Source organism: Prenolepis imparis, unplaced genomic scaffold (assembly GCF_030444845.1).
Source record: "Prenolepis imparis isolate NDT839.2.m4 unplaced genomic scaffold, iyPreImpa1.0 SCAF_3, whole genome shotgun sequence".
Lineage (NCBI taxonomy): Eukaryota > Metazoa > Arthropoda > Insecta > Hymenoptera > Formicidae > Prenolepis > Prenolepis imparis.
The window spans coordinates 1,523,898-1,595,986 of record NW_028141161.1 but is presented as its reverse complement, the minus strand read 5'-3'; the positions used below and the strand labels follow the sequence as shown (position 1 = coordinate 1,595,986).

General features: G+C 35.5%; 3 protein-coding genes and 1 pseudogene across 3 annotated transcripts; 2 read left to right on the top strand and 2 right to left on the bottom strand.

Moving 5' to 3' along the window:
* The first annotated feature begins 16,585 nt into the window (after positions 1-16,585).
* On the top strand, positions 16,586-18,118 carry LOC145934199 (uncharacterized). Its single transcript, XM_083034569.1, has one exon. The coding sequence runs from the start codon at positions 16,586-16,588 to the stop codon at positions 18,116-18,118; it is 1,533 nt and encodes a 510-aa protein (XP_082890695.1).
* Positions 18,119-21,520: 3,402 nt separating this feature from the next.
* Positions 21,521-23,155, bottom strand: LOC145934197 (uncharacterized; annotated as a pseudogene).
* A 723-nt stretch (positions 23,156-23,878) lies between these two features.
* Positions 23,879-27,191, bottom strand: LOC145934196 (uncharacterized). Its single transcript, XM_083034568.1, has 2 exons — positions 27,045-27,191; positions 23,879-25,903 (listed from the first exon to the last, which is right to left on the bottom strand). The coding sequence occupies exons 1-2, from the start codon at positions 27,189-27,191 to the stop codon at positions 23,879-23,881; spliced, it is 2,172 nt and encodes a 723-aa protein (XP_082890694.1).
* Positions 27,192-43,148: 15,957 nt separating this feature from the next.
* Positions 43,149-43,877, top strand: LOC145934195 (ATP-dependent DNA helicase Pif1-like). The gene has a single exon (XM_083034567.1). The coding sequence runs from the start codon at positions 43,149-43,151 to the stop codon at positions 43,875-43,877; it is 729 nt and encodes a 242-aa protein (XP_082890693.1).
* The last annotated feature ends 28,212 nt before the right edge of the window (positions 43,878-72,089 follow it).

Here is a 72,089-nt window from a genome sequence, read left to right as displayed (position 1 = left end):
TCCTTACGGAGAAGTTGAAGGTGAAGGTAAAAGAGAAAGTCATGATACCGCCGGGTCAAATGGGCTTTAGAAAATGGATGGGGGCAATGTATAACATTTATGTCCTAAATTTTTCGGTGAATAGGCAAATAGGAAGGAAGGGAGGGTTACTAGTAGCAACGTTTGTAGACTTGAAAGCGGCATTTGATTCGATGGATAGGGAGATTTTAATGGAGGCATTGAGGGAGAGGGGAGTAAGGGAAGGACTGAGGAATAGGATGGAGGAAGTTTATAGGGAAACGAGGAGCAAAGTAAGGGTAGGTGAAAAAGTAGGGAAGGGTTTCTGGACGGCGAGAGGAGTGAGGCAGGGGTGCCCAATGAGTCCGATCTTGTTCAACCTGGTGTTGGCAGACGTGGAGGAGATGTTAAGAAAAGGAGGATGAGGGGAGTAAAACTGGGGGGGGGAAAGTTTACTGCCTGGCCTATGCGGATGACATGGTGCTACTAGCAAAAAATGAGGAGGGGATGATTTACACGATGGGGAAGTTGGAGGGATACCTAGGTATCCTAGATAGAAAAAGGTTGGAAATCAATGTAGAAAAAACTAAAGTGATGAGTAGGGCAACCAAAATGTGTTAAAGCATATTTTTTTAAATTTGATTAATAAAGAAATAGATTACATATAAATTTATTTCGGAAGAAACTATGCATTTTAAACCTTATATATAACAGCATATTTTTGCATATTTTAGTCGTAAGTACTTATTTTTGCATATTTTAGCTATAAGTGCATATATTTTTGCTTATTTTATTTTTTATATTATAATAAATAATAAAAAATAATAATATATATATTTATTATAATTATAATAATTATATAATGTAAATGATAAAATATTTACTTATTTTACATTTTACATTATTTTCTGATCTAGATTCACGTTTAGTTTTTCCTGATAAGGCAATAAATAGTATAACTAAAATGAAAATATGCTGCGACATATTTTTTGTTTTGACTGATAAAGGTCAAAACTCGGTAATATAGTAATTCTTAAACAGTGCGTCTCACATATTGGTACTCTTTCAATTGTTTTGGCGTTCAATTGTTTCTGCCGATTCCTGTCGTAGAGGAGATAAAAGTGCTCGACATGATAGAAACATTACGCGCTACGCAGTTGCTTGTTTAAGATTCACATGTAAAAGTGATTTACTGCTACTAATTTACTGCTATTGTATTTGTGTATAAATGGAAAAGTAAGTCTATAAAAAATTCAATTAAAATTATAAATCGTACTAAATTTTTAATTATTAAATTGGTTTTCGGGTTTGAACCGCGTAAACTTTTTGTTTGATTTAAACAAAAAGTCTACGCAGTTCAAATCTGAAAACCAATTCTAATATTTGTGTGTACCCCGCGAAAGTCTAAAATATCAAATTTTCAAATTATTTATAGATGCCAAAAACAAAGACATCAAGTTCAAACAGGTTGTGGCAATATGTACGTGAATTTCCATCGTTTAGGACTAATGGCACGGTTCTTTTCTGCAAAACATGCAATAAATCTGTATCAGCTGAAAAAATATTTTCAGTAAAACAACACCTGGCAAGTAAAAAACATATTGAGCTTGCTAACAAGAATGAAGCGACAAAAAGTACGCAGCAACTATTTGGCGAATCTTCTTGTAAGACAAACAATACTGAATTCGCAAAAGATTTGTGTACTGCTCTTACTTCCGCGGATATACCGTTATATAAAATGCGAAATCAAAACTTTGTGTCTTCCTTGGAAAAGTACACGCAATATAAAGTGCCATCGGAAACTACTCTTCGCACAAATAGCGTAAAAGATCTTTACAAAGAGACCATTAACAACATCAAAAACTCCATCAAAAATCATTTTTTGTGGATATCAATCAATGAGATTACGGACGCAACTGGCAGATATGTAGCAAATGTAATTATTGGTATTTTAGATTCTGAAGAATTAAGCCCCAAACGAAAATATTTGTTAAATACTGCAGTTCTGCATAAGGCAAATCACAGCACCATTGCACGACTTTTCGATGATTCCATTAAAATCCTAGGCGAAAGCTTTGATAAAGACTTGATTTTGCTTTTTATATCAGATGCTGCGCCGTATATGATGAAAGCAGCCCAGGCAATACAGATATTTTACCCAAAATTAACACATGTAACTTGCGTTGCACATGGTCTTCACCGAGTATGCGAACAAATACGAGGCCTGTATACTAACGTTGATCGTCTTATCTCTAACGTAAAAAAGGTATTTTTAAAAGCTCCTTTGAGAGTAGAGATCTTCAAAAATTTAGAACCTGATCTCGCACTTCCTCCGCAACCGATAACTACACGATGGAGAACATGGCTTAATGCTGTAAATTGTTACGCGACCAATTTTGAGAAAATTGTGCGAATATTTGATGCATTGAACGATGAAGAGGCTGCTTCGATTAAAATTTCAAAGAGTCTACTACGTGACAATACAATAAAATCTGATTTGATTTTTATTGTATCAAATTATGGATTTCTTGAGGCATCCATAAAAAAGCTCGAGACATCTGGTCTACCACTTACTGTGCAGATTGAAGTTGTAACATATGCTATGGAAGCAATTAATAATGTAAACAGCGAGACAGCGAATTTTATTAAGAAAAAATGTGCAAACGTTATTGCGAAGAATAGTGGATTTACTGTTTTAAAGGAACTTTCAGCACGATTGATTGGAAAATCTGATAATACGAATACTACAAAAACGGACAAGTACAGCGTTCAAGAAACCTTGGCATTTAAATATGCACTTATAACTTCTGTTGATGTCGAACGTAGTTTTTCAATGTATAAAAATGTTCTGCGAGCAAATAGGCAAAGCTTTTTGTTTGAAAACTTAAGTGAAATGTTTATTACTTACTGTAATCAAAATATAAATTAAAAGAGTTAAACTTTTGACTTTAATATGACTATGCGTTTTTATATGCGTTAATTTAAATGTATGTGCTTTGTGTTTTTTTATAAATACAATGGAATTAATTAATAAATCTAAAAATAAGAATATATACAATGTAAACAATTTTTCATTAAGTTTATTTTAATTTTAATTTAAATTGTAATTTTTTAAGAGTATATTTCTCTGTTTTTAGAGTATTTTTTTTTATTTCATGGAGCATATTTTAAGCGCTTAAAACAAGATTTTCACAGCTTATTTTTGGTTGCCCTAGTGATGAGGTTTAAAAAAGGGGGAGGTAGGATGAAAAAAGTGAAATGGAGATGGAAAGGAAAGCAAGTGGAAGAGGTGAAAAAGTTCACCTATTTGGGATATAGGATACAAAGAAACAGAGGGCAAGGGACACATGTGAAAGATAGAGTTAGGAAAGCGGGGGCGGTGATAAGGTAAGTATGAGGGCAGTTCGATAAGTCAGTGACTTTTACAAGATATGGCACTCAAATCGCAATCTAATTTTATTTCTGATATTTACCATCTTATTTAAGTATACACACCAAGTTTCAAGTAGATCTGTCAAATAGAAATTTTTTGACAGCGTTCTAAAGCGGATAAGTTTGTGTTTTTTGCTAAAATGGAAAAAAGTGAATTTCGTGTGCTAATAAAACATTACTTTTTGCGTGGAAAAACCATTAAGGAAACTGAAGAAAAGCTAAAAAGGTATTATGGGGACTCTGCTCCGTCGCATGGAATGGTTCACAAGTGGTTCACTGAATTTCGTTGTGGTCGTACAAGCACGAATGATGCTGAGCGCCCGGGACGTCCGAATGAGGTCACAACTGAAGAAACAGTCAATAAAATCCATGATATTGTATTGGACCTCCGTCGAGTAGAAGATACGCGAGATAGCCAAGATGGTAAACATCTCAAACGAACGTGTTTTTAATATCTTGCATAAACATTTTGGGCATGAAGAAGCTGTCGGCCAGATGGGTGCCGCGCTTGCTCACAATCGACCAAAAACGAAATCGCGCGACCATTTCGAAGCAGTGTTTGGACATGTTCAAGCGCAATCCAAGCGAGTTTTTGCGGCGATATGTAACCGTAGATGAAACATGGATACATTATTACACTCCAGAAACAAAAGAGCAGTCGAAACAATGGATTTCTCCTGGCCAACGTGCTCCGAAAAAGGCAAAAACGGTTCCATCGGCTAGAAAGGTCATGGCCACAGTTTTCTGGGATTCGCGTGGTATAATCTTTATCGACTACCTGAAAAAAGGAAAAACGATCACAGGACAGTATTATGCCTCTTTATTGGATCGATTTCACGCTGAGTTGATGGAAAAGCGACCCCATTTGGCAAAGAAAAAAATCCTCTTCCATCACGACAATGCACCAGCTCACACGGCTGCAATTGCCATGGCAAAAATTGTCGAATTGCAGTACGAACTGCTCCCTCATCCACCATATTCTCCAGATTTAGCCCCTTGCGACTTCTTTCTCTTTCCAAATATGAAGAAATGGCTCGGTGGAAAAAGATTCGCATCGAACGAGATCATCGCTGAAACAAACGCCTATTTTACAGAATTTGAGAATTCGTATTTTTTGGAAGGCTTAAAGAAGTTGGAAAACCGTTGGGCAAAATGTATCGAGATAAAAGGAGATTATATTGAAAAATAAATCAAATTTTGGTAAAAAAAAAATTTTTTTCATTTCAAAGTCACCGACTTATCAAACAGCCCTCGTACAACATTATATAGAACTAATAATAAAAAGAGAGTTTTAAGACTCTGCGTTGCATCGTAAATACCAAGCATAGGATGGAGGATAAACCTCACTTTGCATAGAAAATTGAGGAAAAATAAAGATTGATATATTTTCAGATTTTGTTTTATACATCCAAAATATGAGCGATATGAAGTACATTTTTTTATGCTAATATCTTCTAGAAATGTCAGAACGACATTTAATTTTTTAAAAATGTTTAGTAAGTCTCTCTCTCTATATTATAGTTTAAGATTATTAAAATTAATGAGAACACTTTTAATATACAGTCTTATCAAGCAAAATAATATTGTCATTTTTTTGTATTTATTTATGTATTGTGATGATTTTCGCTCTCCGTCCTCGGAGCACTAGGACGGGAGGAATAGGCCGTCGACAAAAAAAACAAAGAAAGGAAATATTGTCCTTTAATAAATTATTTCCGCGGGAACAAGGGGACTTGGTCGTTCCGCGCGTGTCGCAGCAGAACGCCAGCTGACGAATACGCGAAATTATACTCGGATTGGGCGCCAGACACGATCTTTCACGTGTCAATTCGCGATAATTATACGAACGCGAAAATTCGGCCGGAGGTTCCGCGACGGGCCGGCTGCTCGCCTAACGGTAGAGGGGCAGGGTGTGGTTGCCGCGAGAAAAGACTAATTGCTCGAACGATTTAACTCTTGGTAGAATAAATTTTCGCGAGACTGATGACTCGATCGAACGTGAAGCGAGATACGACATCACAAAAAAAGAACACAGAAATAACAGAAGGCGCGTAATTAATAACAAAAAAAACAAAGGTGATCAGATTTATTATAATAGAACAACTGTGAGAGAAGTTAGCAAATATAAATAAAATCGAATAATATTCCGAGTAAACAGTGCCCTTAAAGGAAATTAAATAATGTCATAAAGAAAGATCCGATAAATCTGACCTTAACAACAGGATATAAAAAGTAAATAATATCTTTACAGCAATCGACGTACGCTATACAAAGAAGAACAGAAAGCGACGAACAAGATAGCGCGAAATATAACTACTACAAGAGTTACGGTTTAGACGCGACAATCAAGGTGATAAAGATACCGGTATATTTCGCGGCTCGGAATATTTTATGCGAATTTCCACGTGATCGGCAGTTCGCAATATACGCGAAAGGTTTCCGCTACGGCGAGAAGAGAGCAGAGAGAGAAACCACGCACCTCGCCTATCGCCGTCTCGCTCGCTCTCGCGCGCTCTGTCTCTCTCGTATTCACGCTCTCGCACGTGTTCACGTAAATTCTTACTTCCTGCGTATCTCCGCGCCAACGTAATCGCATGACCAACAATATTCCCTATTACGCCACTAATATTTCACACTCGAATCATCCATACGGCACACTCCATTACACTTTACAATTACACGAATAATGCGCGACAAGTATGAGAAGAACGCGACGACTAGTGAGCCCCGGAGAGACGAAGTTTCGCGAAAGAACTAATTACGACGCGTAATATCGCGACAATCCTCGTCGCATGACCCCGATCGTTCTCACGAAATCGCAAAAGAATTAATATTCTCGAAGAAGCGGGCAACGCCCGTACGCAAATTAATTAATTACTCTAAATACCTTCGCGGTCGGGCCAGAACGACGGAGGCTAGGAATTAAACGATGGACGTTTTAGTTACTTTACCGCCAGAAGAGCAAGGGTAGCCTCACCGGACAATCCTTCCTGGGTATGTGGCAGTCTCGATATCCTTTTCCCTGGTTCTCTAAGTCCTCAGACTCTCTTAACCTCTCAGACACGTGTAGCCGGGCGGGTGTAGGTCGAGCGGTCGCGCCAATCTCTCTCAACTGCGTGCTCGCTATCGGCGGCTGGGCGAATTCGGCTGGTCGGGGGTAGGGGCGCGTTAGCCAATTAGGGTTCTCCGCGATTTTCCCCGATCGCGCGACAGTGACGAAATTGATAGGGCCTCGTCGGTGCCCTTCGCGACAATCTACGTAACAATTATTCGGACGCTGATTATTCATTAAAATCCGAGTCTTTGATAGACTCTCGCTGCGGATCTCCGCGTTGTAGTTGGCGGCCGGCGGAATCCGTCGGAGAGGATGCGGGTGGGCGGAAATCCTCCGCGGGACCCCGGGCTCCTTTGACGCCGGTTATCGGGCGCGTCCCTGATGGGCCCACGTGAACTCCGGTCCTCTCGCCTCGTGATCGCTCTCCACGTCCTTGTCTAAATTCCTCAGGTCTTTTGTTGTCGCCTCAATGTTTTTATATCATTGTTTGCAGGTTCGGTTAAGCGCTCAATAATAATATTCGTCACTCGGCAAGGCTCCCAAAAATATAAAAATAAAAGAAACAAAAACTCGTTAATACGATATTACTTTTCGCGGCGCTAAGTCTCTCGGGGTTCTCATTCTCGCTCGTTTTTCGCTCGCTCTCTTGGCGCGGCCGCTCGGCTTTCGCCCCGCGATAGGGAGTGCACGTGAGTCGGGACGACCACGTCACAGTATATTATACATATACAGAGTGTCTAAAAAGTATGGAGACCCCTGAATATCTCCGAAAATATGCAAAATAGAAAAAACTGTTTTCAACAAAAGTTGCAGGATTTCAAGTGATGCATTACATAGCAATATTATTATAACCTTGAACAGCGTCGTCAAGGTCACGTAAAGATTACCTTGAAATTTTTAAATGGAAAAATCCTGCAACTTTTGTTTAAAACATTTTTTCTATCTTGCATATTTTCGGAGTTATTCAGAAATCTCCATATTTTATGAACCTGTATATATATTAATTATGTAAATATTATATATATGTATAATATATATTATGTATATTATTTATGTATATTATATATTATGTATGTTATATATTTATATAAATTATCTTATATATATGTAAGTTATATAACGATTATTTTGAGGACAATTTTATAAACGCAATAGTTATTTCGAGGACAACTATAATTATGCATAATTAAATATATAGAAGATAGACATATTTGATAATGTGTATATGTAATTGTAATACTTTTTTATGCTACTACCTTCTAGAAATGAGAGCGATATTCAATGTTTTTAAACAATGTTTAATAAAAATCGATTAATTTAACTACCCTGTTAATGTTTAATAAGTTTCTCTGTTTAATATATTTTAAGATTATTAAAATTAAAAAGAGCACCTCTATTATGCAGTTTTAACAAAGAAAATAATATTTTTTATGTAGTTATGTATATTATGTATTTATATAAATTATTTTATATTTATGCATGATGAGTTATATGCAGACGACACTTTGATCCTGGCCGGAGGGAGAAACTGGGGGGAAGCTATAGCCAAGGCCAACTTGGCTACTGGGAGGGTGGTAAACACCATTCGGGCGGTAGGGCTTAAGATGGCGCCTCATAAAACGGAGGCAACCTTTTTCCACAACAGAAGACATGGGGCGCCACCAAGAGCCCGAATACGAGTTGTCGACACCCCGGTCGAGGTGGGGGCCCATCTGAAGTACTTGGGCCTCCCCTGGACAGTCGGTGGACGTTCGGCGAGCATTTCCGGCAAATCTCCCCCAGGGTGGAGAGGGCGGCCATGGCACTGAGCCGCCTCTTACCTAACCTTGGGGGACCCGCGGAAAAAGTTCGCCGACTGTACGCTGGTACTGTACACGCCATGCTTATGTACGGTGCCCCCATATGGGCGGAAAAGGTGATGGCCACTCGGCGTCTGTGCGATGCCTTGAGACAGCTACAGCGTCGAGTGGCTAACCGCATATGCAGGGGGTACCGGACAGTGAGCTGGACGGCGGTGGGGGTGCTCTCAGGAGTGCCCCCGGCGGAACTCCTAGCCCGCATGTACTCTGAGGTATATACCAGGGTAAAGGAGCTGCAGCGGGCGGGAGTTCTCGTCACAGACGGTATCAGGCGTACAGTGAGGGGGCAGGCCCGACGTGTCCTCATAGAAAGATGGCGGGGCATGCTGGAGGATCCCAGCTTGCCCGGCCAGAGGACTATCGAGGCCATAAGACCTCATCTCGTCCACTGGCTGGACAGATCTCAAGGAGGTGTGTCGTACAGAATGGCGCAGGTGCTCACCGGACATGGTTGCTTCGGTGAGTACCTGTGCCGAATCGACAAGGAGAAGTCTAGGGTGTGCTGGTTCTGTGACTATGATTGCGATACGGCCCAGCACACTCTGGAGGAGTGCCCAGGATGGGCGGGGGAGAGGGCGGAACTGGCGGCGGTGGTGGGCGGGGACTTGTCCACCACCAAGTTCCAGTGAGTTCCAGAAATTGAGTTGACCACTCAATTTCTCAACAAAATCCACTGTATAAGTTAGCCGGGCCACCGCCAGCCGTCATAATAGTTGACCACTAATATTCCTGCTTGTAAGTTTATACGTTGATATATCTTATCTTATCCTCGAATATAAAAGTAAAATATTAAGTACAGCTTAAATGTAGCCGGACGATTTGAAATATTTGAATTTTGCTTAAATTGTTGTTTCGTTTATTTTAAACTAGGTCACATAATTCTTCTATAATGCCAGCCCATCTGGGGCTGAGTTTCGGAAGAGGAAGCGGGAAAAAGAAAATGAAGATAAAAAAATGTCAAAAGTTTTGATTAGCTGGAGAAAAACCGATTTAAATGTATCCGAAAATCGTCCAAGCAACTCTCACATAGATGATATAAAAACTGGCGATATAGTACATGAAATATGTCAAGAACTATTCCCTACCACATCAGATCGTGATCAAACGGACGAAACCGTATCTTTAGATGCAACCGATTTAGATTTAAATAATCCTATTTTGCAAGACGAAATTCTTGAAATCCCAAAAGCTTTGCAAGCAGATAATACGTCCGCCTCTCTTGACAGAAATGATCCAGAATCATGGTTCCCGCTGAATGATTCTATTCGCAGTTTTCTTATAGAACAAGGCCCTGATCAAGGAAAAGAGTCAAACTTTGCTCTTTCTGAAACTAATAACAGAAAATTTAGCAAGGAATGGTTTAAAAGAAAATTAACTAACGGCCAATTTATAGAACAAACGTGGTTAATTTATAGTAAAAAAAAGAGGCAATATTTTGTTTTCCATGCATACTTTTTAATCCGTCATGGCCGCCAAATCCCGCAATCATCACTTTCTGATCCAACGCAAGGTTTTAATGACTGGCTACATTTAAGCCCTAAAATTCCTGACCATGAGAATTCAATCCTTCATCGTGAAAACTATATTAAATGGAAAACAATGGAAAAAAGTTTACGATCTAAATCTTCAATTGATGCTTCCCTTCAAATGGCAATAGATCAAGAAAAGGAAAAATGGCGACATACGCTAAGAGTTCACATCGATATTATTATGTTTTGTGCAGAAAATAATTTAGCTCTAAGAGGATCTAATGAAAAAATAGGTAAACCGGGTCCAGGAATACTTCTAAGTGCTGTTAATATGATAGCAAAATATAATCCAAAGCTGAAAGCACATATCGATACTCATAAAAAAGGAAGCACATTTTATTTCTCTCCGTTAATTCAAAACGAATTAATTGAATTAATGGGGACTAAAGTTAAAACACAAATTATTAAAAAAGTAAAAATTGCCAAGTATTTTTCTATTCTATTTGATTGTATCCCGGACGTATCGCATCAAGAACAAATGTCTCAAATTTTAAGATATGTGAAAGTTTTTAATGGGAAGGTCAGTATAGAAGAACGCTTTATAGGTTTTATTCACTTTCATGAAAAAACAGATGACGGATTAGCAAATAAAATTTTACAAAAATTAAAAGTAGACGGGTTAGACATTGCAAATATTCGAGGGCAGGGTTATGACAATGGAACTTGAGTGGAAAATACAACGGCGTTCCAGCTAAAATTCAATAAATTAATAAATATGCTCGATTTGTACCGTGTGCAGCACATAGTTTGAATTTAGCTGGTATAAATTCTGCTAGTGTTACTTCAGATATAGTATAACATTTTTTGGCATTGTTCAAAGATTATTTACGTTTTTTTCTGGGTCGACAATACGTTGGGAAGTTTTAATGAAACATATTAATATATCTTTAAAATGTCACGCTGACACTAGGTGGTCGTCCAAAGCAAAAGCAGTAAATGCTTTATATACTCAACTCCCACAAGTTGTCACTGCTTTAAATGTTTTGACTTCTGATACTTTTAATGCAGAAACCATTGCAACAGCTAAATTTCTTTTAATAAGTATTAATTTTAAATTTGTGTGTACAATAATCGTATGGGCACGAATTTTGACAGCCATTGATAGAGTGAATCAAAGTTTACAATTAAAAAATGTCACGGTAGATAAAGGTGCAAAAATGATAGGTTGACCAAACAAATTCAAAACTTCAGAGATGAAAATTTCGAGAAAATTTTTAATGAAGCGTTAAAATTAAGTGAAAAGATAAGAATAGAAGGTGATTTTGTAGAGAAAAGAAAACGAACAAAAAATCAGGATACGTGTTACAATATAACACCCAAAGAAAATTTTAAAATTCAAATTTTTTAAGTAATAGACACTTTAATAACTCATTTCCAATGGAGATTTGAAAAACTTAATGATATTGCTGCAAATTTCAATTTTTTATTTATTTAGAGTTTAAAGAACATTAGCACCGAAAATCTAAAAAAACAAGCGGCAGATTTAGCACTTAATTACGAAAATGACATAAATCGAGCAGAATTTTTAAGTGAATTAGAAACTTTGAAATTTCAAGCGCATACACTTTTTGCTAACTCTGAATCCACAAGTTCTTTAGATTTGCTTCAGACACTTCATCAATTTTCATTAGTAGAGACTTGTCCAAATGTCGATATAACTTTAAGAATATTTTTAACGCTACCTGTTACTGTAGCTTCATGCGAACGCAGTTTTAGTAAATGAAAATTTATTAAAACATATTTAAGGTCCTCTATGAGACAGCAAAGACTGACAAATTTAGGTATTTTATCCATAGAGAACTCAATTGCAAGGCAACTTGATTATGAAAACATTATTGATGACTTTGCATCACGTTATCATGTACAAAATTATCTTGTGATATAATTGATATTTATAATATTTATTGTTTCTATTTTAATGGCTTAATGTTTCCTGATCTAATGTTTTATTGTTCGTTTTGTACTTAAGAATCTTTATTTACAATTAATAATCTTTTAGTTTAAGGATAATTACGGATATCAATTATCCATGTGCATGTTCTGATTTTAATACTTTTAAAAAATAATTTATGTTTTTGGTATTTTCTTATTATAAATATAATAAATATACTACGCAAAACAATTAGGGGAGCGCTTTAAAACTAGCAAAATTTGATGATTTTTAAGAAGCCATATCTCGGCTTAGAGAGGTCGTAGAACAATGTTTCTGGGCGCATTTTAACGGGTGAAGCCTCAACTTTAAAGTGGGTAATATAGCATTATTCGTCTCATCGAACTGTTTTTTGTGTGAGGCTTAAAATCAGATGGCAAAAAAACTCTGAAAATTTCTTGACTTTGTAGTTATCCATGGAAAAAGCAGGGTCAATGTTAAGAGTGTGTGTGTGATGCGTGTGTGTGTGTGTCAGCAGAGATAAGGACCCCACGGTGCGTCAATCCCACGGTAGTTAACGACTCCAAACCCTCTGCTGTGTGTGTATAGGTGTGTGTGTGGGGGGGGGGTGTATGTGGGAATGTGTGTGGAGTCGTTAACTACTGCGAGAGTGACGAACCGTGGGATCTTTAGCTCTGCTGACACACACATACCCACCCACTCACACACGCACGCGCGCGCGCGCATCACGCACACACTTAACATTGACGTACACATACACCATACACATGATGTGCAAAATCCAACCGAGCAACCTCCCCGTGGTGCACATTGGATAACGCGAATGCCGGCGGTATTGCTAAAAATCTTGCAAAATGCAGGAGTAACTTTGAAATGCGATAACTTGGCTCCTAGACATGATAGAGCAATGTTTTTTGCGGCATTTTAAAGGGAAGGGTTCCTACTTCAAAGCCAATGTGGTGGCATTTATGGTTCCATCCCTGCTTTTTCCATGGATAACTACAAAGTCAAGAAATTTTCAGAGTTTTCTTGCCATCTGATTTTAAGCCTCACACAAAAAACAGTTCGATAAGACGAATAATGCTATATTACCCACTTTAAAGTTGAGGCTTTACCCGTTAAAATGCGCCCAGAAACATTGTTCTACGACCTCTCTAAGCCGAGATATGGCGTCTTAAAAATCATCAAATTTTGCTAGTTTTAAAGCGCTCCCCTAATTGTTTTGCGTAGTGTATATAATAAAAATGTTAATAATAATAAATATGATATATGTTTATATATATATGTATATATATATATACATATATTAATTATATATTATAATATATTTATATATAATTATGTGTTTGAAAACTGATTACAATTATCTATTCTTTTCCGGAAGCATGATTCCATCCGAATTCTCGGTGATCGCCTATCAACGACGAGGCGCGATTCGCGAGCCAATTACGTAATGCCACGCGCCCACCGGATGATACATTGCGCAACGTGGGTGGAACGAGAATTCGGCACGATTGCGGAATTCGCGGTAGGCGCCACGGGATGTCGCCATCGATCGGACAACCGATCGCTCATCGCTTTGTCGCGGTGACGGTCGCGATCGCGGGAATCTCAAACAATATGTATTAATAATCTTTTTCTACGTAGCTATAATTATGGCTACGCAGAACTATGCTATACTATTCTAGTAGCCAGCATAATTATGGTCACACAGAATTACATACTTGTGTCACTACAGTGTGTGTCACATGTATTGTTATGTTAATTAATGTTATAAAATATTAAATAAAACATATAAATATATCTTAAGAAGTTATCAATATTCAAGTAAGTTTTACTTTCTTATTTTGTATTTATGTTTATTTGCTTTTTTGTCACATTATTTTTTATAAATAATCATATATGTATATTTACATACATTTATATAAATTTAATTATATATTATTATATATTATATATATTTATATATGTATGTTAATAATCTTTTTTCTACATCTGCGTAGCCATAATTATGCTGCTTTAACGTAGTTCTACGTAGCCATAATTATAGCTATGCAGAAAAGATTATTAACATATACAATAATTATTATATATAAATATATATATATATACATATATAATAATATACAATTATCTTGATATAATTATATATATAAAATAATAAAAATTAATGTGACAGAAAAAAGTAATATAAATAAAAGATAAGAAAATAAAACTTACTTGAATATTAATATCTTTTTAGAATATATCCATATATTTATTTAATACTTTAACTCTTAATTAAATGTTTAATAACATTTTCAACATTAAATAATATATCAAATAACACATATGTGACACACTATGGTAACACAGGTTATGTCTAAACCGACCACATGGTCTTAAATCCAACTGTAAGTTACTATGTAAGATTCCCTATACGGCTTACAACGAATCTTATTGATGAATTATTTTGTTTCTTAGATTCACTCGGCAGCCAATGAGAGGTCGTATAGACAAAATAATATTAATTTTTTACTTTTTATTAATAGAATATATAACGATAATAATATGCTTTAAACCTTCCTTGATTAATAAGAAACTTATCCAGTAAGCAAAATGATATAAATTTTGCACAAAGTTTGTAGCAAATTCGAGCACGCCTTTGTAGCAAAATTGCGACAAGGTGTGTCCGCATAAAGCTTATCTTTTGTTGGATAGGCTTGTCGTAACAACATGACGCAAAATTCATGCAAATAATAGAACAAGTTTTGCTGTGCACGGCGTGATAGAAAATTTGTGGCAAGAACAGGACAAAGTTTGCTCTTGCACGACGAGACGCAAAATTCACGCAAATAAGAGAGCATACTTTGCCGTGCACGACGTGATAGCAAATTTGTGACAAGAACAGGGCAAAGTTTGCTCTAGCAGGACGAGACGCAAGATTCACGCAAATAACAGAGCAAGCTTTGCCGTGCACGGCGTGATAGCAAATTTGTAGCAAAAACGACGCAAAGTTTGTCGTAACAGTGCGGATCGTAATTAAATTAATGAGATCATTAAAAGGATTTTAATTAAAAGTATTAATTAAATTTTATATAAATAAATAAATAAAAATAATTACATTTTCTCTATATTTTGTTATTTATATTAATAAAAAATATATAGAAATTTAAATTATTTTTATTTATTTTTTTACATAAAATAAATTAATACTGTTAATTAAAGCCCTTTTATAATGATCTCATTAATTAATTATGATCCGCACTAAGATTAATATTATTAATTTTTCTAAAAGGAAGGAAAATATTAAGCGGTTTCTTTGAAAATTTTTTTCAAAAATATATATTTTATATTTATTAAATATATATTTTATATTTATATCCATATTCATATTTTTATTTAATTGAGTAATTTATAATCATAGAGAAGCGCTCCTATTATTATAATCTATAGCCTATATATATAGACCGCTATTTAATTATATAATTATATAGATATATATATGTATTACACCACCGATCACACAATTCTGAAAAATTTAATCAATCGGAATCGAGATGAACTGATCGACATCACCTTTTTTTCGTTATTAGAGCTGCGTTCCCAAACGTTATCCGGATACATTCCCTCTCTATATATACATATGTATATATATCATTCAAATAGCGTTTTCCAATAAATCGCTCTCAGAGCGACCAAATCTGCTATGTTCAAAAACGCTAATAGAGAGAAAGGGAAAGGATCCGGATGACATTTTGACGCAGCCTAGGATGATATTACATTTGTCATATGTCGAAGTATGTCGAACGTATTAGCGATTGATTAGCGGATAGAGAATTTCTAGAGTCTTTATTGAGAATTTCTAAGAGAATTTCTATCTGATACCCAATCGTAACGTCCAACAAACACATTGTTATATTGTTATAAGGCTCTGACTATTCAAAATTAATAAATAAACGGGCTAATAAGAGCCGAGCGCGGATAGAAGCGCGACAAAAAAAGAAACGAACTTAGAGTTACAAAGTTAATTTATTCAAACGTTTCGGTCCCTGATTCGGGCCATCCTCAGTAAACTGTACAAACATAAAATAAAAATAAAAGGTAAAAAATACAAAATTGAAGAAATGGCAAAAATTATTTAACAAAAAACGGTGAGGCCATGGTAAACAGAAATTTAGTATAATTATAATAAAAAGGAGGACCAACATGAGATAAAGAATAATTAAAATTAAAGATAGAAACAATACATACATAAAAGAAAGAAAGAATGATTCATAAGAATCGTGCGGCAAAAAACGGCGAAGAGCCCCGCAGCCAATGTATAATCGCAACAGCGTCACCTCTCATCGTTACCAAACGGAAAAAGAACGTTTGTGAGTGCATATTATTGCAAACCTGTGTTGATTAAAGAAAAGTTGATCGAGCTAACAAAGAAACACGAAAGAAAGAGGCAACTTACCGATGCTAGAAAACACAGAGGCCTACGGGAACGTAACATATAATCGCACTTGTTGAACGATACATCGCGACTGGTCTTTAAATGGAAAGATGAGATCGAGACAATAATATAAACACAGAAATGAGGTCAACCGAAAACAGATGATAAATGAGCGCACGCTTGGCTTTAGATATTATACATATTTTCTATCATCGCGAAATATATATGCTCTAAACACTCCGTGTCATTTTGTAAATTGATGCTATTTTTTTGTAATTTAATGTGAATCATTTCGGACACGAGTCTTTTCCCTAGAAGGTAGTAAAGAAAGATCCGACTACCTAGGTGGTAAAGAAAGATCCGACTAGAACTCTAATTAACAATCTCCGTCAGCTACTCATTATGTGGAAGCGCAGAGATTATATCTCAGAAAAATCTTACAAGCTAATGAATTGCTCGGATAGTACATTACCGCGTGCTTACGGATTGCCAAAAATTCATAAGCCGGATTGTCCTCTTAGGCTAATCGTCTCTTCAAAAAACAGTCCATTATATTTCTTGGCTAAATTTTTGCACGATATTGTACATGCCTCGCTACCTGCAGCCGACAGCCACGTTGCTGACAGTTTTGAATTAGTAGAGAAACTTAAAGACGTATACATTGATAATCAACATAAATTAATTTCTCTTGATGTTGTCTCGCTATTCACCAACATCCCATTAGATTTAGCAATGGACAGTGTCGCTAGTAGGTGGCCGGACATAGAAAAGAAATGCGTCATACCAAGAGACAATTTTCTATCGGCTGTGAAGTTTGTGCTTGATTCTACGTACTTCTCCTTCAATGGCATATACTATACACAAACATTTGGCACCCCCATGGGCTCACCGCTGTCACCGATTATTGCTGATCTAACGTTACAGGACCTAAAAAGCAAAGCGCTTGCAAACTTGTCGGTTGCACTTCCTTTCTATGTTCGATATGTCGATGATGTCGCGTTGGCGGCCCCCTCCTCCATGCTCAAAGACATATTAAAGACCTTCAATTCTTTCCATCCGAGACTCCAGTTCACAATGGAGGAGGGCGTTGATAATCGACTTAACTACCTGGACGTCACTGTTATTGTTAACGATGGAAAGTTGGAATTCGATTGGTTTCATAAACCGACGTTCTCCGGGAGATATCTAAGTTTCGAATCACGACACGCTCTTTGCCAAAAAAGAGGCACAATTTTTTGTCTCACAGATAGAGTTTTCCTCCTGTCACATCCCAGGTTCCATAGAAAGAATTTCGAACTCGTTATAAATATTTTGCTCGATAACGGGTATCCATTGCAGTATATCTTTGATACAATTAACGAAAGATTGAAATTTCTGTTCGCGAAATTTAAGGAGAAAAATAATTCTTCTCTAAGTAAGAATGACACAAGCAAAAAAGAACAGCTTCCAACCACTTTCTTTAACATTCCGTATGTCCCTGGCATTTCCGAGCAATTTAGTCGTGCAATTCGAGATTTGGATACAAAAATATCATATACCGGTATCAACAAGCTTAACAACTTTATTAAAGTGCATAAAGATAGCTTGCCGAAAGACCTTCACACGAACGTTGTATACAAGATCTCCTGCAATAATTGTGACGCTTCTTATGTCGGTCAAACGCGCCGTTTCCTAAAAACGAGAATAAGCGAACACCGCAACCACATCAATAGAAACACGACGCAGCGCTCGGTCATAACAGACCATAGACTTCTAAACCATGAGTTTGATTGGAACAGCGTGGAGATCCTGAATGAGGAGCCGATTCTAGGGAAAAGACTCGTGTCCGAAATGATTCACATTAAATTAGAAAAAAATAGCATCAATTTACAAAATGACACGGAGTGTTTAGAGCATATATATTTCCCGATGATAGAAAATATGTATAATATCTAAAGCCAAGCGTGCGCTCATTTATCATCTGTTTTCGGTTGACCTCATTTCTGTGTTTATATTATTGTCTCGATCTCATCTTTCCATTTAAAGACCAGTCGCGATGTATCGTTCAACAAGTGCGATTATATGTTACGTTCCCGTAGGCCTCTGTGTTTTCTAGCATCGGTAAGTTGCCTCTTTCTTTCGTGTTTCTTTGTTAGCTCGATCAACTTTTCTTTAATCAACACAGGTTTGCAATAATATGCACTCACAAACGTTCTCTTTCCGTTTGGTAACGATGAGAGGTGACGCTGTTGCGATTATACATTGGCTGCGGGGCTCTTCGCCGTTTTTTGCCGCACGATTCTTATGAATCATTCTTTCTTTCTTTTATGTACGTATTGTTTCTATCTTTAATTTTAATTATTCTTTATCTCATGTTGGTCCTCCTTTTTATTATAATTATACTAAATTTCTGTTTACCATCGCCTCACCGTTTTTTGTTAAATAATTTTTGCCATTTCTTCAATTTTGTATTTTTTACCTTTTATTTTTATTTTATGTTTGTACAGTTTACTGAGGATGGCCCGAATCAGGGACCGAAACGTTTGAATAAATTAACTTTGTAACTCTAAGTTCGTTTCTTTTTTTGTCGCGCTTCTATCCGCGCTCGGCTCTTATTAGCCCGTTTATCTATTAATTTTAAATATAATTAGTTTATAAATATATTATTTTATATATATATTTATTTTATAACTTATAGATATTTATATTTGTCTATAATTATTTTATTTGAAAGAAATTTTATTAGAAATTTAAACATAACAGATAATTCTAAACATCAAGATTTAAAATTAACTATATATGTTGATCATATTAAGGTCATTATAATTCTGCGATAGATGGCATCAATTTTTCCGCCGCCTAAATACGCGTGAAGTAAAGCACAATTGTCTAGTCGCCAAGTCATAATGGTGGAGGTATGATGAAAGTCGCGGCGTACGTGTGAGCCTACTTGCCGTGCTGCTCGTCTCAAATCTAGCATGACTTGCAGAAATGTTGATTCGGGTTTCATTATTTAATCATTCAAGGTGTCATTGTAGATTGTAGACAAGTTGAACAGCATCAATTTCGTCTTGGGAGTTCTCAGCTAACAGCAACATCTGCAATATGGAAATTTTTCTATAATAGAAACGTATGTAAAGTTTTGCTCTATTTTTATGAACATTCTTTATACATATTCTATATACATAAATAGAGAGGAAAGAAATATGTGACTTTGTTTTGAAAAGTAAAAAATATATTTTAGATTTTATTACATTTTAAAGTGATATGTCAGAAAGCTCCATTTATTTCAAATTGTAAAATTGATTCAGGCATAGACATATAGAATAGACCGGCCCCTACCGTAAGAGACAGTGTAATAACATATGAAGGATAGCAATAGCATTCCGAGTATACTTCTCTCTTTCTTTTGGCCGCGTGGTGGGGATAGGTAGAAAGAAAAGAAAGAAAGAGATATACCCGGAACGCTATTGCTATCTTTTATATGTATTACGCTGTCTCTTACGGCAGGGACCGGTCTATTCTATGGCCCGTATTCAGAACGCGCTTACAAAGATGTTAGCGCGTTGTAAACGAGTTCTGAATACGGGCCTATATGTTTATGGATTCAGGACTCTATCTTGATATTGATGATGCAAGTTTGTAAAATTACCTATCTTGTTTCAACTTAGGCTATCCTTCTCGTAAACTGCTTCTTTAGTACCTCTCTTCTCCAAGCAGGCACTCAAACTCCAATGTGAAAGCATCTGGAATTTGTCTCGTTTTTTTTTCTAGGAAACAAGAACGAATTTGAATTTATATTATATCTATGATTATAATATATGTTATTAATTTTATTTGTTATTAATCTATCATTGAGTCAAATTATATAAGCATATATATTAATAAAATATGTGATTAATATATAAAAGTAGTAATTTTACGATTATACCCTGTTTATGTCACTGCAAATATCGAAAAAACAATGCAGGAGACTCAGAACAAGCAAAATTTGTCTTATCGGTTTCTCCTTCTCCATGATGCATCAGTATCGCTATTGGATTTTGATATTTTATATAATTACTTTTATACATTACATAAATACTTTTATACATTAATCACATATTTTATTAATATATATATGCTTATATAACTTGACTAAATAATAGATCAATAACAAATATAAAATTAATAAGAGTATCACAAATATGATAATTAAATTATTATTATATAAAATGTTATTAATATAATCAATGGTACAAAAAAATAAAACTTACGAGAATTTCAATTGGATGTTTACGTCCAGTACGCTTCAATTAAATAATGGATCAGTCCACTTGACATGTCGAAGCAATTTTCCATTTTCAACCGATCCACCTAGAAATTTATTTAATCATTAAACTGCGTTTGACTTGGCACTAAAAAGTACTTAATAAAGATGAAAACGTTTGTGATATGTGTAAACCCATTTTCTGTAATTTAAACGACAATGTCGCTATTATTACATAATATATATAATGTAATGATAGCGACATGGTCGTTAAAAGTTACAGAGTAGGCTTACAATGGCATTGAAAAATGCCGATTTAATCGAGAAGAATTCCATATGTGGTATTGAAAAATACCGATTTAATACGAATCGAGATTTCCACTGTTGAATTATTAAAAATATGGCACTTTTCAGTGCTGTTTAGCCAATGAAAAGTGCCAGTTGGCGCTAAAAAGTGCCTTTTGTTTTCTTCATCTTCGTCCCCCGGGCTGCTCTTCTTCCGCTTCCATTTACTTTTAGACTTCAATTCTTGAGAATACACGAACAATTTTCGTATACGAAAACAATATCCATTCAAATATAAATCATTGTTCGTACGAAAGTTGTTTGTACATGCTCAAGAATTGGGATTTTAATCTTCTTTCTCTGCCATTTCCTGTAAATGTAGAACAATTAACCAGCTTTCAATATTGAGAAATTAAAAAGATTAATTATAAACAATTAACAATATATTATAATATGCATGATCAGAATTTAGTGAGCTTTCTCCACTTGTTCCTAAATTTTTAACTTTTTTAAATGATGCTTAGCCTTAATTTCACTCTTGTATTTTTCTAATCTAATTCTTTCTCTCTCTCTCTCTCTCTCTCTCTCTCTCTCTCTCTCTTTCTCTCTCTCATACGTAACTATTTATGTAAAATAAATAGTAGAGAGAGAGAGAGAGAGAGAAGTGGAATTAGATTAGGAATATAAATAAGTAATGGAATTAAGGAGGAACACCACATCATTAAGAAAAGAGAATTAGCATTTAAAAAGAGATGGAGAGAGTTGTTTATAGAACCAAATTTTGGTCATGTATAAAAAAATATATTGAGTTTCATACAACTGACCTAATTTTCTTCTGGTTGCATCATCTCGTCGTGTTCGTCGCTCCATAACACTTTCATTTCTTCCTTCCGGACGACGCAAGTTGTTGCGGGCCCTATTTCTATGCCTCTGTTTGGCTGTTCGCACAGCATCCCGCATATAAGTTTGAAACGCAGACCGCATTGGTTTTTCAAAATTTTTATTTTCACAGATGGCATCTGCAAAAGGAAACAAATATAAAATAGTATCATTAATAACACAGCTTTAGTATTATGTGTAATAGTATTATATACCGTAAATGGCTTTCACCAAATTGGTATTGTATAATGGACGTTGATTTTCCTCACGCCCGAACCAAGTATAAAAAGTCATAAGAGAATCTTGAAAAATCTCTTTCACGCACAAATTAATGCTTTCCTTAGCATTGAGTCCACCAATAAAAATCAAATAATTCACCTATAAAGAATATTTTGCATTTATATTTTTATTTACATGTAGTTATGTCAAGGTTATTAAAATTATATATATTATATATATACATATATGATAAAACTTTGTTTTACTTACCAATTTCATATATGCTTCATCATTGGCAGTTTCAAATTCTTCAATGGCTGCAACAGATGAAATTGGCAAAAATGCTGGCTTTTCGGGCACATGCTTTCGCTTGTTGGTCATTTGATGAGTTAGAATTCGATCCAATTTTTGGTGTATTTTTCTGTAAAAAGCACATAATTATATATAAATAATATATTAAAATATAAAATGACTGACATTGTTTATGTAATACGTTTAAAACTTACTGAACTTCCAAAGTTAATTGATCCAGTCTTCCATGTATGGCTCTGTAAATATTTATGTTATATTTTTGTATATGACTATAACATATATTTCAATTATAAAAATTTCTACTTAATGTACACTCACTGAATTTCTGGTCTCACATTATAAGATTCTCCTCGAGCTAATGATGCATAATTTGAAGTTGGCCAGATGTTTGAAGCCTATAATTGAGTGTCATGTGGTGTATTTAATCAGTTATTACCAATGTGTTGTGTATAAGTAGCATGTGGTTCGTGTGTGAATGATTGCGTTGTATGAGTGGAATTAAAACTTTGTTGTGTGTGAGATGATGATAGTGACTTTTCATGTATAGGTGCTTGTGTTGTGTGAATGACTGCTAATGGTTGTGTGTAAGTTGATGAGTGTGATGTGGCATTGAATGGTTGTGGTGTGTAACCGTCTGCTAATGGTTGTGTGTAAATTGATGAGTGTGATGTGGCATTGAATGCTTGTGTTGTGTAACTATTAACTGTTAATGGTTGTGTGTAAGTTGATGAGTGTGATGTGGCATTGAATGCTTGTGTTGTATGTGTTGATGATTGTGCGTTAATCAATGAGTGTGTTGTGTCACTGGCATGTCCTGTATGATTGTCATGGTTGATTATAGGTTGTGTGTAAGTGAGTGAATGATTAGCATGCGTATTATTTGTATCGGGAGAATGATTCTCCAATACTCCCCGTAACTCAGCGACATCGTCTTCTATTTCATTGCCCTGCATCTCGGTCGTCTTGTGTCTTCTTACATCTGCTTCGTCTGAAGATGTTGTTTGAAATCGTCGCGGTTTAGTAATATTCCGCTTGGGACGATTATCCATATTCTTTCTTTCTGTAAAAAAAAATATATTGATATATGAGATTAATTATAAAATAAAATATTTAATTATAAAGTAAAATTATATATATATAAATTATATCTTTAAATATATATAGGTATATATAATTTACAATTTTAGATAATTATTCAAATACATGTGTATTTATATATATATAAAATTGTAAATTATATATATAAATATATGTATATAAAATTGTAAATTATATATATATATATATATTTGAATATAATTATATAATTTACAATTTTGTATATATATATTTTCAAATCTTTTCAAAAAGGGAAACCAATAGTCATCGCTGGAACATTCAAGAAAATCAGTCATGCAAAAGAGTTCCTAAAAAATAATTAAAAGTTGGATATATTATTTTATTGGATATATTGGATATATTATTTAATTCAAGAAAATTTAGAAAATAGAAAATTTAGCGACAGGATAAGCAAAATTTGAATAATCATATACTTACATAATTACATTTGTATATTAATAAATGATTCCCATTTTTATTCTTCTTCAAGCGCAGAAATGTAGACAACATCTAAAATATTTGAAGAATTCAATTATTATTGCCATTCTAATTAAACTGAGTAAAAGATATATGAGACAATTATACTAACCTGTATTTTGTTAGTCATTCTGGAGATTCTGTTTTTCTTCCTGTAAATAGTATCTAAAGGAACAACTAAATGCAGTTTTATTTTTTTACAGATTATCTGTATGTATAATTGCACCAACTACATACTCGTTAACTTCGGATTCATCTTCGTCACTACTATCACCTATCGATGAACTACTCCAATAAGGCATTTTGTAACATTTGAAATGTACCTGATTCACTTGGATACAAAAAATTTCACTACTTATTGAGGAACATTTAAATATTTGAATTGTTGAGGACAAAATGCCAATATCATAGAATGAATCTACTTTTTGAAATTTTTTTACAACCAGATAATATGTGGTATTATCCATGAAGATATTAACAATGAGGCAAATCGATCCATCGTGTAAAATACAACAATTATCTCGTGTATCCAAACTGAACAGAATTCTGTTGAATATCAATTTTCGATACTGACAGCTGTTTGGATTAATATTAGGCGGAAGAGGACCTTTATTATGCGCTGCAAATACTTGCGTAGAAGAATCAGTGAGTTTGGAAGAATAAGTTTGATTACGATGCAAATTTGTTCCACAAGCTTCCATCTCTGACATTCTATTGGAAAACTGTTGAAGAGGAAAACTAGGTTTTCTGCAGTATTTTCTGAAAACTGGCATATTATTTTCATAAGGAAAAGCTGAAAATGAATCAAGGGGACCTAATTGCCTCACGTCACTTGTGAGATGAAGAAGACCGTGCACATTATATGAAATGAATGATAAACCATAAAGATTTTCACATCGAGTTACAACAAATTTTTGTAGAGCAAGTTCAGCAAAGTTTAAATGTACTTTTGATGGTGAAGTAGAAATCAATATTCTTGTGGCAGTATGCAAAAACAAAAAATGAGTATATACTTGTTGATTCAGAAGACCGTATGTTACTACAGGACCTGTATACAATAAAAATTGACGAAACTCTGTTGCCTTGTATTTAGAAAATTCATTAATTGCTCTAGGACGTCTTGCAAAATCTGATGGACAATATGTTTTAAGATTATTTAATCTTTGAGATATTATAGCGATGGATCTTGCTGGTAATTTTGAGAAACGTATATATTTACCACATATCCATGCGGATAAAAGTTTCTTCATAACACCCAAGCATACTAGATGCATATATTCAAAGGGAACTTGTGAAACCATACCTATGGGTAACATTGACAATGGACTTTTGCCATCTTTGTGATGATCTTCATCTATACACCTTAGATATTCTTCGTTTGTACGAAGAGGATGATTAATACTACTAAATGTAAATCTGCCTTCATATCGTAAACCAGAAACTTTGCACTTTGAACAAGGATTTCCAGATGTATGACCTTTATGATTAAGAATAAAAGCACGAGCTGGTGCATCGGCTATAAAACATCTTAAACGTATTGGTATCTTATTACCGGCAAAATCTATACCACCGTTGCTTATTATATTGTTAACATCAATAACAAATTTTTCAAAGAATAAATTGGAATCATGTGGTTTCTCAGCACCACTATATATTCCAATTATTATTGGCCTTGTATATTTAACATTTGCAAGTCTACATTGAATTGGCCAGATGTGAATACTTCCTACTCTATCTAAACTACATCCATCTGTATTAAAATCGATTTCTAATTCATGTGGTATAGATCCCAAAGGAAGACGTGATAACGTTTTAATAATTTCTGCTTCAAGAGAGAAATGAATATATTTTCGTGGATCTACTTCGGATACGACAACAGGTGTACGTGGAGTTTTTAAAAGAGTTCTACTATCTTTTGGCAACGAAGAGAAGCATGTGTGTGTTCGAAGAACAGATAAAATATTATTATATTGCACATGTGTAAAATTATTATTAACAAAACACTCAGCCAAACGATCTTGAAATGTTTCGTCATTGGAAGTACTGAGAAATGATGAGGAAGTGGAATCTTCACTGTCATTATCATTACTAATAGACAATATATCATTATCGATATTATCGGAAAACGTAATATTAGAGATATCGTTAGCAATATCGTCCGTAAAAGAAACTTCTGTTCGAAAGGAATTGTTAACGTGAATAGAAGAAGCAGCATTATCCGGCTGTTCAGGTGTAACAGAATCTTGTGCAATATTTAAATTCAAAGTATTTTTAATTTCTAAAGCAATTCGTCTTCGTTGCCTTGCAGATAACCTATGAAAACATTTACGCGAAACAGAATATTTAACTGGTTTCATACTCGCCTCGAAAGTCTTACAGAAATCTTCTATAAAATATAGCCTCTGCGAAGAATATTATTATCCAGAAGAACTCGGAAGCTCGCCTCAAAAGTCTCTCGTCAAAATCTTGAATTTTATCCTCTGTGATAACCTTATGGCACTCACGGCGGTTGTATTCAGAAGAACGCGGGAACAGTGTTGGAGGTTATACGACAAAGACTCGCACATGCCTAGTAGCGCGCATTAAATGTGCGCAGCCACACGTGGCACGTGATTACGCCATGCACGGCAAGGTTTGTTCTGTTATTTGGATAAAATTTGTGTCTCGTCGTGCTAGAGCAAACCTTGCCCTGTTTTTGCCACAAATTTGCTATCACGTCGTGCACGGCAAGGCTTGCTCTGTTATTTGCACGAATATTGCGTCTCGTCGTACTAGAACAAACTTTGCTCAATTTTTTTCGTAAATTGTCTGTCATACCGTGCATGACAAGATTTGCTCCATTTTTGTCGTAAAATTGCTATCATACCGTGTATAGCAAAATTTGCTATTATTGACGTAAAATTTGTGTTTCACCATGATAGCATTATTTGCTCTCGTCTATGCGTATAATTTACGACAAGCCTTTCTCTATTATTTGTAGCATTATGTTAACGAAAAGTTTGCCGTAAATTTACTCGAAATATTTAAACAAGACGAAGCAAGACAAATATTTGCTAGAAAATTGTTGTGAAAATTGATACAAACTTTGTCGCAAAGCTTTAGCGAAACGTGATTTTAGCACTCTTGGCTATCTGGGTATGTTCAAAAACTGATATAAAACTATATAGTAGGTAGTTATCGAGAATCAGGAAGAATAGAGATAAGGAGGCCGAACTATGTGTTTGGGATGTGCGACCAAAACCGAGGCCCGATAGTAGTACCTATAGGTACCTATAGATGGCATTGCAATCACAAGATGCTCGTTAGTTTGAGAAAGAGGAGAGATTGCAGGATGTAGAGCACGAAGGATAGAGAATGACTAACACAAAAGTCCACCGTGTACGTGTGAGTCCCGTGAGGCAAAAGCGCAACCTTGCGGAGCATTAATAAACTACAATTAGGCTCGACATTTGGTCGCACATTTCGATAATTCCTCAATGCTAGTTCGGCCTCCTTATCTCTATTCTTCATGTCGAGAATTAAGGGTCGGCAGGAGACCCAGGCAAACTCCGAATTGATGTTGGAGACCTCGCGCGGTGACAACGCGAAACTCCGGTTTCAGTGTTGCCAACGCTGAGAAACTAATTCCCAGACTTTATGTAGTGGTGTATGTCTGTACACGTACACACACCATTGCATTGCTCACGCGGACGCACGGTAGAGAGACAAGGATCGATAATCACGTCATCCTTGTTCCTCTACCGTGCTGATCACGTGACCATGCTATACGCGAGATACGGCCTGAAAATGCTTTCTGGCCTTCCGTAGCAGAAGGCAGTAACGTAGCAAGACTAATAAGCACCCATTTTTTGTAAATTTATATATGCTTATGCACATATGTGCGTATATTATATATAAATATATATATATATATATATATATCACTAAAAATTATATGTATGTTTTATAATTGTTTAATGATAAATAATAACAGTAAATTGAGAGTGAATTAGTATACAAAATATATGTTAGACACGGGTACTTATTAGACTTGACAATTTATTGCTTATACTTTTTTATCGATACTTTATGTATAGTCAGCGCGATAGAGAGACAAGAATAAGAGAACGAATATAAATTAACAATTGGCTTGTAGCAATCATAGATAATATTTTCAATATAAAAATTTTTAAGTTTATCGCCTTTAAAAAATATATTTCTATGATTTTTGTATATTTTAATATATTATAAAAAAAATTGATATTGATATATTTGAACTCAAGTTTTCTACGAGATTGAATATTCTTACATTGAGCCATCATACATTACTCGTAAGTTCTTTCACGTTATAATTGTATTTATGTATATAGCAGAGAGAAAGAGAGAGAGAGAGAGAGAGAGAGAGAGAGAAGAGAGAGAGATTATACAATATAACATCAATAATCGAAAAAAAAAAAATCTAGAACGCTTGTCATATCTGTGTGTGTGTGTATATATATATAAACTTATATATTATATATTTTATAAATAAGTGAAATATTATGCAGACAATGTACAAGATGTTCAGTTTGTGCCATAAAGCTCAAGCTTCAATCAATAATTAATACTCCAATGAATATATAATCAACAATTATTTTTATATAATAATAAGTATTTGAATATATAAAAATATTTTTAAAAATGTGTTTAAGATTATTTTAAAAAGAATATTTAAAATATTTTTTTAATATTTAAAATATTCTTTTTCTCAATTTAAAAAAATATTTTTTAATATTTTTATATATTCAAATATACTATATACTATAATATAAAAATAATTGTTGATTATTATATTGGATTATTAATTGATTGAAGCTAGAGCTTTTAACATGGCAGTAGTGTTTTTTTTTGTTTTTTTTTTTTTTTACGTGGGGGAAACCTTCAAAAGGCATCCCGCTTTTCCGTAGTGTGAGATTCTTACTCACTAAAACCCCCACTGTGCATACGTTACCTGCTGCAATATATAATGGCGTTGATTCAATGGTATCCACGCCTCTTCATTGAAAGTGATCCGCCCTTCGGACGTCTCCAAATCTATCTGCAACAACAAGCAACTCTATGGTGCATAGATTAATATCAATATAATTATAATAAAAGAAATTATTCCTTTTCTAAAAAAGGCATGTTATTTATTCTCGAATGTATCGAAGTATTGTTGCCTTTAATCCGCGGTACTGATTGGTTCTTTTGCTGATCATGCTTCGTAGTGTTTGATCGTCAAGATTATTTTGACAGTTTCAGGTCAAAATTGGTTATAATATTAAAAGAGTGTAAATTGTGCAGGAAGTTTTAAGAAGAATAAGGTAAATAATAATTATATATTTATATTATTATATGTATATTAATATATATATTTATCAATATGTAAGATGTGATTTGCCAGTCGAATTTTTAAACAAGGTTTAAGATTTTATTGACCAACACTGACTAAGACTAATTCTTATATTATAAGACTTTATTTGGGAATAATCTCAATTCGAGATTTATTTCCCGACTCCCCTCTAACCCCCCTATAAAATTATAGGCGAGAAAAATATAGATCCGAAAGTCGCTGAATCGGGAATCGAACCCGAGACCTTTCGCTTGCCGGGCGACTGCTCTCACCAACTGAGCTATTCAGACCCTTCGATTCTATACTTTTCTCTGCCTTGATAAACAATTTCAATCAACACCATTATTAGGTCCAGGTGTGTAAATAACAATATGTAAGATGTGATTTGCCAGTCGAATTTTTAAACAAGGTTTAAGATTTTATTGACCAACACTGACTAAGACTAATTCTTATATTATAAGACTTTATTTATATATTTATATTATATATTTATATATTTATATTATATATTTATATATTTATATACGTATATATTATACGTATATAAAATACGTATATTATTTTATATAATCAGTTTATATTGTATTAATTAGCCAGTTGTCGAGAAGAAAGAAAAAGAAGAAGAAGAAGAAAAGAAAGAGAGAGAAGTAGAGAGAGAAATAGAGAAAGAAAAAAGAGGAAGAAGAGACGTAGAGACGAAGAGATAAAAAAGTAATTAAGGTTACGTTCCAATACGTCCTCTTCGAGGAAAATTTTACTGATAATCAATAATATACGTAACGTGTGTGTGTACCATAGCTTTTAAGTAAAATTTCTCTCGAAGAGGACGTTTTGCAACGTAACCTAAAGTGACAAATAATTTTGTATATATACGTGTATATATGCGTGCGTGCGTGTGTGTGTGCGTGCGTGCGTGTGTGTGCGTGCGTGCGTGTGTGTGTGTGTGTGTATTTGTGTGTGTGTGTGTCTGCCTGTGTAATTATATGTGTACTACTATACATTTTAATATATACCCAGACAGCACAGCATATTTGTAAAATATTTATAGAATATTTATAATAAATATTTTAATATCTTATAAATATTTATCATAATATTTATCTTTACATACCATAAATATTATATGAAATATTTAATCTATGTTTTAATAATATGTTAAATAAAGGTTTTTATAAAACATTTTTAAAATATTTATATAATATTTGAAAAAAATATATATTCATAAATATTTATGAATCCTTATCATAAATATTGTGTGCTGTCTGGGTAGTATATGTACAATATATATATACTATATATTATAATATATCTAATATATACTTAATAATATTTATATACAATGTTAATAATATCTCTTAATTTATCAGTTGTCAAGCCATTAAGAGGAAAGACAGAAAAAGAAGGAAAAGGAGAGAAAGAGAGAGAGAGAGAGAGAGAGAGAGAGAGAGAGAGAGAGGTAGAAAAAGAGAAAAGAAGATAGAGAGAAAGGAGAATAAGAAAGAGAAAAGGGAAGAGAACAAAAAAGTACGTTTAACAACGCATCCCAGCAAACACAAAATATAACTGCTATGTAACATGTATATAATGCTATATATATACTATATAACGTGCATGTTACATGTACACGTTAGTTGTAACTTCCCACTCATAGATGTAACATTTGTAATATAACATATATTGTTATATTTTAATTATATTGTAATTATATCCCAGATAGCATCGATATTGTAGGATGCCGAAGATAATCAAATTTTTTTAGTTGGAATATAAAATTACAATATAACTACAATATAACATATGTTACATATTACAAATGTTACATCAATGAGTGGGAAATAACAACTAACGTGTACGTTACATTTAATATGCATATTATAACGAGTTACATAGCAGTTATATATTTGTATTATTTAAAATCCTAGACAGCACAGCATATTTATAAAATATTTATAGAATATTTATATTAATTATTTTAATATTTTATAAATATTTATTATAAATATTTTATAAATGTTTTTGGAGTCTTAGATTCAATAGATCATAAATATTTATCTTAAATATCAGAAAATATTTACGATAAATATTATAGTAAATATTATAAATATATTTATATATTATTATAATACAGATTTTTTTTTTAAATTTATATTTTCTTTAATAAATACCCAGTAAGAAATCATGAGTTAAAAAGACATAATTAACGATTTTTCAATCAAAGCGATCGGTTGATATAGTCTAATTTAAAATTTGGTCGATTAGATGTTTTTGTGTTTTTAAAACTATATTAGTCATTTATAAAAAATTAAAAATGTGTAAAAAATGTTTATAAGTAACTTATTTATTGGTGTACAGGAGTCGCAGGAATAATAGCGTTAAGCAATTAAGAGGACACAATGAACAAGATGTTTATTTAGAACGAACGACTTATAATGTGCGAGGTACAATGCCGCGAGCTACCGTAAACGAGAGTTGTGCATGCACGGTCATGACAAGCGTAACTGAGATAATAATTGGTGGCGCTAAGACACCCGTAGCTGAGTTGAGGGCACATAGAGGTCGCGACGGGAATCGCAGTACATATGATAACCCGAATACTTCCCCTCGACGAGCGCGCGACATTTCAGAGAATTTAAATGGTTCCAAGACCCAAAAGATTAAGACAATTTTCGTGTTTCGACTTAGACAGTCCCTTAGTAAGAATATCAGCGGGCATAGACTCAGTAGGGGCATATTCGATCTCAAGAACTCCACTTTCCAGAACTTCGCGCACAAAATGGTGACGGACATCTAAGTGCTTGGTCCTGGCATGAAATACAGGGTTTTCCGCCAATTTCCGGGCACCGTTGTTATCATTGAAGATCTTCAAAGTAGTCGGTAGTCCGAAGCCCAAATCCTTAATAAATCTTCGAAGGTATATGGCTTCTTTGACGGCATCGGATATGGCCATACACTCGGCCTCGGTCGATGAAAGCGCCGTAGTTCTCTGCTTCCTCGATTCCCAGGATATAATGGAATTATTTAAGGTAAATACATAACCCGTATACGATCGGCGGTCATCCAAACAATTTGCCCAATCAGCATCAGTATATCCGGTCAAATTACCGTCGGTCTTCTTAAATGACAGGCCGACTTTTGATGTGCCTTTTAGGTAACGTAGGACACGTTTCGCTGATTTCCAGTGAGTCTCGTTAAAATAACTGTTGAACTGGCTGAGGTAGCTCACTGTAAAAGCAATGTCAGGTCTGGTACAAACAGCTAAATACGTTAGCATGCCGATCAACTCACGGAACGGCAGATTTCTTTCTTGCACGGTTGAACAATTATCGCCCTTCCTCAACCTAATGCTGCAATCTAAGGGAGTGGACACAGGCTTGGACTCCCCCATTCCGAATCTGTTGAGAATATCGCTAATATATCCCTCCTGGCTCATCAGAATCCGTTCCTCATCTTGAGAAAATTCAATGCCAAGGCAATAATTTATTTCTCCGAGATCTGTGATTTGGAAGCACCTGGAAAGATATTTGGTTAGTTTGACAATTTTGGAGGTGTCGCGAGAAGCGACCAGAATATCGTCCACGTATACGGTTACGAGAAGTATGTCTTCGCCCTTTTCGGCGAAAAATACACATGGGTCGGCTGAAGAAGACTGGAGTCCAAAATTCTTGAGTTCGCGACTCAACTTCACGTGCCAGCGACGACCAGCTTGACGAAGTCCATAAAGAGCCTTTCTTAGCAAGCAGACCTTGTCACCTTTCTTCAGTTGTTGGAGCATGCTAGAAGCCTCGTCGACAAGCTTCCCCTTCCTCTCAGAAGCGACTATCTCTTCTAAGATGAAATCTGAATATCCAGGCATCTCCATGAAGATTTGTTCTTCTAATTCGCTGTTCAAATAAGCGGTCACAACGTCCATATGATGGATCTTCATATGATGTTGGGCCGCGAGGGCAGTCACGATGCGAATAGAGCTTAGGCGAGCCACAGGTGCAAAAGTCTCATTAAAATCAACACCTGGGTGCTGGGAGAATCCACGCACGACAATGCGCGCCTTTCTCCGCTCTATCGTCCCGTCCCGATTGAACTTGTTTCGTAATACGAACCGGCTGCCGACGACCTTACGTTCTTCAGGACGATCCACCAACGTCCATTTGTCGTTTTTTATAATGGACTTCATTTCCTTAACCATAGCCTGAATCCATTCTTCGGCATCGGGTCCATCTAGGGATTGTTTGACTGGAACTTCGGCAAGGTAAGCGAACTCGGCTTCCTCGATCGTATCGCTTGCAACCTGATACAATTTTTTAGGTCTTCCCCTGAGTCCAGACATGATTTTTCGAGGTCTTCCTCGACATCTTTAACAGCGATTTGAGGGTCAGCAACACGATCCTCGCCTAGAACGTCGGTGACCAGATCATCCGCATCATCGGCTAGATCCTCAACATCTTCGTCATACGCTGGAAGTTCGACTTCCCTCCATTCTTTATCAATGGCCTTCTCCTTCGGGTCGAAACTTGCATGCGTCCGACTAGAGGCTTCTGGTACAGCGATGAATTCCACATCTCTAGATATGTCTATCCTGTGTTCGTCCGGGATCCATATTCGGAATGCTTTGGAGTTTTCGGAATATCCGACGAAAATGCCCTTCTTGGATCGCGGCTGAAATTTTTCTTTATTAGGTTCTCTATTTAAAGAATATACCTGACAGCCGAATTCTTGGAAATGTCCGACGTTAGGCGCCTTGCCCATCCATTTCTCGTAAGGAGTACTGCCGTCAAGACTGTTAGTTGGACATCTGTTGCGTATATAACTCGCCGTATTAATGGCCTCTCCCCAGAAAGAAGGAGACAGGTTCGATTGGATTAGAAGACACCTCGCCATTTCCACGAGCGTCCGATTCTTCCTCTCTGCAACTCCGTTCTGTTCAGGAGTGTGAGTAACTGTCAATCTACGCTGGATTCCATTCGCCTTCAGGAAATCGTCGAATTCTCGATTGACGTACTCCTTGCCGTTGTCCGATTGCAGGCATTTTATCTTGCGTCCGACTTGATTTTCGACAAGCGCTTTGAATTGTTTGAAAGCGTTGAAAACTTCGCTTTTGTTTCTGATCATTTTTACCACACACCAACGCGAGCAATCGTCTATGAAAGTTACGAAATACTTGGACCTTCCGAAAGATTCGAATCTCATAGGCCCGCATACGTCTGAGTGAATCAAGTCCAGAAGCCCTGTCTGCCTATCGGACTTCTTGGAAAAAGGAGACCTGGTCATCTTTCCACGAATGCAGACTTCACATTTTACATCTCGTTCGGAATTTATAATATCCATTCCGCGCACGGTTCCGTGTTTGTTGCTCGTCGCGAGATCCTTTAAATTTAGGTGACCCATTTTACGATGCCAAACTTCCAATGAATCTCTGGTCGATTTATCTTCTGTGCCGATGACAGCCGCTGACTTGCACTCGTGATGATCTTGTATATAATACAATCCGTTGGTACGAAAGGCTTCGAGCTTGGTGGCTCCATGTCGGTCAATGACTTTAGCCGATTTATCATCGAAGATAACTTTGAATCCTCGATCGGTAATCTTGCTTACCGACAGTAGATTGGTGCGCAGGTCCGGCACGTGTAGAGCATCTTCGAGATTGAGACTCCTCGATCTACCTTCGATCTCAGCATTGAGACGTACAGTACCTTTACCTGTTATATTTGTCGACGAATTATTTGCAAGATTTAATCTTCCGGCGGCGATCTTCCCGATGTGCGTGAACTTATCCGAGTCACTGCATAGATGTGAGGTGCATCCGCTATCCAAACACCATCTATCGACATGTGTCGCATCCTTAGCCTGGAACACTTCCTGTTTCTCCGAATTTTTTACCGGCATACACGCGAACACACTCACGTCATCGGCATCGGCCATTTTTCCTTTCTCAGGATTCTTCGAGGATGTTCGATCGTCCTCAGTGCGCGAATTACAGTCGGCTGCTTTATGACCAGTCTTTCCACAACGATGGCATTTGAACTTGAAGGGTATCTTCTGAGATGTGACGTTTCCTTTCTTTTCCTTAGGGTTCTTACGTTTCTCAAAACGTTTGGCGATCATGGCGCCTTGGCCTGTGATGCGCGCGTCGTTCTTCCTGGCATCGTGCTCTTCCACGATTTTAACACGAAGCACTTCCGGTGTCGGTAAATCGTCACGTGACTCTATTGCACATCTAAAGTTTTCAAAACATGGAGGAAGACTGTACAACAACATCACTGTCAGCAAATCCGGATTAATGTCCACTTCCATGTCATTCAATTTGTCCACAGTATCGAAAAATTTGCGTAAATATTCCCGCACATCTTCGTTGTCTTCCATTCGTTGCAGCGTTAGTTGTTTTAGCAGAGTTGCTTTCCTAGCGGGACCCTTCGACTGATAGATCGATGCGAGCTTATTCCATACTTCTCTCGAAGTATTACAGCCTTTCACCTGTTTTAATTCAGTCGGGCTTATCGAAAGAATGATATCGGATTTAGCCTTTCGATCCGCTGTTTCCCATCTTCTCAGTCGTTCCGCAGATTCTTCGTTGCCGGCGATGAGTTCGGGTTTCATGGCCTCACCGCTAACGTAATACCACGCATCGTTTTTTACGAGAAGGGCCTCCATTTGGATCTTCCATGTGTCGAAAGTTTCTTTGTTAAGTAGCTCGATTCTGACAGTCGACGACGCCATGTTTATCTTTTCACGGATATCACTCGCGATTCTTTTAATTTCTCGATTGCGATCCTGGGCCCATAACCTATTGTGTACAGGAGTCGCAGGAATAATAGCGTTAAGCAATTAAGAGGACACAATGAACAAGATGTTTATTTAGAACGAACGACTTATAATGTGCGAGGTACAATACCGTAAACGAGAGTTGTGCATGCACGGTCATGACAAGCGTAACTGAGATAATAATTGGTGGCGCTAAGACACCCGTAGCTGAGTTGAGGGCACATAGAGGTCGCGACGGGAATCGCAGTACATATGATAACCCGAATATTATTAGACATTTATTTTAAAATAGAAAATAAAATTATAATATACACTGAATATACTTAGGCAACAGAGTAGTTTAACAAATAAATTTACGTACACATCGATATACATATACGTAAATTTATTTGTTAAAAGACATTCTGTTGCAAAATGTAGCTCAAAAAGAGAAATAATGTTATGACATTTTTAATTTTAAATATTAATTACCGTTTTTGCCAGCCTTATATAATTCTCACGACGAAAATTAAATACGAGAAAGATACGTCACAAAGCGGTAAATGAAAGAACTAACAATTTAGTTAAAAGATATTTACAAAATAATTACTATAAATATTTATCTTTACATACCATAAATATTATATGAAATATTTAATTTATGTTTTAATAATATGTTAAAATAAAGGTTTTTATAAAACATTTTTAAAATATTTATATAATATTTGAAAAAAATATATATTCATAAATATTTATGAATCTATCATAAATATTGTGTGCTGTCTGGGATAGGATACTTTTGTATATATGTATATGTGTGTACAAGCAGGTGTTAAAAAAAAAGTTAAGTTTCTCTATTTATTTTCTCCCAGGAAACAACAAATTTGCAGATCTCTCGAGTGTCATAAATTTTTGTTTAGGTATTCTGAAAGCATTGGTACGCAGTTTGGTGCGGAAGCGACTTGGCATTTAAGTACGTATTTTTCAACTAAGGGAGCGATTTTTTTAGTGTGTCCAACTGCGAGATACGGTCGGTTATTCAATTTTTGACTGCGTAAAATGAGAGTGCAACAAATATGTTTATTAACAATTAAGAAAAGTTTATTAGAAAAAATGCACGAGCATTCAAATATGGTCCGTGTTGTCATCAGTATTAAACATATCTTTTTTAAAATTCTTGACAATGAGCTCCAACGAAAAATTATTTGAATACTCATACATTTTTCCTCATAGTTGGACACGCTAAAAAAAATCGTTCCATAGTTGCAAGAAGCGTATTTAAAGCTGCGAGGTCGCTTTTGATTCAAACTATATGAATGTTTTTAAAATTCCTAAACAAAAGTTCTGACGTCCGAGAGATCTTGTTAATTGTTGTGTCTTGGAAGATTAAAAATAAAATAGAGAAACTTACTTTTGGTTTAATCTTTGTGTATAGGTGTGCGTGCGTGCGTGTGTGTGTGTTTGTGTTTGTGTATATGTATGTAATTATGTGTACTACTATATTATAATTTATATATATATAATTAATAATATATATGCTGTATTATTTTAATTTGTCAGTTGTCGAGCCGTCAAGCGAAAAGTCAAAAAAAGAAGGAAAAGGAGAGAGAGAGAGAGAGAGAGAGAGAGAGAGAGAGAGAGAGAGAAGAAGATACAAAGAAAGGAGAATAAGAAAGAGAAGGAAAGAGAACAAAAAAGTACGTTTAACAACGCATCCCAGCAAACACAAAATATAACTGCTATGTATTATAACATGTATATAATGCTATATAACGTGCATGTTATATATAACGTACACATTAGTTGTAATTTCCCACTCATAGATGTACCATTTATAATATAACATATGTTATACTTTAATTATATTGTAATTATATCCCAGATAGCATCGATATTGTAGGATGCTAAAAATAATCAAATTTTTTCAGTTGGAATATAATTACAATATAATTACAATATAACATATGTTATATATTACAAATGTTACAATGAGTGGGAAATAACAACTAACGTGTACGTTACATGTAATATGCATGTTATAACGTGTTACATAGCAGTTATATATTGGATGATTGCAAAAGTTCGTGCCCGATTTGAAGTTATTAATCCATCTATGCAAATCGGGCACGAACTTTTGCAATCATCTAATATTTGTATTATTTAAAATAGGATACTTTTGTATATATGTATATGTGTGTACAAGGTGTTAAAAAAAAGTATGTTTTTCTATTTATTTTCTCCCAGGAAACGACAAATTTGCAGATCTCTCGAGTGTCATAAATTTTTGTTTAGATATTCTGAAAACATTGGTACGCAGTTTGGTGCGGAAGCGACTTGGCATTTAAGTACGTTTTTTTCAACTAATGGAGCGATTTTTTAGTGTGTCCAACTGCGAGATACGGGCGATTCTTTAATTTTTGACTGCGAGAAATGAGAGTGCAACAAATATCTATTAACAGTTAAGAAAAGTTTATTAGAAAAAATGTACGAGCATTCAAATATGGTCCGTGTTGTCATCAGTATTAAACATATCTTTTTTAAAATTCTTGACAATGAGCTCCAACGAAAAATTATTTGAATACTCATACATTTTTCCTCATAGTTGGACACGCTAAAAAATTCGTTTCATAGTTGCAAGAAGCGTATTTAAAGCTGCGAGGTCGTTTTTTATTCAAACTGTATGAATGTTTTTAAAATTTCTAAACAAAAGTTTTTGACGCCAGAGAGATCTGTTAATTTTTGTTTCTTGGAAGAAAAAAATAGCGAAACTTATTTTTGGTTTAACCTTCGTGTATAGGTGTGTGTGTGTGTGCGTGCGCGCGCGCGTGCGTGTGTGCTTGCGTGCGTACAGTGTCCCATGACTTAAAGTCATGGAATAATGATAATATAAAAATATAATATAATTATCTCTTTCACTCTTTCTATCTCTATTATGGTTCCTGCACACAGAATGCGGTAAAGCTTGTTGCGCGGCAAAAAGCAACGTGGCAAACAAAATTTACGCATAGAAAATGCATATAAATGAAGAATATTCAATAGAAATTATTTCCGTCTCGCGGAAAAGATTCAGTTCAATATTTTCCGCGCGGTGGAAGTTATATATCTATTATTTCTGTTATAGCAAGCATTCGATTGGCCACCACGTCACTTCTTGCCGCGCGGCAAGTTTTACCGCGTCCTGTGTGCAGGAGCTATTATAGTCTTTAAAATTTATAAAATATGATTTTTTCTATTTGACATTAATATTTTTTATTTTATTTTCAGGTACGCAGTAAAAATAAGGACGTTTGCAGATATTTAAATATAATAATAGTAATAATAATAATAATAATAATAATAATATATAGTTAAAATTAATTATTATATAGTTATAATTAGTTATGCATATATATATATATATATATATATATACTTATAATACATTTAAGTTGTATTTGTATATTATTTAATAATTATTAAAATATAAACTTAACAATATATTTTAATTATTGAGATATATATATATATATATTATATATTAATTTTGTACATAATAAAGATATTTGTAAATAATAAAGATATTTGATAAAATGATGATGATGATGATGATGATGATAATGTTGATGATGATATGCTGATTATGAAGATGATGATGATGATGATGATGACATTGATGACATTGATGATGATGATGATGATGATAATGATGATATTGATGACATTGATGATGATGATGATGACATTGATGACAATAATAATGATGATAATGATAATGATCACGAATAGTTGTAATATAGTTGAATTTTTTAATATATTTTAAATTGCATTGAAAAGAAACATTTCTTTTTCTTCATACATATTTGTATTTTAATTTTCAAAGAGTTTTAATTAACGCATAATTTTAATTATCGCACATTTAATTTTGCTTTAATTATTATATCATCTAATATACATATCTTTTTTCTTTGTAATTGATATACGTATAAAATACATATACAGACATTGTTTAAATTTTAATAATTTGTTTAAATCCAATAAAATATATATTTTAATAAAATATTTACATATACTTTAAAAAAATCGTGTGTAGGTGTGTATTTCTGTGCATATATATATATATATATATATATATAAATAGCGTAATATATCTATTTTTATAAATATTAAACTTTCGTAAAATGCCGAAACGCAAAATACAACGTACTTTAGAAGAAGAAGAAGAATTTCAACGACGATGTCGTGAAAGAAAAGCAGAGAATCAACATTGTCGTCGCCAAATTGTAAAAGTAAGAAATAATATACTAAAATCAGTTGATAACAGAAATCATTGTGTTGCTGGTACAATACATAATAATCATATAATAGAATTAGATGAAGAAATAGTTGGACAAAGTTCTGGAAATACTACATCAGTATGCCAGCAACGTTCTGCAGAATGTCAATCTCGTTATCGTTCACGACAGAGAAATCAACCTCGCTTAAATAATAATAATACTATGTCAATTAGTAATGTTGTTGAATATTATATTGGTTCTATGAACGTATCTTGTGTTCATTGCAAAGCAAAGCATTTTGCATCTGAAAAAGTATCTAACAAAGGAAACTCATTTCACGATTGTTGCAATCATGGTGCAGTACATTTACAACCATTACCTGAATTTCCTCAATTACTTCGTAATTTATTCGATGGTAGTCATATAAAATCTAATGATTTTTTTAAACATATTCGTAGTTATAATAGTTCGTTTTCATTTGAATCATTTAATGCTAATTTAATTAACTTTAACAATAGACGACCTGGTCCATATTGTTTCAAAATACAAGGACAAATTTATTATCAAATTAATACAGCATTATATGCTGCACAAAATGAAAGTCCTACTTATGGTCAACTTTTTATTGTGGATTCAAATGAAGCCATAGATCATCGTCTTAATCAAAATTCATATTTAGATTTTGAAATTATACAAAACCTTGAACAAATAATGCGAGAATTTAATGTATTTGCTCAATCTTATCAAATGATGGGTGAAGAATTAGAAAATCAACGACGTTTACAAACGGAATCAGGTGAATTATTACCTGAATTACAATTATTATTTACTTTAAAACCAGGTATGGATAGACGTCGATATAATGCTCAAAGAACTAATGAAGTTGCTGCTGTTTTTTGTACTACTGCTGATGGAGAAATTCCAGAGTCATACGTTACAATACGTAATAGAAATACTAAAACTTTACAAAATGTTAGTATTATGGATCCAAATGTTGAACCATGGATATATCCATTGTTTTATCCATATGGTACTCAAGGATGGCATCGTTATTTAACAAAAATAAATAGTGATAGACGAATAACTAGAGGACAATATATTAAATATCGTATGGCTATTCGTGATGAATTTAATGTTTTTTTATTAGGACGTCGCTTATTTCAGCAATGGCTTGTAGATAGTTATGTAAAAATAGAAAAAGATAGAATTGATTATTGTAAAAATCATCAAAAAGAATTACGTTCCGAAACATACCAAGGATTAAGAGATTATTTACAAACTACGGCGAATAACTTAAATGGACGTATTGGAAAAATGGTTATACTTCCTTCCACGTTTATTGGATCGCTGCGTAATATGTTACAACATTATCAAGATGCAATGGCAATTGTTAGTAAATTTGGTAAGCCAGATCTTTTTATTACTATGACTTGCAATCCAAAATGGCGTGAAATCGAGGAAAATCTATTGTCTGGTCAACAAGCTTCTGATAGACCTGATATTTGTGCTCGTGTTTTTAACATTAAAAAAGATTATTTAATTGATTTAATTGTAAAGCAAAAATTTTTTGGTGAAGTAGCAGCATTTGTATACGTTATTGAATTTCAAAAACGCGGTTTGCCACTTATTCATTTGTTGATTACTTTAAAATACAATTTTAAAATAACAACTTCACAAATTGTTGATAAATACATTTTTGCTGAAATTCCTAATCCTGATGAAAATCGTATTTTACATGATATAGTTATGAAACATATGATTCATGGACCTTGTGGCGATTGGTGCTTGGTAGATGGACGTTGTTCGTCGTTGAAACACTTTCCAAAACCATTTCTCGAAGAGACTAGAATGGATGAAAATGCTTATCCTTATTATCGTAGACGAGATAATGGTAAAAATTTTGAACGTCCTGGCGGATATAAAGTTGATAATCGTTATGTTGTTCCATATTGTCCTATTTTATCGATTATATTTAATTGTCATATTAACGTTGAGGTAGTTTCAAGTATTAAATCGGTTAAATATTTGTATAAATATATTTATAAAGGACACGATGTTGCTGCTATAACCATTGAACCAGTAACAGAAAATGTAATTATTGATCATGATGAGATACATAATTATATCGAAGCTCGTTATGTTGGACCTGTAGAAGCCATTTGGCGTATTCTTGGTAAAAAGTTACAAGATAAAAGTCATACTATAATGCGTTTGCCAGTCCATCTTCCTAATGAACAAAATATTATAATCGAAAATGAAAATATTGACAACGTCATGACATCTGCTTTAAATCAAGTTACTATGTTAATAGATTATTTCTCATTGAACTTACGAGATGAAGAAGCAAGACAATATTTATATATAGAAATTCCACGCTATTATACATTTAAAAAAGAAAAAATTAATGGTAGAAATATATCGCGTTGGGTTAAACGCAAAAGCCATTTTAATTGTGTAGGACGAATATATTCCGTTAGTCCAGCACAAACAGAATTATATCATTTACGATTATTATTACTTACAGTAAAGGGGGCTACAAGTTTTAATGATTTGAAAACTGTAAATGGAGAATTTTGTCAATCATTTTCAGCGGCATGTTTGGCTTTAGGTTTAATCGAAGATGATGATGAATGGAAACGAGCTATGAATGAAGCTGTTGCATGGATGATGCCTCGACAACTTCGTAGATTATTTGTACGTTTATTATTACATTGTCAACCATTACATCCTGAAGAGTTGTGGGAAAATTTTAAAGAAGCAATGTCTGAGGATTATGTTCGACATTTTGGTATGTTACAAGGACAAAATAAAGCTTATATGCAAATTAATAGTATGCTTCGTGCTGAAGGTAAAAGTCTTGCTGATTTTCCACAAATGGAACAGTTAATAGAAAATAGTGGAGAGGAAGATTACATGACATTTGATGAAGATATAGAAATAGGCACAAAACAATACAAACAATTAAATGAGAAGCAAAAAGAGATAGTTGATCTTTTATTAAATAGATTAGACAATAAAAATAATAATCATAATTGTTTTTATATTGATGGTCCAGGTGGATCAGGTAAAACATTTATGTACACAACTATTTATCATTTAGCTAGAATTAGAAATAAACATGTGTGTACAATGGCTTTTACGGGCATTGCAGCGACATTATTACCTACTGGAAAAACAGTTCATAAGACATTTGGATTACCGGTTCCATTATTCGCTGATTCGTCATCTGCTATTAAAATACAAACTAAAGAAGCTCAATATTTGAAGGAAACTGATATTTTTATTTGGGATGAAGCACCAATGGCACCACGATATGCTTTAGAAATTATGGATAGAACATTGCGTGATATTATGAATAATGATTTTCCCTTTGGCGGAAAAATTGTTTTATTGGATGGTGATTTCAGACAACTTTTACCTATTAAATTACATGCTACTCGAAATGAAATTGTAAATCTTTCTATTAAATTTAGTTCTACTTGGAGACATTTCGTAAAATTTTCTTTAACCCAAAATATGCGAGTTCTTCAAGAAGAAATTGAATTTGCAAAGTTTTTATTGGATATGGGAGATGGCAAATTAAATGATTTAAATGATAATATAGAAATTCCTGAATGTTGTGTAGCGCCTATTAATGCTGATATTGTTGAAGATACATATGGTGATTTAATACGAAAAAAGGAGTTTGTCAAAGTAGCTAAATGTGCGATACTTTCTGCAAGAAATGTTGACGTAGATGAAATCAATAAGAAAGTTGTTGAATTATTAGATATAGTTAATGAACGAATTTATACAAGTGTAGACAGTGCTATAAATGGTGACAATGGTGACATTGGTGAAGTTTACCAGAATATTTAAATAGTTTATCTCCATCATCTCTTCCTCCACATGAATTGCGTTTAAGACCAAATTGTATCATTATGTTGATTAGAAATCTTAGTATCAATGAAGGTCTTTGCAATGGAACACGATTAATGGTTATAGAACTTGGAGATCATTTATTAAAGTGTAAGATTTTAACAGGTGACAAAGCAGGAGATATTGTGTTTTTAAATCGTATAACATTATATTGTGAAAATATATATCCTTTTACTTTTTCCAGAAGACAGTTTCCGATAAAATTAGCTTTTGCTATGACAATTAACAAATCGCAAGGACAAACGTTTGATAAAATTGGTTTAGATCTTTGTAAAGATGTTTTTAATCACGGGCAACTTTATGTTACTTTTTCACGAGTTCGTTCTTGGCAAATCATTAAGAGTTTACTTGGTAATCAACGAAATAATAGATACGTAAAAAATTATGTATATAAGGAAATGTATATTTAATTTTTTTGGCTTTTCAAATCTGATAAAAAATTATTTATATTAAAATAACAATAACAAAGTAAATAATTTAATTTAATTTAAGAAATAAATATGTTATCAGTATATTAATACTTGTTATGTAATATTAACAATAATTATGGTTTATTATTTTTATTAATTGTCAATTATTATTAATTGTATAAATGTTAATGTTATTATTATATAATAATAAGAAATGGTATTTATATTTATTTATATTTATTTATACTTATTTATATACGTACATTTATATTTTTATTTAAATTTATTTATATTTATTTATTTATATTTATTTACAATAATTATGTTATTTATTAAACTTTCTAATATCTCTCTTACTGTTTATATATATATATATATATATATATATATATAAATTAAAATTAAACATTTTTTAAGAATTTACTTTAGAATATTATTATTCATTTTTTAAATAATTATTAATTATTATTTAAAAAATTATTAGTTTATATTTATATTTATTTTTATTATTAATAAAAAATAATTTTTTTTAGAGTAGTGTATACTTTCAAAATTAAAGTAAAAATATAATAATATGTAAAAACAATATGTTGAATATTAACAAAGAGAAATAGATATAAATATTAAAGATGACATATAATTATTTTTTTTGAACAAATCAATTACATAAATTAAACATTAAAGATTAATTAAAATTAACATTAAAATTTAATTAAAATAAAAACTCAAACATTATTTGATGCATTGCCGCAACTCTTCTTATTCTGCATCTAAAAAAGAGCATTTTATATTAATTTTAATAATTAAAAATTTTTTTAAATATATATTTATATTAATAACCTGAATGAAGGATCGAAGATGGCGGTCGTCTAGTGGACAGGTGGTTTTCGGAGCTCTGAGCTCTGACGGGCTTGTCGGCGGTGAGAGTGATGGTGGAGGTTGGAGGAGTGTTGGACGAAGGGATATAAGGAAGAGGAAGGTGGGCAATTGAAGATAGAGCTGGAAATGGAGTAGAAGAAAGGATCTAGAGGAAGGAAAAGTCGGAGCAAATAGAAGCATGACGGCAGGAGAGAGAGGTAGGAGGGGAGGAGGAAGGAAATGACTGAGAGGAACGGAGGCAGAAGAAAGCAGCAGAGAGAGTGCAAGGTGTATGGAGCAAAAGGAAAGAGTGTGGAAAGTAAGGAAGAGGGCGCCGGCGACGGGAAGAAAGAGTAGAAGAGAGTGGAACTGAGAGAAGGAAGGAGTCGGCAAGGAAGGAGCGCGATGAAGGAACGGATAAAGAAGAAGAACTAGGGAACGGAATGGTCGGTAGGGAAGGAATTGACGGAGGAGAGTGTTATCGGCCGGCGGTAGAACGAGATGCTGGGACTACAGGTGATGGCGACACAGGAAAGCCGGCGGGCCACGTGCGCGAGCACATGTTGCGAGGGGCTAATAGTGATACGCAGTAGTGCGTGGAGGTCGCATTATCGAAAGACTGACAGAGAGAAAGTGGTGAGATTATGGGTTGGGAAGAGGACTGGTTGAGTGAGCTGAAGGGGATAAGGAAAGGCTTGAGCGGGATTGTGGAAGGAATGAGAGGGATTGAGAGGGAGCTGAGACTTTTGAGAGAGAGAGGAGGGAAAGCACGGGAAGAGGAGGAGAAAGAAGATGACAGGTTGGAAGGCAGGGGAGAGGAGGCAGCGACAGAGGAAGAGGCCGTAGGTGCAGACGCAGGGAGCGAGGAAAAGGGGAGGAAGAAGGAAGATGCTGAGAGGAGGAAGAAGGGCGAAGGGGGAGAAGAGAAAAGAGGCCGTAGAGTGATCAGGGGAAGTGAGGGGGAGGGAGAGGAAAGTGAGAGGGCGAGCGACAAGGGGATAGGGAAAATGATAGGGGGAGAAGCAGGGAAGAATAAGGTCGAAGGTGATAAGGAGGAGGATAGGATAGCAAAAGGGGGTCAAGAGGGGGATAGCTGGTGGAAGAGTGTGGAGGAAGAAGAGGAGGAGGAGGGGGGAATGGAGTTATGGAAGAAGTTAGAGGACAGAATAGAAAGGAAAAGGAAAAAAGAGGAGGAGAGGGAGAGAGAAAGGGAGGCGAGAGAGAAATTGGAGGAGCAGGTGAGGAGGGAAAGGAGAAGGAGGAACCTGGTGTGGAGGGGGATAGAGGGGGATAGTTTTGAAGAAAGGAGTAGGCTTCTGAAACTGCTGATTGAAAGGATCCTGTGAAGAAAGGTGGTGTTAAGGGGGGTGGAGGAGAGGATAGGGGAAGGGGGAAAGAGGTGGCTGCTGGTCATAATGGAGGAGAAGGGAGATAGGGATGAGATCTTAGAAAAAAGAGGGGAGATTGGGAGAAGGTGGAGAATGGAAGTGGACGAGGATCTAACGAGGGAAGAGAGGAAAATGAAGTGGAGGATCAAGGAGAGAGCAAGGTCAGAGAGGGGAAGGGGAAAAAGGGTAGAGTTTGATAGCAGGGGATTATGGGTGGAGGGCAGGGAATGGAAGTGGGACGAGGAGATGGAGGTGTGGAGAGAGGTTGAGGAGGTATAAGGTAGGAGGGGAAGGGAGGGGGAGAGGATGGAAGGGAGGTCAGGAGGGGGTGGAGATGGAGGACGGTGATCGTATCGTATTTGGTTCTTATCATGTTCTTGTCATGCTCTGTTTTGTTTCGTTATGCTTTACAGAGGAAGGATGTGCGGAGACGAGATGTTTTGACTGAGATGAGGGGGAGACGGTAGGAAGACAAGGGGAGGAGGAAACCGCAAGGAATAAGAAGGTCAAGGATAGAGGAATGCAGAAGGGAAGGAGAGAGGAAGGAGATACGAGAGGTGGGAGGATATGAAGAAGAAGGCAGGGGGAAGGGGAAGGGGATGGGAAACGTGAGGGAGGGGGGTAAGAGGTTGTAAGGGTCGCATATGGCCAGGTCGCGAAGGGGAATGAGAATACTTTGTAAAGATTCGGGACCGCTCCTTAAAAGCGCCTTCAAACCCTGAGGGGACGAATAAACGCATATCTATCTATTAATAACGTGAATAATAGGCCAACTAAACGAGCACAAAAGCAATAGGATGTTGAAATAATTTTGTTTTTATTATGATAAAGTGAGTGTAAACGTTTCGACCGTACTCGGTCTTTTTCAATACAATTTGAGAACAAAAAATAAAAAAACCCAAGAATAAAATAAACTTAGACATAAATATAATATGACGGACGGTTTAAAAATTGAAATCGCATACAAAACTTGATGTCGAACATCGCTTTACGCTGTTAATTACAAAGTTTGAAACAATACTTGCGCGTTTGGTTGTCATAACATATGTTTAATGGAGCCCTCTCTTGAAAAATATTTTATCATAATAAAAACAAAATTATTCCAACATCCTATTGCTTTTGTGCTCGTTTAGTTGGCCTATTATTCACGTTATTAATTTTTGAAATTTATACGAGCGGATTATTGATATTTTTTAGTTTGAATATATTTATATAATATTAATTTATAATAACCAATGTGCACCAAAATCGAAATATTCGATTCTCATTGGTTCGATACACATTCTGGTACACATTGGTTGCTATACCAGAATGACGCCAAAAATCGCTTATATATTGTATATATATATATATATATATATATATAAGCAAGCATTTGATTGGCCACTGCGTTTCTTCTTGCCACGTGGTAAGCTTTATCGCGTGGCAAGCTTTACCGCGTGGCAAGCTTTACCGCGTCCTGTGTGCAGAAGCCATTTCAATCGTGATGAAAGTACTGTGCGAAGTAACGCAAAGTACCTTAGAATCTCATAGGAAAGTACGTGTGAATAATTATATCCATGCGATCAACTATGAAGTGTCATCATATAATCAACGCAGTATCATGATAAGAATAGTGCAAAGAGAAGAAATAACAGATATGCCGCATGTAATACAGCACGTGAGTATTGATTTGTGATCTTTCCCTAATCGCGTGTTAATGAAAGACGTGTATTCTTTATATATTGTTTATGTAATGTAAACTATAAATTTCAGTACTGGTAGTGTATATCGGAACATGCCTATTATCAATAAATCACTGTGCTATCTGGGATATAATATATATGTATATTTATATATTATATTGTAGTTATACATATTATAATTATATCACAGATAACATAGTGATTTATTGATATTAAGCATGTTCTAATATACACTACCAGTACTGAAAATCTATAGTTTACGTTACATATATTATAAATTTTTAGTATTGGCAGTATATCAGAACATGTCCATTAATTGCAACTAACATGTTGCATATGTAACATACATATTAGTTGTAATTTCTCACTCATCATTTTACATCATCCTATAATGAACACGTTAATATATACTATCAGCAATAAAAATTTTTAATATATGTAACGTAAACTATAGATTTTCAGTGCTGGCAGTGTATATCGGAACATGTTTAATATTAATAAATCACTGTTATCTGGGATATAATTAAAATATAATTACAATATAACATATTATGTTGTGATTATAGTACAGTAATTTATTGATATTAGACATTTTCTGATATATACTACCAGCACTGAAAATCTATAGTTTACGTTACATATATTATGAATTTTTAATACTGACAGTACATCGGAACATGTCCATTAATTGTAACTAATATATATATAGTATTCAAATTAACATTTTTTATTTTACAGAGCTCAAGCTATGTTGAATGTACATACTAAGTGCGATGGAGGTATAAATGAATAATACGAAGAAAAAAGAAGCAGTAAATTGGCGTGTAATATAGCATAACACATGTGAGTATTAGTTTGTGGCTATCTAACATGTCTTCCCCAAAAGATAAATAATTGTTGTAATATGTAATTAATGTGCATATAACATATATGTTAATTACAATTAATGGACATGTTCCGATATACTACCAGTACTAAACATTTATAATATATATAACGTAAACTATAAATTTCAGTACTGGTAGTGTATATCGGAACATGCCTATTATCAATAAATCACTGTACTATCTGGGATATAATTACAATACAATAACAATATAACATATATGTCTTATATTACAAATATTACATCTAAATAGATGTAAATAGATGTACTACATACTACATCTATAACTAGATGTAATATTTATAATATAACATATATTATATTCCGCTTTTTAATGCGTTTGACATCCGCCTCCTTATAGAAATCTATTATGCCGGTCTTGAGTATGGATCTTTCCACCTTACTTCCGGCTTCCCAACCGACAAGTGGGGATGGGGATCCCAAGACACACATGCTTTATTATTAATATGTGGATGTTCAACTTGTATGCGAGAGAAGGTTGTTTTTCTGTCCGGTTTAGCATAACCGCCTTATCTTGACTACACATTACCTTCTGACTACACATTGTTAAGATTTTTACTTTTTTCTTTGCGCTGAAGATGGCCAAAAGAAGGGCCGAAACGTACGCTTAATTTTTATGTAATTTGTATTTGTCTTTCTTATATTATAAAATTAAATTAATTGTATTGCGCCTCACCAATTTGCGCTGGCTCTTACTGCCTCTTATTATTATATTTTAAATTTAAGGAGCCTTATTTAATTTTTTGTTTTTATACACGCTGGCTGGAAAAATGCGTTTTACTCATTCCTTTTCTTTTTCTTCTTTTTTTCGGTTTATTGGTTTCTATTATGGAACTTACGCTCTGAAGTTATTTAAATCATGGATCAAGCATCGAAAAACTGTAATTACATGCGGACTTAGAATCGCCTTCTTACGCAAATGCATTGAATTCCGCTTTTTAATGCGTTTGACATCCGCCTCCTTATAGAAATCTATCATGCCGGTCTTGAGTATGGGACTTGGGTCTTTCCACCTTACTTCCGGCTTCCCAACCGACAAGTGGGGATGGGGATCCCAAGACACACATGCTTTATTATTAATATGTGGATGTTCAACTTATATGCGAGAGAAGGTTGTTTTTCTGTCCGGTTTAGCATAACCGCCTTATCTTGACTACACATTACCTTCTGACTACACATTGTTAAGATTTTTACTTTTTTCTTTGCGCTGAAGATGGCCAAAAGAAGGGCCGAAACGTACGCTTAATTTTTATGTAATTTGTATTTGTCTTTCTTATATTGTAAAATTAAATTAATTGTATTGCGCCTCATCAATTTGCGCTGGCTCTTACTGTCTCTTATTATTATATTTTATATATTATATTGTAGTTATACATATTGTATGTAATTATGTACATATTGTATGTAATTATGTCACAGATAACATAGTAATTTATTGATATCAGGCATGTTCCAATATACACTACCAGATATACGCACTACTAATGGTTAAACCATTTAATTTTATATTATTTATTTTTTTATTTTTTATTATTTTATATTATATAAAATCTATTAACGCGCGATTACAAAACCAATTAAACATTTCAGATATATAACTATTGTATACACATATTTAATATGCATGTTACATGTGTAACGTGTACTTGTTAGTTGTAATTTTTCATTAAAATATTAATTATTATATTTCATTAAAATATTAATTATTATTTCATTAAAATATTAATAATTTTAAAAATATTAATTATTATTTCATTAAAATATTAATATAATTTTTATTAAAAAAAAATATATATATACATCATTGTACACGATAACGCAAATGACTCAAACCAAAATTTGTCGAAATCTATATACATAAACGTAAGAAGAGTCTAATTCTAACTTTAGTATTAAATGCCACTTGGCGGATGGAACAAAATCATTTTTTGAGTAATTTTGACAGTTTTTTAAAAAATTTAATATACAAGCTTAAATTGTTATACGATTTAAATGATCTAATATCTTTATCCAATGTCAGTGATTACTATTCTGCAATCATAATTCTAAAATGCAAAATGATGGATCCAATATGACTGCTACATATGCAATATTTTTTATTTTATATTTATTGAAAATGTAGTATTTCTTTATATTATTTTTTATAGAAAAAGAAAAAAATTGAACTTTTAAGGATGAATTAAATTTTAATTTTTTCATTTAAATTTAATTTATCTTTAAAAGTTCAATTTTTTTATCTTTTCTATAAAAAATAATACAAAGAAATACTACATGTATTCGCATCGAATATAAAATAAAAAATATTGCTGTTATTGTATATAGCAATCGCGTATTGGATTCATCATTTTGCATTTTATAATTCTAATTGCGAATTAGTAATCATCGATACTGGAAATTTATACAGATATCAAATAATTTAAATCGTATAACAATTTACTCATGTATATTGAATTTTATAAAAAACTTTATCAAAGTCACTCAAAAAATGGCTTTGTTCTAGACGCCAAGTGGCATTTATTAATTCTACATATTATAATTCTATGCATATAAATATTAAAAATAAGATAATAAAAAGAAAGATAATAATAGAATAATAAAATAAGGTTGTCTTTCTTCAAGGACAAATTGATCGATGATTAAAAAGTCGCAGTGCGAAGAAGAGTATGGCGGCTGGCGAAAAGGAACATTCGAGAAGAAGCACGTAGCAGAATCGAAGATTGAAAAAATTTTGAAGATTGCGGAGGATACGAAACAAAAGAGAAAGAGATAGTGATGAAAAAAGTAGTGAAGAAAAAAGATAAGAATAAAAGTAAGGATACACATGAGGAAGTTTAAAGAAGAATAGAAATTGAGAAAATACGAATGGTCAATAAAAAATAATTATTATGTATATTTTATACTTCTTGCGTATTTTCTTCTAAAATTCTTTTTTTCGGAGTACGTATTCCTTTTAATAATTTCGATAGTGCCATATGCCCTTCTATTTTCTTTATGTCAGTTAAATTGTTTACAATTAGATATGGTGGATCAACTGTTTTAAAGAAAAAAAAATAAATATAATATAATTATATATATAACTAAATATATTATATATATGAATATATGAGCCATTACCTGCAGAATACATAGTTCCAATAACTTCAATTTTATCGCCTTTTTTAATTTTTGAATCATATTCTTCATTTGTAAAATTTATTATATGGACTTCCACTTTAAATGTTCCGTCCGTAAGCGAACCGTATCCAATGGTTTTATTTAATTTATTATTAAACATTTCATAAAAGTTAGACTTAATATATGCTTGTAATACTGCAAAATAAATATTTAACAAATTAAAATTATATTATAAATATATTACAAATATATATCATTAATATTATTAATTAATATAACAAAATAAAATAAATTTAAAAATTAAAAAATTAAAGTAAAATATAAAAAATATAAAATAAAAATAAAATAATTATAATAATAATGTAATTATTATTAGAGGTTCCGGTTCCGGAAAGTGTGAGAGTGACAGGTGTGAGAACGTGTGGTCGGAATTTTGTGAGAGGGTGACGGTTAGAGTGAGAGGAGAGTGAAAGAGTTGTGTGTGGGCTGTAAGAGAGGAAGAGGGGAGTAGATATTGATAAGGGGGTGAGGTGAGAAGTGGAGGCTACGGAGTTGAAAGAGGGAGATTCAGTGGAGGTTAAGTGCCAGAGAGGCACGTGGCGGTGGGAGTGTAGCGGAAAAGTGTAGTAGGGTAGCAGACAGATGTAAAGTCACTAGGCTAGGGACATAGTGACAGAGTGGAAGAAGTTTAAGGCATAGAACACAGGGGAAGATAGACGGGATAGAGAGTAAAGAATCGGAAAAACAGAGAGTAGGTAGATATGAGTGAGGTAGACAGGGAGGAAAAGCTAATGGAGGGTGAGGAGATGAAGAAGCGGGGGAAGAGGGGAGGAACAAATCATGGAGCGGCTCAGTGAGGAGCTAGGGAAGATGAGAGTAGAGATAAGGCAGAGGGATGAGAAATGGAAAGAGAAAAAGAGAGAGATAGATCAGAGAATTCAAAGTTTAGAAAAAAGATTGTTAGAGATGGAAGCCAAGTTAGAAAAGGTGGAAGAGAAAAGAGGGGGGGAGGAGGTAGAGAGAAAGGGTGGGGGCGGATATAGAGAGTTGGAAGAGGCGGTAGTGGACAGGATGAAGGGGTTAGGTAGAAAGATGGAGCTAAAAGAGAGAGAAGAAAGAAGGAACAACATTGTGATCCGTAGGTTGGAGGGAGGGGAAGGGGGGTTAAGAGAGAGAATAGATAGACTAATGAAAGAGATAGGAGTGAAAGTAGATTTAGAGTGGGTTAGAAAAGTGGGAGGAAGAGAGGGGAGAGAGGGGGAAATGGTGATAGCGAGACTAGGAAATAGAGAGCAGAAAAGACAAGTAATGGAGAGAAAGAAAGGTCTGGGGGGAAAGATGATTAGAATAGAGGATGACCTAATGTGGGGAGAAAGAAAGATGAGGTGGAAAATAGAAGAAATTGCGGAAGAGGAAAGAGGGAAAGGAAATAGAGTGTGGACGGGATATGGAAGAATTAGGATAAATGAGATATGGTGGAAATGGGATGAGGAGGAAGGCAGGCTAAAGAATTGGAAAGGAGAATGTAGGGGAGGAACGGTAGAGAAGGGGGAAGAAGAGACCGGAAAAGTGAGGGCCTAGAGAAAGCAATTAAGGGAAAAAGGATAAAAGGAACAAAAGGAGGGAAGGGAGAGGAAAATGGAAGGAGAGGGAGAGTAGAAGAGAAGATAGAGGTGGGTAATAGAGAGCAGGGTTGGAAGGGGAGGGAAGAGTGGAGGGGGTGGAAAGTGGGGTTCTGGAATGTGGCGGGGATCAGGAATAAAGGAGAAGGTTTCTGGAGAGAGGTGAAAAAATGGGAGGTAGTTATTATGGTGGAAACCTGGGTGTATGAGAAGGGCTGGGATAAAGTTAAGAGGGTTTTGCCGAGAGGATACAGGTGGGAGAACCAGTACGCGAAGAGGAGGAATAAAAAAGGAAGAGCGATGGGGGGATGATTATTGGAATTAAGAATGAGGGAAAGGTTGACGAAGTAATGAGAGTAGAAGAGAGAGGAGAAGGGATAATGGCGATAGAGGTGAGGGTGGGAGGAGAGAGGTGGAGAATAGTGGGGGTACGTGAATGGGGATATGGAGAGGAAAATGGAGATAATGAAAGACTGGTTAGAAGATCAGGAGGAAGAAGGATGGACAATGATAGGTGGAGATTTTAACGCGAGGACGGGCACACTAGGAGGTAGGAGGGAAGGGGGTGAGGAGGAGGAGGAGGAGGAAAGGAAGCCAAAAGACAGGAAATGGAATAAGGAGGGAAAGATGCTAGTGGAAGGGCTGGAGAAGGTAGGGTAGGGAATCCTAAATGGAAGCATAAGGGAGGATGAAGGGGGTGAGTTCACCTATACGGGTGGGAGGGGAGAATCAGTGATAGATTACGTGATAGGGGAGGAAAAGGTGAGGGATGGAGTGTTAAAAATGGAAGTAAGGGAATGTGTGGAATCGGATCACCATCCGCTGATTATGACGCTAAAAAGGATAGAGGATGGAAAGAGAAAGATAGGAAAGAGAGAGAAAGAGGAAAGAGAGGGAAAATGGACAGAAAGAGGAGGGGAAAGAATTAGGAGTAGGATGGATTGGGGGGAAAGGGGGGACGAGGATATGGATGAAGAGTTGGAGAAAAGAGGGAGACAGATAAGAGAGGATTTAAAGGAGGGAAAAAAGGAGAATGGGGAAAGGAGGAAGAGGGGATGGTGGGATGAGGATTGTGAGGAAAAAAGAAAAGAGGTAAGAAGAATCCTGAGAAGATGGAGAAGTTTAGGAGGGGGTGGAGAAAACTACAGGAAGATAAGGGCGGAATACAAGCTGTTGTGTAGAAAGAAAAGATTAGAGGAAAATGAGGCGTGGGTTAGGGAGGCGAAGGAGGCGAGGACGGAGGGAGAGGTATGGAAGATAGTGAATAGGGAAAGGAAGAGGTAGAAGAAGGTGAATGAAGGAATAGAGGAGGTGGAATGGAGGGAGTATTTTATGAGGTTGTTGGGAGTAGATGGTAGAATAGTGAAAGTAATGAAAGGTAGGGTGAGGGAAGATGAGGAGAGGGATATAGGGAGGGAGGAGATAAGGAAGGTGGTGGAGAAGTTGAAAAAAGGAAAGGCAACGGGGGCAGACGGGATTCCGAATGAGGTGTGGAAGTATGGTGGGGATAGGGTGGAGGAGTGGATGTGGGAGTTCTGCAACAAGGTTTGGAGGGGGGAAGGGTGGCCAGAGAAGTGGAAGGAAGGAATAATAGTGCCGTTAGTTAAAAAGGGAGCGGGGGATAAAGTGGAGGACTATAGGGGAATAACTTTGATGCCGACGCTGTATAAGGTCTATGTAGGAGTACTAACGGAGAGGCTGAAGGAAAAGGTAGAAGAGAAGGGAATGATTCCACCGAGTCAGACAGGATTTAGAAAGGGGATGGGGGTGATTGACAATATATATGTGCTAAATTATTTAGTGAACAGGCAAATAAGTAGGAAAGGAGGAATGGTAGTAGCAACATTCGTGGACTTGAGAGCGGCTTTTGACTCGGTGGACAGGGAAGTGCTAATGGGGGCGATGAGGGAGAGACGGGTTAGGGAAGGGTTGAGAAACAGGATAGAAGAGATGTATAGGGAAACAAAAAGCAGAGTGAGGGTAGGAGGGAAAATAGGGGAAAATTTCTGGACGGCGAGAGGGGTGAGGCAAGGGTGCCCAATGAGCCCGCACCTGTTTAATTTAGTGTTGGCGGATGTAGAGGAGGTATTAAGGAAGGGGGGATGGGGTGGGGTAAAGCTGGGGGAGGAGAAGGTCTATTGTTTAGCGTATGCAGATGACATGGTGCTGTTGGTGGAAAATGAGGAAGGGATGATACACATGTTGGGGAAGCTAGAGGGGTATATCGATAAGAAGAAGCTGGAAATTAATGTGGGAAAGACAAAGGTGATGAGGTTTAGAAAAGGGGGGGGGGGAGAATGAAGAAGGTGAAATGGAGGTGGAAGGGGAAGATAATGGAGGAGGTGAGGGAGTTTACGTATCTAGGATATAAATTGAAATATAATGGGGGGCAGGAGGCACATGTGAAAGAAAGAGTGAGGAAGGCGGGGGCGGTAATAAGGCAGGTCTGGGGGATTGGTAAGAGAAGGTTTGGAAGTGACTGGGAAAAGAGAGTATGGCTGTGTGAAAGATTGGAAGGAACGGTGCTGGAATTTGGTGCGGAAATATGGGGATGGAAAGAAAGAAGGGAGGTGGAGGCGATGCAGGAAAGGTGGATTAGATGGACGCTAGGGGTGGATTGGTGTACACCGGGATACATGGTAAGAGATGAAATAGGGAAAGACAAGTTCAGATTAGTGGCAGGAAAGAGGGCGGTGAAGTTCGAGAAGAAACTGGAAGAGGGGGGGGGGACTGCTGGCTAGGAAATGTTTTGAGGAAATGAAAATGAGGATTAGGAAAGGAAAAGAGGTATCGGGATGGGAGCGAGAAAGAAGGGAGTTTTTTGAAGAGAAAGGGAAGGAAGTAAGAGAAATGGAGGAAAGAAGAGAAAGGGGGGAAGAGGTGTATGAGGGATGAAAGCAGCGGGATAGGGAGCTGCAGAAAGAGGAAAGGTGGGGGAAGATTACAGAGTCGAGGTATAATAAATGGTATGGAGAGATTAAAGAGGAGGGGATGCCTGAATATCTAAGGAAGGGTTGGGGGGAAAGTAGGTGGAAGAGGATGATTAGATTTAGGATGAATAATGAGATCAAAGGGGCGAGGTACTGGGAAGAGGAAGAGAAGAAGAGGTGTAGGGTGTGTAGGGGGGAGGAGGAGACGTGGGAACATGTGCTGGTGGAATGTGAGGGATGTAGAAGGGAAGGGAACTGGTGGGAGAGGATGAGGGAGATCTTGGAACAAGAGGGAGAGGGAAAGTGGTGGTTGAGGGAGTTAGAAGCGAAAAGGGGTGAAGGGAGGGAGGATAAAGATAAGGGAAAGAAGGAGATGGATGGGAGAATGGAAGGGTGAATGTGGAATGTGGAGAAAATGAGAAGGAACTGGAAGCCGATGCGTTAATTAGTTAGGGACAGCGCTCTCTCTCTCTTTGAAGAAAGATAGATAGGGTAGGCTAAGTCGTAGATGCGAGCGAGAAGTAGAATTAAGTAATTGCAACGTGTGGTTGTGACAGGTGATATGAGCGGCGTATGTAGAAATGTAAAGATGAGGGAAAAGAGAGCAGGAGGAATGTAAGAGTTGTAATTTTGTAAGAGATTCGGGAACGCTCCTCACAAAAGCGCCTTCAATCCCCAAGGGGGAGAATAAATCAATCTATATATCTATCTATGTAATTATTATTAATATATAAAAACTTAATTATATATAACTATTACTATGTAATTATATATTATAATTATATTTAATTGTATTATTATTATTTTGATATTATTGTGATTTATTGTTATTATTTTTATTGTTGTTATAAATTATTATTTTATTATTATTATTTCATTTATTTCATTTATTTCATTTATTTTGTTTATTTCATTTATTTTATTTATTATTATTTATTATTATTATTTATTTATTTATTCAATAATAATATATTATACATAATTGGAATTATATTATATATTAAACTGTTTATATAAAACTCACTTATACGCCGCGAAGTATTTAAAACATCTTTTAATTCCACAAAATCCGGTTTAGAATTTGATATATTTGTTGGTTCATATCTTCCTAAATTTGTAACGATTGTATTGCTTTTGATGTGTAATTTGAACGGCACATTGCCGTTATTAAATTTTGTAACTTTTGGTGTACGTGCTTGCATACCGTCCAGATGAATTACCTATAAATATATTTTATAATTTAAAAATAATTTTATGATATATACAAGGTGTCCCAAGTCTGGAAACGGTTGAATAATGACACACAATTAGTTTGTACTGCCGATTCAATATTATCTATATCATCATTCCAAGCGATGATTTGTATACGACGTCCGTTTCCGTTATTAATAAAAAATTTGAAAATTTTATTATTATTATTGCCTTATATTTCAAAAAGATTTAACTGGGTACGTATGCGTCGTTTAAACTTTTTTTATATTGATTTCATTTTTTTATTAAAAAAAATTTTTATTTATTTTTAAAATAATTTAAAAAAATATTCTCAGGCATTGTAAATCTGCCGCTATTGTAAATTCTTACAAGTCAACAACATTCAGAGATGCACAAAACATTGCACGTGCAATAACGTATCACGAAACATTGTGCAATAATATATTTGTAAGATTTTATTATTATTCTTTCTAGAGATCCTGAAGTAAGAGTTTGGACACAGCCGAAATTTTGATAAGAAATGGCTAGATAGATATCCGTAACTTTTCTCAAACGTTTAAGTAATATATCGTGATTTCTGTAATACTGCAGATAGATTACCATATTTTAAATATTGCTGTTATCTTTCAATGACCATTCGATTGATGGATTTTAGAAATATTTTAGTAGATAGATAGATAGATATGTCTTTATTCGGCGTCCCCTAAGGGTTCGCCTAGGAGCTTTAGGGTAGCTCCAACCCATTACAATCTCCCTTCTTCCACCTGGCCACTTGCGACCTCACAATATCTCTAAAATACACATACAGAATTATTCCATCTTCTCTCCTCCTTCTCTCCTCTCATCCAGACTCATCCTTCCTTCTCTCTTATCTCCTGTCTTACTCCGTCTCCTTCGTCTCCTTCAACGTGTGCTCCTTCCTCTCCAAGTCCCCTTTCCTTTACCTTCACACATAAATCAAAAACTTATACATAGACCTAACCATTACCATTCTCCCTCTGCGCCATCTCCTCCCGGGCCTCTGTTTCCTCTTCCTTCTCCTCTCCTCCGCTCCTCTCTCCCTCACCCTTTTACACAATTTTTCTCAATCCACTAACCTGGCCAATTGGAGACCTCACAATAATCTCACCTAACCTCCCTCACCCTTTTCCCCTCTCCCCTCTTCCTCTACTCCACTTCCTCTTTATCCTCCTCCCCCCTCCTACCCTACTCCAACCCTCCCCCCTCCTCCGCCTCTCCCCTTATCATCTCCCTACCTTTATCTTTTGACTCACTCTCCTCCCTCGCTATCCCACCCCCATTCCTCCCCGTCTATTTCTATCTTCCTATTCTATACCCTTACCGCCTTCCCTTTCCTTTCCTCCTCTCTCGCCCATTCTAACAATTTCCACCTTATTCTCCTCTCCTCCATCGTCAAATCCTCGTCTATGCCGACTCCCCACCTTCTCCTAAAATCCCACTTTCTCTCTAACAGCTTTTCCCTATCCTTCTCTTCCTTCAATTCCACTATCAGCATTTTCTTCCCCCTTTCCCCCGTTCTCTCTCTCTCTCTCTAACTTCCCTCACCTTCACCTCCTTTCCTACTGCCCATGCCATCAACCATTCCATCATCATTCTTCTTTCTTCCTCATCTTCTCCCTCTATCCCTCTCCAAATTATATTCTTTTTCCTAATTCTTCTCCTCTCTATCTCCTCTTTCCTCTCTCTCTCCTCTCTTTCCCTTCCCCCTCCCTCTAATCTCTTCTTTCTTTCTAACACCCCCCTTCCCACTTTCTCCCTATCCTATCCTCCTTTCCACCCTCTTCCCTCCCCCCTTCTCCTTCCTTTTTCTCTCCATCTTCCCTCTTTATCTCTTTCCCCCCCTTATCCTTTCTCCTAACTTCATCCTCTTCCATCAACTTCCACCACCAGTCCCTCCTATTTCCCTCCGTATTACCCCCCGCCCCTCTCTCTACGCTTACTTCTCTCCTTTTCGCCCTCCCGACTCTTTCCTCCTCCCTACTATCCCTTTCTGTCTTACTCCTCTCATTCCCCCCTCTCTCCCTTTCATCGTTTTCCCTTCCCCTTTCACCTTCCGCCCTCTCACCACCCCCCTCTCGCCCTCGTCCGATGTCCTCTCTCCTCCTTCCTCCACGACCTCGTCTCTCTTCCCTTCTCTCTTCTTCCCGCCAGCGCTTACTTTCTTCTCTCTTCTTCCGCTCTCCTCCTTCCCCGGCATATCTCCTCCTCTCTGCCTTTTGCTCACACACCCTTCTCCTTCCGCCACCTCTTTCCTCCGTTGCACTGCCTCATTCCTGCCATCTTCCATCCGCTCTCCTCCGACTCTTCTCTCTTCCTCTCCCGCTGTTCCTTTTCTTTCTTCCATTCTTTCCTCACCTTCCTCCTCTTTCCTCCGCTCTCCTTTTACCACATCGCTCCACCTCCCGTCCTCTCCGCTCTCCAACTCTTTCTCTTTGCACTCCTTCCCCCCTTTTCTCCTTTGCTCTTCCCTACTCTCCTCCCCTTGCATGCTCATCCTCCATAACCTCTCACTCGCCTCCATTCTCTCTAACCCATTTTCTCCACTCCTCTTCTCCTTTCCTCCTCCACATTCTCCCTCTCCGTGTTCCTCTCCATCAACTTCAACATCCTCTCCATTATCCTCCTCATCTCCTTTATCTCTCTCACACCGTCTTTTATCCACTCCATCATTCCGCTACCACTCTATCCAACCAACTCCGTATTAACACTGCTACCGATCTGTACCACCTTCTCTCTTCCTCTTGCCTTTCTCTACTTCTATTATATACTGCTACGCACACGTGCCACTGTTCCAACCACCTGTTTCCGCTCTCTCTGCCGCTATCATGGCGCCCTCGATCCTGCACGTGTCTCTCCTTGCTACATCCAGCGCCCTCTCTGACAACGCCTCTTCTCCATACTACCGCTCTCTACCTTATCCTCCTTTTACCGATGCTTCTCCTTATCCGCCACGTCATCCTTCCTCATCCTGTGCCTATCTTTCCTTCTTTTCCACATTCCAATTTTCCTTCCGCCAGTGCACCTCCGCCGTTCCATCCTTTTCTTTTCCTTCGCGGCCACTCACTCCATTGCTCCCAAGCCATCTCCTCCACACCCATTTTCCTCCTCACCCTCTCTATAACGCCACCACTTCTCACCTAAACTCGGAGCACCGACCGTCACCTGTCACTACTCCAACGGCCATCTTATTCCTCTAGAAATATTTTAGTAATATTACTGAAATATTGCTGAAACATTGCAAAAAACAAGTTGAAGCAATCTTGCATTGTTATAATCGCGGACATTTAAATATTGCAGAAACCGTCCTGAAATATTTCAGCAACATTACTGAAAAGTGTAATAATTCAAATGAAATATTGCAGCAATATTTCAGAAATATTACATGCCGAGAGGGGCAATTATTTATCAACACCAATCAGCATACACTTGATCGTGTCCAGACTCTTACTTGAGGGTATCTAATTCTTTCCAATTTACGTAATTTAGAAGGTGTTTGATGAGACTATTGATGATAAGGTAACGCCTTAAGGTAACGCTTTTTAACTCACTTTTGTTGCAGTATCCGGATGTACCGCAACAAAAACAGGGAACAAATAGTTGCGGACTGTTTTGCATTGAATACATCCGCAATATGAATGTGGTAAGTTTAAAAAATTTCTAATTATATAAATTAATGCACATTTTACATTTTAAATTTAGCAACAAGTTTTTTTAATTAAAATCTTTTTTTTATATTTGAATGTTATATATATATTATATTTTCTTTCTCATAGAACATATTGAACGATATTTTCGAAAATCGAAAACCATATTTTACATTCAGTCCAATGGACATAGAAAGGAGGCGTCCGGAATAAGTACAGATATTAAAACAAAGTAAGTACCCAGCACACACAGAATATACCAACTAACTCTATTTATAACTATTAATGTATTTTTTATTTCTGTTTGAAATAGTACATGTAGGACTTAAGCTACTTATTATTTAACGCTCGCAAGGTAGGATATTGAGGTATTTGAATGCAGGAATTTACGCAGTATCGGAATTCAAAATTTCGTTTAACTCATGCTATATTTATATTTTCTATTTATTTGTGGTCTGGTGTGTGTATTAAATAATCAAGCGGCACGTATTTTCGTTGCCCCCCGCGTTTCCTTGTCTGTGTCGACTGATCCGCCTGGACCGCCGCTGGAGGGACGAAGGTCTGCGTCTCCTGGCTGCAGGAAGGAGTCACCGGCCACGGGTCCGTCTGGGTTCCCTCGGAGAAGGTCTGTGGCTGCCGTGGCCCCGGGACAGGTAACACCGCCTTTTCTCGCCAGGAGGTGTAAGGGTGTCGGACGTGTCCGTTTCCATACCCCGATGTCGCTTCTCCCTCGGGGAGAGATGTTCTCCTTTCCTTCCGTGGTCGTGCAGTTGTCCTACCTTCCGGAAGAAGTGTGGGCGTCGAGGCACCTTGTGGAGTGGTTATTGTTCTTCTGAGAGCGTACTTGCGCTTGAAGAAAAATCGTACTAACTTTGCAGGGGGTCTTGCTTATATTCCCGTCGGCGAGAATCTTGCCTTCGGGAAAACAAAGTCGGCGTGCGACGCCTAGCGGAGGCGCCAGGCACTAGGCGCGCGCGGCATATATAGCCGCCCACGCGCCTTTGGCTTACTGATTTCTTTCGCGGGTGCGCGCCGCGTAGCGGCGGCGGCGGAACTACACACTGCCGCGCTTCGTGTGGCGTATACCGCCACAGTACACAAGGCGGACGGAACAAATAAAAGAGAAAACGAAACAACATCAAAAGTACGTAACAGTAATAATATTAATGCTCTATATCTTGTTGTTAGTACGTGTTCGAACTTAATTATTTATTGAACGGATACCTGTCCGTGAGTCGCACGTCGGTAGTGTGTTTATCGGCAATATAATCTGTAATTAGTAGATTTTAAATCTTTCTATCTCAAAACTGTTGTTTGGAATAAAGAATGGCAAATACTTTCCTAATTTATCTTTTCGAGAACTTTAATTTTGCTATGGTATTTAATGCTAATGTATATAATATATATTTATATATATTAAATACAGAATGTCCAGAAATTCGTGAATCAAAATACCATAACAAAAATAAAGTTGTTGAAAAGATAAATTAGGAAAGTATTTGCCATTTTTTATTCCAAACAATAGTTTTTAGATAGAAAGATTTAAAATCTACCAATTACAGATTATATTGCCGATAAACACTACCGACGTGCGACTCACGGACAGGTGTCCGTTCAATAAATAATTAAGTTCGAACACGTACTAATAATACGATATAGAGCATTAATATTATTACTGTTACGTACTTTTGATGTTGTTTCGTTTTCTCTTTTATTTGTTCCGTCCACCTTGTGTACTATTTCAAACAGAAATAAAAAATACATTAATAGTTATAAATAGAGTTAGTTGGTATATTCTGTGTGTGCTGGGTACTTACTTTGTTTTAATATCTGTACTTATTCCGGACGCCTCCTTTCTATGTCCATTGGACTGAATGTAAAATATGGTTTTCGATTTTCGAAAATATCGTTCAATATGTTCTATGAGAAAGAAAATATAATATATATATAACATTCAAATATAAAAAAAAGATTTTAATTAAAAAAACTTGTTGCTAAATTTAAAATGTAAAATGTGCATTAATTTATATAATTAGAAATTTTTTAAACTTACCACATTCATATTGCGGATGTATTCAATGCAAAACAGTCCCCAACTATTTGTTCCCTGTTTTTGTTGCGGTACATCCGGATACTGCAACAAAAGTGAGTTAAAAAGCGTTACCTTAAGGCGTTACCTTATCATCAATAGTCTCATCAAACACCTTCTAAATCACGTAAATTGGAAAGAATTAGATACCCTCAAGTAAGAGTCTGGACACGATCAAGTGTATGCTGATTGGTGTTGATAAATAATTGCCCCTCTCGGCATGTAATATTTCTGAAATATTGCTGCAATATTTCATTTGAATTATTACACTTTTCAGTAATGTTGCTGAAATATTTCAGGACGGTTTCTGCAATATTTAAATGTCCGCGATTATAACAATGCAAGATTGCTTCAACGTGTTTTGCAATGTTTCAGCAATATTTCAGTAATATTACTAAAATATTTCTAAAATCCATCAATCGAATGGTCATTGAAAGATAACAGCAATATTTAAAATATGGTAATCTATCTGCAGTATTACAGAAATGATTACGAAATATTACTTAAACGTTTGAGAAAAGTTACGGATATCTATCTAGCCATTTCTTATCAAAATTCCGGCTGTGTCCAAACTCTTACTTCAGGTTCTCTAGAAAGAATAATAATAAAATCTTACAAATATATTATTGCACAATGTTTCGTGATACGTTATTGCACGTGCAATGTTTTGTGCATCTCTGAATGTTGTAAGAATTTACAATAGCGGCAGATTTACAATGCCTGAGAATATTTTTTAAAATTATTTTAAAAATAAATAAAAAATTTTTTTTATAAAAAAATGAAATCAATATGAAAAAGTTTAAAAGACGCATACGTACCCAGTTAAATCTTTTTTAAATATAAGGCAATAATAATGGTTACTAAAAAATAAACATAAATACAATTAATTAGATAAAATACATAACAAAATATTATTTGATAAATATTTACTTTATATTACTTACTTATATACGCCGCATGTTAATCCATATGTGTGTCCTTTTAAAATATCTCTGATTATACAATTTGGCACATTGTATTGAGAATCCCGCATTAAAAATTGTAAGTCCCATATTTTGCCTATTTTTATGATAGCTTTCATATTATGTGGAATTAAATGGTTTATTAATATTTCTATTGTAAAATCAGTTATGGATTTGTCCATCAAAATTGCCTCATATTCTTTTACATATTTGTTTTTGTTTCTAAATACAAAATATATTACATGATATATTACCTCATACACTCTCTCTCTTTCTCATTACTGGTCTGTCCTTTTTAGCTGCACTGCTATCATAAGTTAGAATGAAACAAATATATATTTTTTCACTCTAACTTATTGCACTAGTTCAGCAGTGCAGCTAAAATAAACAGACCTTATGTATGCATGTATGTATGTATGTGTGTGTATATATAAACGTATACATATACAAAAAATTTATATTAATATATAAAATAATAAATTATAATGTATAGGTGTGTATAAATATGTATGCATTTATGTATGTTCATATATATCGATGATTGATAAGCGGACTATTAACAAGACTATATATTTGCAAAACTATCGTATAATTATAAATTTATATTGGAACAGAGAGCAACGAAAATGCATACTCATCAGAGAAACATTAATAATCTCATTCATTTTTTCGAGTAACTTTTTAATAAGTCATCAAGTTTATTGCAACTATTGAAGTCAACAATATAATTAAAGTCAGAATTGAAGTTTAGCACTTTGATGTAGCAATATCATTAACTTCTCTGCTAAGATTTGCAAGACTGCTTAAATTGTGTTAAGAATTACTTTACCTGACAGTTGTTGGACGTTGTTGTTTGACGTCATCACAAGATAAATTGATTTATATATTCGACCCAAAAGAAGAATTTGCAACTGGCTGCTGAGCAACTAGCTCATTATTAGATGATAGAATTCTGTGCAAAATAAAAAATAAAAATTGCTTAAGTCTTCAAACTGTTATTAATAATGAAATATTTACTAATATATTATGTATTAATAAATATGAAGTCAACAACATAATTTGTTAGATTGAGCAATGTATAACCTCTCTATATATTCTATACTCTATGTTCTAAATTCTGAGTTACGTTTCTTATATTCTTTTCATGCTTCATGCCTATGTGTCGTTGTGTGCATCAAAAAGTTAGTTAGTTAATAGAGCTTCTTGAGAGCACATATTAAAAAGTACAGTTCTATAAGCATCTGATAATACTTATTTCTGTCCACTTCTCATCCTCGCTATTCTAACATTATCAGGTTATGGGCCCAGTATTACGTGTGTGAAGGAGGAATTTAGTCGCGGAATAAACTTTGTAAATCCCGAGTCGGAATAGTTCGAGAAACAACGTGTGCTAAAGCGTGACAAAAAAATGGCGGACGACGAGAAATACAAAGTGCCACTATTCGATGGAAGCAACTATAGCAACTGGAAGTTTCGTATGCAAGATTCTACGTGAGGAACACGATCTCTTCAATCTGGTCGGTGAAGAGCTTAATACATTAATAGCAGAGCTACCGGCGGCAACCGCGGCTGCTCAAGCTTTTGTCTTGAGAAGAAATGACAAAAAATGCAAGTCGCTTATTACTCAACGTATCTCAGATAGCCATCTCGAGTACATGAAGGAGAAAGATACAGTATACGACATGTGGGAAGCTCTCTCGGATAGTTTTGCGCGTACAGGCGTTTCGAGCCAACTTCGCTTTAGAAAAACACTCTTGACCATGCGGTACGCCGGACAACGGAATCCATGGCATCTCATTTTCTGAAGTTTGACAAGCTCATTCGGGAGTTGAAATCGACCGGTGCTGAGATAGAAGAAACCGATATTGTGTGCCATCTATTATTGACGATGCCCGAAGAGTACGATATGGTCGTAACAGCCCTAGAAACAATGTCAAGTGGACAGTTAACTCTCAGTTTCGTCAAAACGAGGTTATTAAATAAAGAAGCGAAACGAGGTGGCAGCACCGGTTCAATGGGTGGAAGTTCGTCTACCGTGTTCTCAGCTACGACGAATAAACGCCATGGAAATCGGAACGCGAACTCAACCGGAAATCAGAACGCAAACAATAAACGGAATGTTAATTCGAACGGGAATAACGCGGGATCCGGAACGCAACGCACCCGGTTTGACTTTAGATGTCACCACTGTGGCATAGTCGGACACAAACGGTCCGAGTGTCGGAAATGAAAATACGGAGATAAAAGTTCAGAAACGGCAAATGCCGCGCTTGATGATAACAGTAACAATAACCAAAAGGCTTTTGTGTTTCTCGCAAATAGAAGTGACAGTGACGTGTCATACGTAAATTGGGTTTTAGATTCCGGATCTATTGAGCACTTATCAACGAAAAAGACAAAATTAATTAACGTGCGGAAATTAACCACCGATAAATATACGTGTTGCAAAGTCGGGTCACGTGCTAACCGCAGATGAAATCGGGGACTTGAGAGTGCGCGCGCGAGTGAACGAAAAAATCAGTGACATTGTAATGACTGGGATTTTATCGGTAGCGGGACTCGAATGTAACCTTCTCTTGTCAGTTCGTAAACTTGAAATAAATGGTTTTTCAGTAACCTTTGAAGACGGTAAAGGAATCATTAAGAAAGGAAACAGTGTCGCCGTAATCGCGTATCGTAAAGACAAGTTGTATGAACTATGTGTTGAAAGCGTAACAGAAACCGCTAATGTTTGGAGGATCAGTGAAACAACACAGCTGTGGCACCATCGTTTGGGACACCTGAGCATTTCCGGGTTGAAGAAACTGGTCAACATGGCAGACGGAATAGACGTGAAAGAATTGGAGATTTCATCGGAACTTTGCGAAATCTGTGTGGAGGGTAAGCAGACTCGTTTCCCTCACCAAACTCACCGCATCAGAGCAAAGCGTCTTCTCGAGCTGGTTCATAGCGATCTCTGCGGTCCAATAGACGTTACGTCTTTTGATAGAAAACGATATCTACTTACCTTCATTGATGACTTTACTCACTTTACTGTGGCGTACACATTGGAAGCCAAATCAGAAGTGCTCAGGCATTTAAAAATGTTCCAATCAAAGGCAGAAGCTCATTTTAATCTCAAAATAAGTAGATTCAGGTGTGACAATGAAAGGGAATACCTCTCGACCGAAACTCGTCAGCATTTCGAGGACTGCGGAATACAATTCGAACTTACTATTCGCTACACGCCACAACAGAACGGAGTGGTGGAGAGGATGAACCGAACAATAATCGAAAAGGCGCGCTGTATGATTTTGAATTCAAAAATAAATAAGATATTTTAGTCTGAGACGGTGATAGCGGCTGTTCACTTAATCAATCGATGCCCAACGAACGCTGTAAAAGATTAGCTGCCAGCGGAACTCTGGTATGGAGAAAAACCTAACCTTCGGAAACTGAGGGTTTTTGGGTGTGTTGCGCATCTTCACATTCCAAAGGAACTGATCAACGGAAAATTCGAATCACGTTCGAAACGCTGTAGACTGATGGGCTATTGTACGAACGGGTATCGACTGTTGTGTCCGGAATGTAGTAAAATAATACTGGGTCGAGATATTATTTTTAATGAGTCAAAGTTCACTTCCGAGTCTGAAGATTTTTATGATGGCTTAAAGTCTACAGAAGGAGCAACAAAGAATCAAGAATTTTCCAATTCAGGCGGAGAACATGAAGACTCGAGTGACGAAGGATCCGAATATTTTAATAGTGCTGAACAAGAAGACGTTAATCAAAGAAACACAATCCCGGAAGATAATGCAAAGATTTTGAGAAAAAATGCATACGAGAGAAAAACAAGCCCAAGTATTTAAATGACTACACTGTTTTAGCTTTATGCGCAGAATCCTTCGTCGAAGATGTTCCACAACAATTTAACGACATACATGGACGGGATGATGAAAGGCAGTGGTTGCACGCGATAAATGAGGAAATTACATCTCTTGTCGAAAACAAAATTTGGGACTTAATACCATTTCTCCTGGAAGAAAAGTCATTGACAATAGATGGGTTTTCAAGATAAAAAGGGATAAAGACGGAAACATCGACAAATACAAGGCACGTCTGGTGGTAAAAGGATGCTCTCAACGAAGAGGCCTGGATTACGAAGAGACGTACGCACCAGTTGCGCGTCTCACTACAGTGTGAACCCTTCTATCGATAGTCAATGAACTCAGGCTAAAAACTAGACAGCTAGACGTTAAGAACGCATTTCTACACGGAACTATTAGTGAAGAAATATACATGAAACTACCTCAAGGATTCACCCAAGATAATGGTCTCGTATGCAAGTTGAATCGTTCCCTATACGGACTGAAACAAGCTCCACGAGCATGGAATGCTCGATTCAACGAGTTCATTCTGACTCTAGGACTCAAAAGATCAGAACGAGACTACTGTCTCTATACAGCAACATCCAAGGAGTGTCGGCTGTATCTCCTGCTTTACGTCGATGATATTATCATTGCAGGCCAAAATGAGATCCAGATACAAGAGATTGTTGATGCTCTTAAAAGTGAATTCGCTATGACGGACATTGGCGAAATCGGAAGTTTCCTCGGTATAAAGATTGAGCAAACATCAAGAGGTTTATTCTTGAGCCAGAGCAATTGAGAGCCGACGCACTAGTTGTAAGGTGCCAAAAATAATTCTTTATTCAGTATTAGACATGTCGGTCCTTATATGGGACCATCCTCAGTATCTATAAATATTGAATAATGTCCGATAGATAAATAGAAGATAGGAAGTGGTTTTAGAAACAAATATCACGCTTATTTTTTCAAATTATACAAATTATGCAAATAAAAAATAACTTACAATAAATTCGATGTGGCAGAAAAAGCGTGCCGCGAGACGAACTTGTCAGATAGTGACAATAAATATTCAAACGATATGCCGAAAATAAGAATAATAAAATATAAACAAACACCGAACCGGTAGATTTTTTTCATGTTATTGATTGCGGGTAAATAAATATCGTCAAGTTGCTCTGTGTGTCGCTCTGAAGATTTATATAAGATAATTTTATATTGAGATCTCTAGTCACGCACTGAAACTGCTCGGAAACGTCCTTCATATACGGAATATTAAAAAAAACGAGCACCCTCTTGATCATCAGTGTTATGAAAATTAGAAATGTTGTCACTAGTATTAAAAAAAAGTTTTGTTAATCTTATATTAATAGTGTTAAAAATTAAATTAAGGGGATATCCATTTTTCAAAAGCGTATTTACAATGAATTCGAAATTTTTTCGGTGGTATCTCGAATGAGGGAGACAAAAAGCTCTGTCCATAGAACAATCGAGAACTATATCCGAGTCTTATAACTGCTTATATTTGCGTACAAAAGCGTTAGAAAATCAGTGTGGCAAAAAAAGTAAAAAAGCGTTAGAAAATCAATGTAGCAAAAAGAATTTTGACAGGGTTTCGCCCGTTTTCTAACAATTCGGAAAATTCTATTTCACGTGCTTCTTTGCTTACAAAATTTTTTTATTGCAAGTCTATGTAAAAGTTTTCCATTGATAACTTTTTTTTCTGTGAATGTTTTTAAATATTTTTTTCGATAAAAACCATCTTAATGAGTGTCTCTATATGTGTGCAAAATTCGGTGTCGATAAATACTTCCGTTACAGAGGAGTAGAGTGTAGACTAAAATGCAAAAGTCGGGGGTGAATGGAGCTACGCTCGCTTCGCTCCAATTAAGACTTAATATTCACACAGTAATGCCCAGCAAACACCAAGTAATAGTTATATAACTGATACTTGGTGTTTATTGGGTAGTATGTTGTTTGAAATTCTTTTTGGAGCTGCATGTCATCTCTCGACATCTAATAGACATCTAATAGACCTCTAACAATAAAATAGAGCTAAAAGTTGAATGACTTACGAGATATTTTTTACCTTAATCTAATATTTTAAAAAATACGAAAATATGAAATAAGATAAAATATAAGTACACTGCACTACAAGGATTAACGAATTAGTATTTTACAATTAATACAATTTCGATTAAAATCATACAGCAGGCCGAAATCGTGACGTTATCGACTCGCTCTTTCGCGACAATTAATTTTTAAATAAATGTAAAATTCTAATGCGTTAATACTTGTAGTGCGGAACACGTAGAACAATGTGTTTCTCGAATGACGTGGATATCTTTAGCGATAGCCAAGATTTAAATGAAAAATGTATTTGGAAACACTAGCGATTATATATAATTTCGTTGCGCCCCGCGTTGTCACGTCTTAATAATAAAAAATAAACAATTCGCAACATTTTAATGCCGTAATTCCAATAGTACAAAATATGGAAAATAATGCAGTTTTTGAACGACATCAATTTCTTTAACGATTGTCGTGCTTTAAGGGTCGGCAGGGCACCCAGGCAAACTCCGAATTGATGTTGGAGACCTTGCGCGGTGACAACGCGAAACTCCGATTTCAGTGTTGCCAACGCTGAGAAATTAACTCCCAGGTTCTATGTAGTGGTGTATGTCTGTACACGTACACACACCATGCTATACGCGAGATACGGCCTGAAAATGCTTTTTGGCCTTTCGTAGCAGAAGGCAGTAGCGTAGCAAGACTAAGAAGCACCCGCTTTTTGTAATTTTTATATGCTTATGCACACATGTGCGTATATACATATATACCATTTGTATCTAAAAATTATATATGTATTAAGTTTTCATTTATATACTTTTTCATCGATACTTTGGGTGCATTCCTTTTCTCGCATGATGCGCATGAAGTGACAGAAAATCTATAGTTCACGTCACGCATATTATAGATTTTCTGTCACTTCATGCGCATCATGCGAGAAACGGAATGCACCCTTTATGTATCGTCAGCGCGATAGAGAGACAAGGAGAGAACGAATGTTTTGTATATTATTTTGTTGCAATCATAGATCGACGAAAATGTTGATTCCTGATTTCTTTTCGATTATATTGATATTGTATAATCTGCTCCATAAATAACTTAAATAACGTAAAAGGACTTACGAAAAACGTATGATGCAAGAGAGTGTTCAGTCTATCACCCAGAAAATTCGAGTTCAAATCTATCAGTATCAAAATGTTTTTTTCTTTTTTTTGCTTTTTTTAATAATATATTGGAATATACAAAAATTAAAAATATATTTTGTAAAGGCGACAAACTAAAAAATTTTTTAATATTGAAAATATCATTGTACAACTATACACATCCCAAAGAACACAAGAATGTATAAAAAATGTTTAAAACTCATTTTCAAAGATATTTTAAAAATGTTAAAAT

What these genes read in the sequence shown, in the direction of transcription:
- LOC145934199 (XM_083034569.1), top strand. Translation starts at nt 16,586, where the DNA reads ATGTGGAAGCGCAGAGATTATATCTCAGAAAAATCTTACAAGCTAATG.
- LOC145934196 (XM_083034568.1), bottom strand. Translation starts at nt 27,191, where the DNA reads ATGAAGAATAGAGATAAGGAGGCCGAACTAGCATTGAGGAATTATCGA. An exon ending in CGTACACGGTGGACTTTTGT is followed by an intron (nt 25,904 to 27,044) that starts GTTAGTCATTCT and finishes ACACCTGAACAG; the next exon opens with CCGGATAATGCTGCTTCTTC.
- LOC145934195 (XM_083034567.1), top strand. Translation starts at nt 43,149, where the DNA reads ATGGCTTTTACGGGCATTGCAGCGACATTATTACCTACTGGAAAAACA.